The sequence below is a fragment of the Protobothrops mucrosquamatus genome, unplaced genomic scaffold, assembly GCF_001527695.2.
Source record: "Protobothrops mucrosquamatus isolate PMUCROS unplaced genomic scaffold, P.Mucros_1.0 scaffold854, whole genome shotgun sequence".
NCBI lineage: Eukaryota > Metazoa > Chordata > Lepidosauria > Squamata > Viperidae > Protobothrops > Protobothrops mucrosquamatus.
This window is the reverse complement of record NW_015387109.1, coordinates 401,270-473,358: the sequence shown is the minus strand read 5'-3', so window position 1 is coordinate 473,358 and position 72,089 is coordinate 401,270. Positions and strand designations below refer to the sequence as shown.

Genomic DNA, 72,089 nt, shown 5'->3' with positions numbered 1-72,089 from the left:
GTTTCTCAAATAAAAGATTCTTTAAGAAAAACAATGCCTCGAAGCTCTTTTGAAGAGATTCATCTGTCGGAACCATGACATCCTACATATTTCCATTAAAGTCCTCTTCCTTACTCTCACAGATATTATAGGTTTAGGTAAGCCTAATGGTCTGAAGACAGAAAGAAAACCACAGTAACACTAGCTTTAAATGCAGTTTAATTTTACAGAGTGGTTGGGTTGGTTTGATTTGAGCTTAGCATGTTGTGTGATCTGAGGCATAAACCATATTGTAAATTTTGGCGGGATATGTAACCCTAGACTAAGACTGGAGATCGAGTTAGACATTTGATTATTTTCTTTGAAAATATTCTATAACTCTTAGTCTCCAAAAGCAGATCCCAAGCAGATTTGACCACATTCTTCATAAAAGAAAAAGCCTAAATCCTAAGAAACATATATTAAAAACAAAATCATAGGGACATATTTATCAGTTGCTGCCAGTTATACTAAATTAGTTACATATGTGTTATTTGAGGAAATGGGTAGCAAAACATAAACTTAACTACCACTTTAAGAGTTACAGAGAACTTATCAGTTATGAAGTTCATTTCACCTATTAATAGTTTTTGAGGTATAGCAAGTTCAAATGTATAGTCTAGGACAGGGCTTTTCAACCTTTTTACCCATTGTACCACTTTTAGGATATGGCAATATTCGAGTACCCCCAGTCGCCTAGCAATGTGTCAAAAACTTGATGACCAAAAAAAAAAAAGGAAAAAAGTGATAAAGTACAGGTAGTTCTCGACTTACAACAGTTTGCTTAGTGACTGTTCAAAGTTACAATAGCACTGAAAAAAGTGCCCCCCAAGCCACAGCCAAGCAAGACATCTGCCGGCCCGCCCAGTGGCGCTCTTCCTCCTGTCCGAGGTTTTCATTGTTGTGAGCATTTCTGTTGATTGGCAGCAGGAGTGGGGTGGGGGGTGTTTGGTTTTTATCCCCCCCCCAACTGCTGGGTGGTTGCAGCAGATTTTGGTCACTTCACATGACCCTGGGACATTGTGACCGTCATAAATATGAATCAGTTGCCAAACATCTGAATGTAAATCACAAGACCCTGGAGATGCTGCAACATTCCAGCTGATCGGTGCTTCTTCTGGGCTCAGCAGAAGCGCCAGGATCAGCACTGAGCTCCAGCTGGTGCCTGGCGCTGATCCTGGTGCTTCCGCTGAGCCCTGACAGCCCTGCAGCTCCAGCCATCTCTCGCTCAGGCCTGTGCGGTGCTGCCACCGGTTCAGCTCATTCCCCTCCCCCACTACCACTTTTCTAGGATGTCGCGTACCACCTGCCAGGTGCCAATGTACCACAGGTGGTACCCGTACCACTGGTTGAAAAGCCCTGGTCTAGGAGCATTCCATGACACCCTCTCATACGTCATCAAGAGAAGAAATGCCAATAAACAACTTGAAGGACTGCATAATTTTTCAACATTTCTTTTGACAGCCCGCAAAATAAAATCCTGTTACTTTTTGGACAGCCATTCAAAAGAGCCATCTCTAATGCTAAAGGAGCTACAATGGTTTTGTAAAATGAAGAAATAGACTACTTCTCATAATCCAATTACAGTACAGAGAAATCTGCTGTCCAAATATCAGTTTCCACATATTGGAATCACTTGATTTAATGTAGCTATTTTATTTGCTACACATAGTAGAAAATAGAACATAGAGAATGAGGATTTTGTGGGAGAATAACATTATAATATAAACTCTTGAGTTAGCTTCTTAAGGAATATGGAAGAAATTGTCATGAGAGAGCAACTGAATTAGGTTTCAGTAGTTATAGTGGTAAAGATTAGGCTTAGAGGACCAAGGAACCCAGATTTCAATCTCATGCTAGTCATCATCTATCAAATTTATCTCACAGAAAAGTTGTAGATAAAAATGGGATGCTAGAATTACCAAATAGGTAGGATAAAAATTTAATGAATGTTAAGCATAATTAATAGGAAGTAAAATTAATAAAGTATAGTAGCCAGTGAAAAATCATCAGAATTTGGTATGCAGGATCAATGTTTTACTAAAAATAAAATATATTTAATGCTATTATCCACATTACACATTTCAATATTATTATTTGCAGAGTAAAGTCAGAGAAAGAACAAGATTCAGGAATAGTTCAATTTTCCTATGAGCCCCTGATCATAAAGAAGACTGTGAATTTTTTTTAAAAGAAAGTAACATATTAAGAATAATGTTGTCACTCATTGGCCAATTGAGAAAATAGACTACTAGGTTATTGCTATATCAAGATGACCCATTTGGACTTTGCAAACAGAGTTCCATATACAAGGCCAAGTCAGAAAAGAAGGGTCTGATAGCTGATAACATTTGAGAGAGACAGATTAAATATAGCTGAGCTTCTAAAGGCTTTTATGTAATATTTACTGTGATTTTTATTATTGCCTGTTCACCGCCCTGAGTCCCATAAGGGAGATAGGGCAGTATATAAATTTTAATAATAATAATAATAATAATAATAATAATAATAATAATAATAATAATAATAATAATAATAATAATAATAATAATAATAATAATAATAAAGGAAAAAAGCCAAGCGTGGCTGGGCAAATATATATATATATATATATATTCTGAAGTACACCCAGAGGTATACACTCAGTGAAAACAACTCTGCCAGTTTGTGTTCAAATGCAATCTTCCAAAATATGATTTATTAAATGGCCTTTAGGTCACAACATCAATGAAAGACAAGATTATCAGGGAATGTCTGCTCTGCTGATGTCTCCACCCCCTTAATTTATCTGCTTTCCTCCAAGGAGTTCAATAGCAGTAAATGCCATCTTCAACTCATTTTTATCCATAAATAATCTATAGTAATAAAAAATAGTCCAAAAGATACTATTCAGTTTAAACACCTATTTAGTCAGGCTTCGACTTGGCCATCTAAGCACAAGGGAGAAATAAATGAAATTCAGTTATTTTGAAACTGAATCTGGGAAGCAGATTATTTTAATTACTGCTTCTTTGTGATTCATTTTTCTAAGAAGTGCTAGAAGAATTTCTATTTAAGAAACTTCCTATATTTCAGCTGCTTTTATAGGAGGTTTGGCAATTGCCCATCAGTCTGAAATCTAAAAAAGTAAACGGAAAATATATATATATATATATTTAAGGGATTTGTTTTAGCATTCTAAAGTTAGTTATGCAGCTTAGAGTGGTAGAGATTAAACCTTCAAATGCCATTCTTTCAAAGATGCTTTCAATATAAATTACACCAGGATGAATAGGAATGATGGATTGAAACCCTCCCAAAGTATTCCTTGAGAATAGCTAAGTATAATTAAAATAGTTTGCAAAAGTTGCAACACAAATACTATAGGACATCACAAATCCAGCAAAATCTTTCATGTCCCTAAAACCTATATTTATCTAGAATATAACATAGCAGGATTGTCTAGGAATTATTTGAAAGGTTAAGAACATACTATTTTTTGCATTTCTACTAGCTATCATTGTAGTAAATGCAGAAGCTTTTATTAGATTGTATCCAGTTCATTGCTGTTGCTTCTGGTACCTACTAAAGCAGGGGTCTTCAAACTTGGCCCTTTTATGACTTGTGGATTCAGGTACGCGGCTGAGGAATTCTGGAAGTTGAAGTCCATAAGTCATAAAAGGGCCAAGTTTGAAGACCCCTGTACTAAAGCTACCCAAGTACATTACTAGGAATAGTTTAAAGAGGAATTGCTGGTGACCTGTTTTTAGAAAGCCCCATTGAAAGTGAAGCATAAATGAAATGTTCTGGGGTTTTGTTAAACCATGGCTAGGTCTTTTGAAAGCACACTGCTATTTTGTAAACTATGGCTTGCAACACATTCCTTTTCATTGTTAAACATCTTATACACGAAGAGGCCAATCCAAAAACAAAAGTTACATTCAACTTATCACAGTAGGTTTTCCACAATATTAGCCTTCTGCACCACTTTTTCTTTTTGCACACTCCATTAATACTACAGAATATATTTTTCTCTCTAAAAGAGACATGTTTCTTCTAAAAGAAAATATTTTCTAGCTGACCGTGTTCCAGAGAATACTGAGATTTCTCAATGTTGACGATAAAAGAAGTTTCTCTGAAAGCACGTTCGTCATTGCATAAATACATAAAATGAAGAGGAATGTGTTGCAAGCCTGTCTCAGTTTACAAAAATAGCAGTGTGCTTCCAAAAGACCTAGCCATGGTTTAGCAAAAACCCCACAACATTTCTCCATGTATGCTTCCCTTTCAATGGGGCTTTCTAAAAACAGGTCGCCAGCAATTCCTCTTTAAACTATTCCTAGTAATGTACTTGGGTAGCTTTAGTACGTACCAGAAGCAACAGCAATGAACTCCTGGATACAATCTAATGAAAGCTTCTGCGTTTACTACAATAAACGTCCCAACCCATCCCCGGGAAGCCGTTTTAATAAACTAATTCAACCGTCCTACTTTCCGTAGCAGCAAGTCCTTTCCGTAGCAAGGCGAGTTTCCCATAAGCTTGCTCACACCCCGTTGCCTTACATTAATTGGAATATTATTTTATGTTCTCTGTATGTTGTAGTACAGACTGGGTCTCTCATCCATCCTTTGCCTATATCCTCTCTGAATGCCTACGTTCCTAAAACAGCCGTTTCTTACCTTCTCAAACACCGCATGAGCTCAACCACCCAAACTTTTGCCCGGTAACAAAAGCAAGGAATGAAGACTTCCTACACACAGCCAGTTACTATACGTTAACGCTATCAAGCACGCAGGCAAACATGCTTATCTATAGGCTCTTATAGCCGAGACTCTTCCTGTATCGCATCCCAGAAGGGGCGGAGCCGAGAACAGGAGCGAAGGATCCAAATGCACCTTTGGGGAGAAGGGGAAGAAAGAAACTTTCACGACGTGGGAAAAACAGGAGTGGGACCTTCTCGTCCAATCTCTAAAAACTTGTTCGATCGCCTAAGAATTTAATCGCGAGTCCTCTGGAGTTCACTCTTTCTAGATGCCTATGGAAACAACGGCTAAAGTTCCTCAAGATGCCGAAGACATAAAGAGGTTGCAGGATTATCACTTAACGTGAGAGCCCAACTACAACACCAGCTAACAGTGTTTCTCAACCTTGACAATTTTAAGGCATGTGGACTTCAACTCCCAGAATTCCACAGCCAGCAATGCTGGCTGTGGAATTCTGGGAGTTGAAGTCCACATGCTTTAAAATTGTCAAGGTTGAGAAACACTGACATAGCTATGCGTAATTAGACTTACACCTGGCTGGCTGAACTACTCTGATCAGAGTAGTAGAACACCAATCTCCGCTTACTCAAGAGAAAGCACATTGAACTCCCTGGATCTTGCTTCTAACTAAGATCGGATTGCACGTTAGTTTTTAGACACTGGCTCTCTTTGGCTGAAAAGTCTAATGGGACGATGTTGAAAATAAAAAAGGAACATTCCAGAACAGATACTTGACCTTGGATTATGTTGCGAGGGAATGATATGGAGATGGTTAAACACATGGGCTGGTGACCAGCAAATACAGTTATGGGTATCTCTCTGGCTTCAAAGAGATTGCTGTAGAAAATTGATGGCAATACTTTGGGTCTCAAGGAGAACAAATCATTCTGTAATAAATGAAGTAAAATCAGAAATACTAATTATGAGCCAAATTGATGCATGATGGGAAGGTATCCATTTTTCTTCATTCAGCCTTTCTGATAATTAAACCATAATAGGTTATGTTTGTACCATATAATAAATTGTAAGCCAGCATTTATAAATCAGATTGGTTGGACAATTATATTTGAATTTTTACTAGTTCTATTAACTGGTCAGAGTCTGGGGGGGGTTGCTTTGGGCCAGTCACTCACTCACTCACTCCCAACCCACCCCCCAGGGTTGTTGTGGAGAAAATACAAAAAGGAAGAAACATTATGTTTGTCTGCCATTTTGAGCTACTTGTAAAGTAATAAAGATGAGATAAAAAGCTAATGAATATTTTTTACACCTATCAGAATGTCCAATCAGCCAACTGATTACCATACAGCTAATATTTGATTATTTATAAGTAAGGTTCACACAATCCATCTAGCTAAGTCTAAGTAGAAAATCCATCCATATAGCGTCAGATGCAGGAAACGGAAGTCAATTTGTGGTGACAATCCAGCAAACTCAGTTTTACAGTGCCATTTTTTTAAAGTCAGTTGTGTTTTGAGACAACACAAACAGGATAGAGAATAGCTTAGTGTATCTCCACTGTCTTTTTGTGCCCATTTAACCACCACCTTGCACACCCATATATATTAAAAGTTTTTAAAAAGTGCAACTAGAACAGCCCCATGTATGGATTCTCTAACCTCCATTGTCTAGTAATGGGAAGAAATTTTTAATACGAGGGCAATTTGGAAATAAACTTCCGTTTGAGTATGTGCGAGAAATAGGCGGGGATAGCGACGTCTGTCCTAGGGCGCCATGCGCAGTGGTTCAGTAGGCAGTGGTAGGAGAAGGTTGTATTGCAGTTGACTCGTCCGCTAGATCAAATGAAAATGAACTCTGCCATAGAAAATCCCGCCAAATGTAAAGTGCGTGCAGTCCTACGATTCCTGTGTGAGAAAAAACTTTCGGCAGCAGCAATTCATTGCGAACTGTGTCATGTGTATGGACCAAACATGATGAGTGAAGGTGTCGTACATCAGTAGTGTCGCATGTTTAAAGATGGACGAGCTGACATGCACGAAGTAGCTTCGATGGTGACAATGCGCTTCACGATGCTGTTACAGGGTGGCTTCATTCCCAGGTGGGAGATTTTCAAATCTTGTAAGATGTTATGACAAGTGCCTCAATTTGAATGCCTATTATGTCGTAAAGTAATGTGATGTTGTTGTTTTCTAATGCGTATAATAAAAGTTCTGTATCTGCGAGTGTCCGTCATTGATAACCAAATGGAGCTATATTTCTGAATTGCCCTAGTAGTTCTTATGCGTGTTCAGTTGACTTCAACCTTTGTCTTTCACCAGCAATGCTCTTAAGCATCTCTTGAGCCACTCCGTCTCTCTTGGTTCCTCCGCAAATCCTGGGGAACAACAAGATCCAAGGTTGAGGGAGGGGGCACAATCTTATCCAGCCCCTCAGTTACTCTCTTAGTCCAGAGTTCTTGGCAGGACTACGCAGGAGAATCCTCAGTTATAGCCCCCGTCAGTGAAACCCATCAGTGTGCAACAGTTGCTAGGGATGACCTTATCTAATAGGTTCCACATCCCTGCAGAGGGATACAGCCTTAGAGAAATTCATAGTTACCAAACTGTGGTAACAAATTCATGACAGCGGGACCAAAGATAGGTCCACTAATTCTAGTTCACAAAGGCACTGCTCCGACAAGAACACCAAATTGCGTGTGTGGGTCATGGCTATCTTGGGACAGGCCCATGGATGTCTTTCCAGGAACTCCTGAGCAATCTCTGACCCCACTCCCATGGAAGGCAGGTTGAAGTCCCCTAGAATTATAAGCCTGGGAAACTCCACCACCATCCCTGCAGGAGCTTGGACGGGGAAGCTGCTATGTAGCAGTGAGGCTAATACAATAGTAGCAATCCTCAGAGCCCACTCTAAGAAAAAAGGTCTCACAATGGCCATTTGTGGAGCTGTGCCCCTATAACAGTCAGAGACTCTCAAATAACAATAGTCACATTACCTGCCCTGCCCTGCAGTCTAGGCTGGTGCCACACCTGATATCTGACTAGGCAGAGAGGAAATCTTCCCTTTGGCCTCAGCCAGGTCTCTGTAATACATGCCAAGTCAGCCTTCTTCACGGTGATCCAATCAATAATAAGGGGAGCCTTATTGCAGATCGACCTGGGTTTAAGAGCAACAGACTAAGATCTGGGTCACTATTGATCTACTGACCAGCTAAAGAGGTTTAGCTCAGGGGGACGGGATGCACAACCAATACAAAACATTGCAGATACATTCCCTGTGAAAGGGAGGCCCCCTTCCTCCCTTATTACATCAACTTGAGGATAACCGCGTTGGTTTAAAATAAGTTCACTGATACTGAATAACAATTAATGGAGGAGGAGTTGCAGACTGGGTACCATGTAATTTCTACCTGACCGTCTTTTCAATTATGTCATCCAGAAGCCCAGAACTAAATTACAATTCACGACTTTACTTATTCGTTGTACTAATCTATCTAATTATCTCTGGGCATAATGAGATAGCTTCGTATATAAAGAAATGTAATTATTCTTTGTACTAACTTATTTCATTATTATACAGGGGGGGGAAATCATTACAGAATTCCAAATTCAAATAATCTTTTGAAAAACGATCAATCTTTACCAAGCTGATGAACTGAACATTCTGGGATCTGAAACCCCAGCTTGATCAAGCTTTCAGTTATTGAACTTATATTACAGATTGATTTTTCATAGTCAAGTGAGTTTGATCACGTTTGGCATGGAGATGCAGTCATTTGACATGGAGATGCAGTCTTCCAAACATCTGTTTAAGGACATGGTTATATTATCAACCAGTTGTTGTAAAGTGGTCTGATACGGGTTAAATTGAATCTGCCGGCAGAGAAAATGGCTATAGTCTAGCTTAATTCAGTAAATGGATAGGAAATACATTATTCAGACTGTGGACAGTCTTAATAGATCGGGCTCTTCTACTACAACATTTGGTTGACAAATATACCACCACCCAAGAGTTCGTTCAGGTATCCATCTGATTCTATATTACTAGACACTGAAAGTTCTACAGCTGACAGATTGTTACTACTGACATGTTACACAAAAATACAAAGATAAAGATTAATGTAACACTAATAATAGTCAACTTTCTAGTCCGGTGGATTCCAGAAAGAAGCAGAGTTGTATTCTACTCTCCTTACCTTCCACAGGTATAGTAATAGAGTAGTTAAAATGTTCATGTACTTGCACATATAGGTAGTCCTCAGCTTACAACCATTCATTAGTAAGTGTTCGAAGTTACTAAGACACTGAAAAAAGTGACTTAAGACCATTTTTCACACTTAACAATTGTTGCAGCTGGCATGAATTTATGATGGTTGCAACGTCTTGTGGGGTCATGTGATCATCTTTTGCAACCTTCTGACAAGCAAGGTCAATGGAGAAGCCAAATTCAATTAAGAACCATGTTTTTAACTTACAACTGCAGTGATTCACTTAAGAACTGTGTCAAGAAAAATCATAAAATGGGGCAAGATTCATTTGAAACCTTTGCTTAGCAATGGAAATTTGGGGCTCAGTTTTGGTCGTAAGTCAAGGACTACCTGCAGACACTTTGACTAAGGAACAACTGCTATTCAAATCTGTGCAGATAATGGTGTGATGCGATCATAGATTCCAGTCAGGAAAGCCTTGAAGGCCCTTAGTTAATACAACCTCAATATCCAGTTTGTAATTACTGTGAGACCAAAATCATGATCTTTACCAAAATGCCAAGGGAATACTAATAAACATTAAATGATCATCTTATTAAGTAGGCCAAATGATTACACACCAAGGGTATGATTTTTCACACTTCAAATAAAAATAAATAAAAGGCATTCTGCTAACATTTATATACTATATTAGTGTTTATACTTCAACCACTAGATAAAATAAAAGAAATAAACATTGCAAATGTGTGTGGGATCTTCAGGGGAAAAATGGTGAATGTTTAAGGGCCACTTCCTGGCCAATGATTCTCTTTTTATTCCTTTCTCATTTCTAAATGAGCTTACTGTCAGTTCCAATTGTTTTAAACTTGGTTTGCTTTTATGTTTTTCTATGGAAAGACCACAAGATGGCGCTAAATGCAAGACTCTCTCCCTCTCTCCCTCTCTCTCTCACACACACACACACACACACACACACACAAACAAGCAAAAGGAAAGATTAAGGATATTTTTATTCATTAAATCTTTATCTAACCCTTCTTCTGAAGGAGTCATTTTGTGTTAGCTTCTCCCACTGACAACCTGAAACATTCTATTTATTTAATTCTTTTTCAATTATATCCCACATTTTTTCAGGAACTCAAACTAGTCCTCCCTCCTCCTATTTTTCCCTATAACAACAACCTTGTAAGGTAGAGTAGGCAGTGAGTGGCCCAAAGCCACCCAGTGAATTTCTAAAGATGGACTTCAGAAGCCCCAAGAATAGTCAGGTTATTTTAGCAACAGAGGTTAAACAAACACACACACACACAAACACACGTACGTTCTTCATTGCCAGTCTGAATTCAACAATAATTTACACTGAAAAATAATTGCCTGCTTCTTCACAGCACTGAGAAACATTTGCCTAAGACCGAGAAGGTTTTTCAAAGTTGTCCATATTTAACATCAGCGTAGCAGATTGGGTAGACACACATACTGTATTGTCTTACCATGGTGAGATCTATTACTTTTCCACTGAAATTGCTATCATTTATATGCAAATATGTTATCTCCCTCTCTTGGGGTATTTCTTACTTGTGGCAGAAGTAAAACAGTTTTTGAAGACAACTCATAACTATCCCATTGTTAGCTGATCTTCTTATTTAAGCCAATGGCTTAGTTGCTTGCAACACACTAAACCAGGAATTAAACATGCAGAGTGAGTTTGCATAACAATTTGCATAACACTCAGAGTGAGTCCACAACAATTTAACCAGCTATTCATTAGCAAGTTATGATGCAATTGCAGTGGGTTTTGAAGCAGCTCAGCCTTCCAGAGAGATAGGCAAACACTGGACCAATGATCTGATCAACTGCATTTTCTTCTGCAACATTATAAAAAACATCCAGCTGTGAATAGAAATGGTATTTTATTGCACAATGTCAAGAGGATGTAGAAAAATAATTGACAAGCTATTTAGATGCATGCATTAATATTAAAATACTAAAACGCCTCCCTCAAGCTATTTGGATGTTTAGAATGTGATCATTTTGAAGAATTTTTGTCACTCTTTCCTTCTCTGCTTATTGACCAGTCTCCTTGCAAATTCTACTGGTAGAGGAGCTAAGGAAGGGAATAGTATAAAGTAAGAGTGATATAGATTTTACATGCCATGAATTCTACTTTAAAATTATAGTTCTATCATTAAAAAAAATTAAAATTCACATACTAGTCAATGAGTGAACTTTTGTCAACTACACATTTCTCAAGAACTATCCCGAAAACTTCTCTAGGGTCAGTTATTAGCACTATCAGTAGTCAGTTAAAATCACTTAAATATGAGCCAGCAGTGTGCTGCATCTGCCAAAAAAGCCAATGCAGTCCTAAGCTGCATTAACAGAGGGATAGGATCAAGATCACGTAAAATGTTAACACCACTTTATAATGGCTTGCACTTGTAATATTACATCCAGTTTTGGTCGCCACAATGTAAAAAAGTTGTTGAGACTTTGGGAAAAAATGCAGAGGGGACTGGATGATTAGGGGACTGGAGGCTAAAACATATAAAGAACTGTTGCTGGAATTGGATATGACTAGTTTAATGAAAAGAAGGACTAGAGGTGACATGATAGCAGTGTTCCAATATCTTTGTGGGCTGCCACAAAAAAGAGGAGGTCAACCTATTTTCCAAAGCACCTGAAGGCAGGACAAGAAGCAGTGGATGGAATCTAATCAAGGAGAGAAGCAACCTAGAACTAAGAAGAAATTTCCTGATAGTTAGAATAGTTAATCAGTGGAACAACTTGCCTCCAAAAGTTGTGGATGCTCCAACGCTGGAAGTTTTTAAGAAAAGCCATTTGTCTGAAATGGTATAGGGTTTCCTGCCTGAGCAGGGGGTTGGACTAGATAACCTCCAAGGTCCCTTCCAATTTTTTTATTATTATTATTATTATTATTATTACTACTACTACTACTACTACTACTACTACTATTATTATTATTATTATTATTATTATTATTATACTGGACAACCATTTGTCTGAAATGGTATAGGGTATCAGAGGATTGGACTAGAACAGAGGTGTCAAACTCGCAAAGTCACGTGACGTGTCACGATGTATCACGACTTTTTTTCTATTGCCGGCAATGGGGTAGGTGCGATTTTGCTATGATGCATCCGGCCCGTGGGCCAGCAGTTTGACACCCCTGATCTAGGCAATGGTACTTATTAGTCATATTATTAATCTTAACTAACTATGGTTAAACATCCCACAGCAAATCAAGGACAGGCTAGAAAGAACTCCGAAGAAATTTACAGCTGCTATCTCAGTTACCTTTGACTTATTTCTGTAGTGATCTTGCTGCAGTTGAGGATTCCTGAACTAGAAGATTAATCTAATCAAAGATTAATCAAAGATTGCTTCCAATGCTTCCATTTTAAGACTCTACACATGAAGTGAATTGTTCTTTGAAGCACATTTTGTTCTAGCCTTGTTTAAATCAGTGGGAACTAGATTGGGCTGGTGATGAACTTAAATTTATTCTTTTAAAAATACCTTACATAGGTCTATAGGAAATAAGGACTCAGAAGGTCAACTACCTGTAGAAAACTTCAGAACAAAGATCAATACCGGTATAGGGTATTATAATGGTGAAAACTAAACATAGGAAGAAAAGAATCTCAAATAATTTATTCCTTCACTTGTATTATTCACAGTGTCATGTTTTTCAAATTATGCATAGATGAAAGACACTGATATTCTCTTGCAATGTTTTCAGAGAATCTTAGGCCAGATCTGCAATTCCTGCCCTATTGCCGCTACAGATCACCAACAGACCCACCATTTTTCATATGCAAGATTGGACATGTCTTCCCTGTCTAACATAAATGCCTCCTCCCTTCCATGCCTCGAAGCTTGAAGTAGTATCTATCCTCAGCTGTCTTAAGGTCCTCCAAGCTATTAACTTACCACACTTCTTTCCAATCTAGCAACATTGCTAACTTTGCCTCCAGCACTTGGAACACCTTGACCCTTCCAGGATTGGAGGCATGGCAGAGGTCCCCAACCTTTTGGGCACCAGGGACCGGATCCACGGAGAAAGGTTTTTCCACGGACCGGAGAGTGCGTGGTTTTGTGTGCTGCCTGCATCCCATGGATGGGGCTTTGCTTGTTTGTGTGGACCAGTTGCTGGCATGCCGTGGCCCGGTACCAGTCCACGGACCGGGGGTTGGGGACCCCTGTTGTATGGCTTTTTCACAATGGGATGCTATGTTCTCAACTGGTCAGCAGCAGAAGCAGGAGCTCCTTCCTCTTTCTCTTCACTTCATTTCAGCCAACAATCACCCAGAAAGGCCATGGAGTCCAGTTTGGTCTAGTGGCCACCACGATTTCCTCACTACTTCTACCAAAATACTTCTTTTTCCACCCTTACCTCTCCCAGCAGGCAACCTTACAGCTTCTGCCCAGGCTGGATGAAACACAAAGGGAGTTCTCAATTGACAACCACAGTTGGGACCAGCATTTCCCTCGCTAAGCGAGGTGGTTGATAAATGAATCAGGCCCAATTTTATGACCTTTTTGCCACTGTTGCTACGTGAATCACTTCAATTGTTAACCAAATCACCCAGTTATTAAACAAATCCAGCTTCCCCATTGATTTTGCTTGTCAGAAGCTGGCTGGGGAAGGTTGCAAATGGCAAATCACACAATTCCAGCCCACTGCAACTGTTGAAAACACATACCAGTTGCCAAGCACCTGAATTTTGATGATATGGTTGTGGGGATGCTATGATGGTCATAGGTATGAGGACAGTCATCAGTCACTTTTTTTCAATGTCATTGTAACTTCCATCCAACCATGGGATAAACAAGCCCTGGCAATCTCTTCTTAATTGTTCTTAATAATTTCAGGATTCACATTGTGCTTTCCCCTTAAGGTAACCAGCAAAGTTAGTTTTCATGTGGATACAAACTGACATGTTTCAAGACCATTTGGTTGTTGGCAAAGATAGGGGATAGGACCATGCAGGCCTACTGATTCTACTAGTCTGAGGCAGATAGTCTCTTTCCCCTCTCGCTGTTCTTCAGGCCCATTCTGCTCTGGGCAGTAAAAAAATCTGGCTCATCAATTGTTGGGTACAGTTATGGGCTGGTACATTCTGGAAGAGGGCTAGTCACGGCTACTTATTTGGGGGACCAGCCTGTCCCCGAAGTGCCCATTTGAAAAATGGCAAGACTTAAATCATTCATTCATTCATTCATTCATTCAGTTTCTATAGCTGCCCAACTCAACCAGGTGACTATGAGCAGCTTGCTTCTAAAATTATAGAACAGTTAAAACAATTAAAAGCAATTGACAGTAAAAACATCCAGAAAATAAATACAAATGGCAGCCGAAATAATTAATCAACTAATTTAATTTGATTTTAGAACAGAAATTTGCGTATATTTATCATGGTTTTTATTATCGCCTGTTCACTGCCCTGAGTCCCGTAAGGGAGATAGGGCGGTATATAAATTCAATAAATAATAATAATAATAATAACCATAAAGCCAAGAAACAGGGCCCTTAACATATTCTGAGCCCTAGGCAGAGGTACATAGCAAAGTTTTTAAAGCCTTATCTTTGCAAACATACCTGCCAGCTCCCAGACCAGGCTCCCCATCAATTATACAGCTCTAACTTCTTTCAAAATGTACAAACTCCCTAATTCAACTTTATAGTGGAAAAATACATGTGTTTAATCAGTTCCAGTTTACATAGGCAAAGGCTCGCTTAAATGGCCAAACTACACTACTTTGCCTGCACAAAGACAGGAACCACCACAGGAATTCTTCAACTTATGACCATAATTGGACCAGAATTTCTAATCCCTGCAGTTGCTAAGTGAATCATGCAGTCATTAAGGCAATCCAGCTTCCTCCATTGACTGCTTGTAGGAAGCTGGTTGGGAAATTGCAAAGGGTGATCACATGACCAGGGGACACTGCAACCATTGTAAATACATGCCAGTTGTCCAGTGTTTGATTTTTGATCACATGACTGTGGGGCTGCTGCAATATTCCTAAGTGCGAGGACTGGCTGCCTGTCACTTCTGTCAGTGTCACTGTAACTCCGAACAATAATTAAATGGTTGTAAGTTGACGACTAATAAACAGGCTTGCACAGGTGTGTAACTTTGGAAGAGTACTAAACCTCTGTTTCAAAATTGCAATTGCTCCATAAGGCCTGCACACCTGAAGTTACCACTACTCATCAGCAAGTCAGAGGCAGCATATGGCTTAGAACAGTGATGGCGAACCTTTTAGAGACCGAGTGCCCAAACTGCAATCCAAAACCCACTTATGCATCATCGGGTGCTGGATGGGTGTGGCCCATTGGGTGGGCGTGGCCCATTGGGTGGGCGTGGCTGCGGTGGTAACAGCAGACTGGGTGGGACTAAAAAGTTCAATCAATCAATTCCAAATTTGCAAGATCCCTTTTTTTCCCCGCGAGAAGTTGAAATTGACTGATTGATTGAACCTTTTTTTTGTATACGACAGCGGAGGCCTAAAGCGAAAAGGTTTTATAAAACCCAGCTGAAGGCCTAGGACTGGGGCGACGGCACGCATGCCCACAGAGAGGGCTCTGAGTGCCACCACTGGCTTAGAAGCAATAACAGCACATTTTAGGCTAGTATATATTTGTGCTGGCTTAGTGACAGATGGAAAGCAATTTAATCATGGAGAAAAGCTCTTAACACTGTACTTGACAAGTATGTTGAATCCTTGCCAAGGCTGAAGTCTCTTGAAGAGCCACGTTACAGTTGTCCTTGCAGCTGCTGTCCCATGGCCCAGAAGATAGGAGCTGGCAAGCAGTGGGACATTTGACTGTTGTCACTTATCTGTCATTTCTTTCTGGTCAATGCTAGGGATTGAATCTACAGAAAAGACAAGTTCAAGAGTGACTCACAAAAAGGATCCTGCCAAGGGACTCTCAGCACTTGGAATGAGAACTGAACTAGCTGGTTATGAAATACACAAAGACACTGTAAGGACAGATATGTACTAATAGGTTAGTGAGACCTAGTCAAAGCTTTATTTTCTTTATATTTATTTTCTTTATATTAAGAATAAAAAAATATGAAGAAAATACAGCTTTGACTATGTCTCGTTAACCTATTGGTACATATCTGTCCTTACAGTGTCTTTGTGCATTTCATCACTGGCTAGTTCAGTTCTCATTCCAAATAATAATAATAATAATAATAATAATAATAATAATAATAATAATAATAATAATAATAATAATAATAATACTAGTAGTAGTAGTAGTAAAGTTGGAAGGGACCCTGGAGGTCATCTAGTCCAACCCCCTGCTCAGGCAGGAAACCCTATACCATTTCGGACAAATGGCTGTCCAGTCTTTTCTTAAAAACTTCCAGTGTTGGAGCATTCACAACTTCTGGAAGCAGGTTGTTCTACTAGTTAATTGTTCTAACTGTCAGGAAGTTTCTCCTTAGTTCTAGATTGCTTCTCTGTTTGGTTAGCTTCCACCCGTTGCTTCTTGTCCTGCCTTCAGGCGCTTTGGAAAATAGCTTGACTCCCTCTTCTTTGTGGCAGCCCCTGAGATATTGGAACACTGCTATCATGTCCCCCCTCGTCCTTCTCTTCATTAAACTAGACATACCCAATTCCAGCAGCCGTTCCTTATATGCTTGAGAATCCCTTGCAGATACTTCTGCAATTGGTGCTTTCCAGGTTAGGTTTAGCTTCCAGCATCTTTTCAATCAGCATGAACCTTGATTTTGTGTGTGTTTGTGTATGTGTATGTTATAGGAATTGTGACTCTACAAGCCTGCAAAGTTGAGGTTTAGGGGTGCACAAAGCATTTTGAATCTGAGCCATCTTCGCTATAGGGCAAAATGAGATTTTAAAATCACTTGGGAAATGTTTCAAGCTTGAGACATAAAATTTTCCATTCCAAACCAGGGATTAACATTTCAGAACAACGCACATTCAAAACATTTTGTACAGTATTATAAACTATGATGCAATTTCCATTATCTTTGCTGCAAAGACTCATTGTAGCCATGATCAGCCTCTGAATTATATTCAGGGAGAGAATGAGCTAAATACTATTTTTCTTCGCCCATCCTCAGTTTCCAACCATCCTGTTGTTTTAGTTAAGGGATATTCAATACTTTTAACCAAATGGAAACAATTTGCTATTCTAATAGACATTCTTTATTATAATTCTTATTATAATTTTGCAGAAGTAAAATTGCACCAGGGTGGAATCAAAATTCCCAGTTCTCCAAGCATTTCAGTTTAAACCTGAAGAATATAATATGCCACATTTTCTTTAGGAGTAAATTGGTCTTGTCTTACAAAGATACTCATTTTGTATTAGAGGTATTTTTTTGATGTCAGTAAACATGCAGGGCCAATTAAAATATTATCTTACTTTCAGTGTTCTGGATTTGCTGTCATCTTCATGCCACCATATGACATTCCTGAAAATCCAGCTCATTCCTGTAATCTGAGAATCTGTGTGAGTGTGTTTTTTACAGTTGTGACTATTGAAAATAGCCTGACCTTCAATTACCACAGGCCTGACCTTTTCTGAGGCCCATAGTTAAATATATTTCTGTAAGCTGCTGGCCTGTTTGTCTCAGTGGTGGCTAAAGTATTAGGAACCACGGATGTAAAACTCAGAAACTAAGCAAATTGCAATCACAAACAGTCAATATATGTATATATTCATATATAAGGAATTGAATACACATATTGGCCCATGCCCTGAGATAGTAACTACTGCAACAATATTAAAATTAACATGGTAAAAATAAGTTTGGAGACCTAGATGTCCCCCAGTCCATTCATTTTGATGAGGTAAAAATCTATTACTCAAAAATGCTTTAAATGTTCTGGATGACTATTCTGACTAAATACCTTCAATTCTGTCTTAAATTGTTTTCTACTTTTCCTCTGGGAACCCAAGGTGCCTTACAAGGTTTTCCCTAGCGCCTCCTCTTCCATTCTTATAGAAATCCTGTGGGTTACAGTAGATATGCTAAGATATGCTGGCTCAGGAATTCTGGGAGTTGAAGTCCATGAATCATAAAAGAGCCAAGGTTGACTACCCCTGATCTAAATAAATAAATAAATGTAGTATTCCTTTGAATAAGTCCACCCTTACATTGTTGCACACGTAATTTTAAAATCCCCTAATAAATGACTAAATAATCAGAAGAGAATACATCTTCTTCACATTGAAGCTATGTGCATCTGAATATCATAAGTTTTTTTTAAAAAAAAACAAAAACCAAATTTTGACCAAATTTAGCCAAAAAATTACATACCCAGACAACCACGTACCCAAATTCCTTTTCTCAGAGCCCCAGTTTTATAGTACTATTTGCTGCTGGCGGGACAGGTTTATCAGGAAAACTGAATACCCTATAGGTTTTAACATCCTACAGCCAAGGTTTACTGAAATAAACTCCAACTGGCTGGGCTCATGCAATATTAACATTATAAATTAACATGATACAGTACAACGGCTAGATTTAATGGGACAAGATGAGCCAAAAATAATGCGGTGTTTTTTTAGCACAAGCCATTTAAGTCACTATCATTGCAGCTGGGCAACCTGTAGTCCTCCCAATGTTTACGAACTACAACTCCCGGCATTCCTGTCGAGGAGTCACTCTATTGCAGGGGTAGGCAACCTTGGCTCTTGTTATGACTCGTGGACTTCAACTCCCAGAATTCCTGAGCCAGCATGGCTGGCTCAGGAATTCTGGGAGTTGAAGTCCACGAGTCATAAAAGAGCCAAGGTTGCCTACCCCTGCTCTATTGCCATCAGGGAAAAATTGTAGCTCAGCCCTCTCATCGGGGCTTTCGACTCTGACGCTGATTGAAGTTTGAGAATACACGTGTCTAACTGTACTGGAAGGGGACGTGCTTTTGCCGAGGTGCCGCGGCCAACCGTTCAAACGTTGCATTCCGAAGCGAAAGCAAACGACTCCCTCTAATCCATTGTGCAACTTCTTCCCAGCAATATCTCCTTTCGGCTCGCAATTCACCTTGCCTGCGGCGCCCCGCTTAACCAGACCTTGGCGCCCTGCCTCTGCTTTCGCTTCCCCTCTGCTCAGCTTTTCGCTGCTGCACAAGCAGCGGCGGCGGCGGCTACAATCTACGGCTGCAGCGTCGTGCAGGCTGTGGGAGGAGGAGGAGGAGAGAGCCCAAAGAGAGGCTTTACTGGGCCTGCGCCCCAGCTTGGACCGTCCTTGCGCCTCGAGGCGCGTTTCTTCCTGCAAGCCCTTCGGGCGTCAGGCGGGGCTCTCGGTTGCCCAATCCAGTTCCTCCCTCCGCAGTTTTGAACCTCTTCCCTTCTATAGTTCTGTCCTTTCCTTCTCTCCGCCCGCCCAGGCCCAGCTCCCTTTCTGTGGCAACACCCGAGCCGCCTTTGCCCGCTGCGGCGTCCCAGGGTGAGTGAATCAAGGACGGCCAGGCTTCGCCTTATATTTATAGACAACAGCAGTCGGGGATAATGGGGGCGAGAGAGGGGAGGGGGCTGGGTTGCACCCTGGCGCCAGGACAGGTCGCATTGTTCAGACGGAGAGTGACAGGTGCCAGCCAGCCCCTCCGGTCCCAAAGGGAGAGCGCCCTCTTCCAAGGCTCGGGCTGCAGACCCGCGGAGCTCGGGGGGTCTTGCCTGCAGCCGCGATAAAGTTGCTGGGAGGAGAAAGTTTGGGCGCCCCTAAGCTGCCCCCTTCCCCTCCTCCATCCTTCTTCAGCTCTTGCCAAGTTGTTTTATGTGGATTTGAGAACGGGCAAAATGTAAGTGTGTATCTGTCACGGCGGCTTTCAAGGTGACCCGTGCCTTAAACCCCATCTCTTCATTTCTCTGCCTGGAAAGGGGGGGGGGGGGGGAAACAGCTCTGTGTGTGTTTAACCTTTGGTTTGTGTATCTGTTTCTTCTCCCTGTTAGGGATCCCTTCAGTCTTTCTGAAGTTAGTTTCTGCTGCTGTCTGCAAGAGTGGAAAAGTCTGGGCAGTGAAGATGAGCCGTCATGTTAAGCATACCCGGGTACTTCTTCTCAACGACATGGAGAAGCTGGACAAAACCCTGTTCCGGCTGGAACAAGGTCAGTATCCCTAGCAGCTGCCTGCATCTTTTCTTTTTTTTGTTGTGCAAGCCTACTGGAGTCCTAGTTATCCCACTTTGCAATAGAAAATGCAAATGGTCGACATATCTCTGTTATGTTCTCTGCACATAAAGCTTTAGATTAGAAGGATTCCAGCATGAACACCGTAAAAGCCTGTGTTTGAATACTTGGAGGGGTTGAGAAAATAAATTGTGTGTATCATTGTAAGAGGTTACAATCTTATGAAGAAGATGCCTATTGAGGAAGGATTTCAAGGAACAGAAAGTGGTGCCACCACTTGTTGAGACATAATTGGTGGAACTATTTTAAGCTGCATTAAGCTGCATAATGCATGGAAGCATGCATACTGGAAAATAAGACTAGGTGAATTCAATGGGATATGTTTCCCTTTTCAAACAATCATATAATAAATTAAGTACTGTACTATTGCCTTGTTAAAGGCAGTAGATATGGCGTTGCAAGTAAATTCACTGATAGAAAACTGTTCTCTAAAGCTTCCAATTATTGTGGAATCATTTTGCTGAGTGGTTAGGCTTCATTAATAAATCTTTCATACATTTGTAGATACTTAAGCTAAAGAACCAATCAATTTAAGGGCTTCCTCCCAAGTAAGTGGTTTTAAGATTGATGGACCATCTTCTACAGCAAGAAGAACATTCTGTTCTTTTATATATTATCTACAAATCGTTTGGGAAAAATATTTAGATTATACAATTACAGATTTTAGTATAAGGAGTTAATTTCAAACAGATCTTTCCATAGTAAGAGGAAGAAGAACGAATGCTTGGTATTTTAGAGCTTATTAAAGCACATTACAGTTAAAATTAGTTTTATAAAAAATGCAAAGAATAAAAGAAAAAGCAACTTTGGATGTGATGCTACAGTGAAAAGCCATAATATCCTTAAACCCTATTCCTCAATATGGAACCCTTTCAAGTGTTTTCCTAGCTCTACTTGAGCCAAGTTGGCACATTTCCAAAAGAGAGATACTGATTTCACAGTGCAGCCAATGAAGCTAAACTTCACCCACATAGTTGGATTGCTTTAAATGTTATTCTAAGTACAGAGGAGCTATTTGCAGGAAAATGGCTCCTGTGCATCTATAGTATCTTATCAACTCTGTCACATCCAAAATAAAACATTCATATTTCTTTTATTTGTGGACAAGAAAGTTGCTAAAATTACATTTCAGCATTACTGTCTAAAAAAACAAGTTTTTAAGCTATTTATGCTTTATTTGCAACATTTAAATGAAGTTAATGTGTTTACTTTCTGTAACTGTTACAGTAATGATTCTATCTGAGGTAACGTTTATGGATTTGTAAACATAAGAAATTATAAGACCTATTTGTGAATCTTTTCCTGAAATCAGAAAGATCTGAATACTAAAAAAGAATGCATTTTGTTTTGAAAATTAGAAATCTGCTATTATTCTGTGATTCTGAATAATTATGACAATATTATTATTGTCACATGCATTAAATTATTGCTTCACAGAAAGAAGTTGTGAAGGATATGTAGATAATTTGAATAATATAGTTTTTAAGTTGACACAGTTTCTGGGAAATAAGTTGTTATGCAAATATCTTTGTAGTCCAGACTATGTTTAGCAGATGCCATAAATACAGACCTGTCAAACTTTAGCAAAAGCATAATGATCAAATGTAAGACTTATGAAAATAGACTTCTTTAGGATTAGACTTAAAATTACTTTTTTTCTTCCTGATTTTTTTGGATATTAAAATATTGTAGTTACAAATTGTTCCCTTTTTGTACCTGTCCTGATTGGGATGTACTATACATAAGGATGTATTGATTATAAAACATACTTTGATCTTTAAGTGTATTTGGTTTAAATTATGGCTAGCAGGCATTTTAAAATGTCCTCAATGCAGTTTACTGGGGTTGGGAAAAATGAGGAAGGGCATGGAAGGTGATGAAAAATAGGTCCTTTTACAAGTAGCCTGTCTCTTATGGTCTATTCTTCTCTTTTCCTGGGGTGGGAACATTGCTTCTATAGAGAATGGGGTAGATGCCCCTCAGATTGCTACACAAGAATGGGATCATGCTACCTTGGTGGGAGGAGGCAGGGAAAGGAAATCCAAGGGACCACAAGCGTTTATTTTGAGTAGGTGCTGAGCTAAAAGTTCTGTTTCAAATTACAGAGCCCCTCGCAATTTGCACAGCATTGTGGGGACACAAATGTGGCACTGAACCCAGATTGGTTCAGTCTTATGATAGGAATCCAAGACAAGGTTTTTCTAATAAATGTCTGTCTTGATTTCTTCAGGTTATGAGCTACAGTTCCGTTTGGGCCCTACTTTGCAAGGCAAGCATGTTACAGTGTATACTAACTACCCAGCTGCTGGAGAATTGTTTGATCGTCACAAGTTCAGATGCTTAACTTGGCACAACCCAACAGGAAAAGAAGATGATTCTGACAAATATTGTAAATTAGAACTCCAGATTTCTGGATCATATCAATATTACTTCACTCATGAGTAAGCAAAAGCTAAAAACTTCTGGGAGAGATATCATAAGCAGTTGTCTTCTCTGTGGGAACAGGGGCATTAAATTTGTCTTGATACGCTTTTTTCGGTAGCGGTGGAGTAGGCCATATACCAAAGGCAGCTTCCTGTGTCTGAGAATCTTCAGCCGTGTCAGGTTCACCTAAGGCAGGGGTAGGCAACCTTGGCTCTTTTATGACTCGTGGACTTCAACTCCCAGAATTCCTGAACCAGCCATGCTGACCTAAGGAGATAAGTGGAGAGAACAGTCCATGAAGACCCAGTCTATACCTCAGACTGATTTACACAGTTCCCCACGCTGAGAAATTAACATTTTCATTCCAGTGAAGTTACTACATGTATTTGCTTTGCTGTATAGTGTGCCTTCACATAGTTGGTATTGATGAACACGTGTACTCATTTTTGTTCATGAGGGTGAATCATAATATAATGGTATGTGAGAATGTTCCTGGGAGACGGAAGGAAGAGCAGGAGCAGCAGCAGACTAGGCAATGGTCAAGACAATTGATAGCTTACCCTGTGGGAACAATGGGGGCATGGCATATGTCTCAGGTGGGGTTGTCCCTGATTTCTTGGACTATAAAGGCAAGGTCCAGAACAGATATATATTCAGACTCACAAGGTTCTGTTACCGTAACCTTACAATAAAAGTAGTGTTAATACTGCACTCATGGTTGGTGCTTCTTATCTAGACTACGGTTAATGGCTGACACATAACCCAATATTGCCTGCTATAAATAGGGGGTAATAGCAACCCATCATTTGTCTACTTGAAAACAATTCACTCTGAGTCAATGGGGCTTCCTCCCAGATACGTTACTATAAGTTTGTGGTCCTAGAAGCACGTAAAGCAGGTGAGAGGGTTCAAAGTGCTAAACCCAAACCACAAATAATAGAAAGTCAAGAAGCTAAAGATTCTTACGGTATCAGAAAAGACAAAGATAAATTTGCTTGTGGCCTTAAAGTAAATCCTGATGCTTTTTTGCAAAAAATGATCCTATTGCTAACCTGCGTTTCTCGCAGTTCAGTATTGACTTCACAATTCTGTATATCAGAGGAGTGAAGCCTAAGTCCCAGGGCTTCATAGACTTTCAAAAGTTATCCAGGTATAGCTTTTAGTGTGAAAAATATCAACTAATTTAAATGTATGTAATATTCTTCTATTATTTGAGAACTTTGGCTCCCATCACACTACTCAGAGACAAAGTGCAGCCCTCAACCCTTAAAATATTGCAGGTCTTTTTATATTCATAGTGTTTTCTACTCTGGTGCCAAGGCATAAGATTACAGTCTTACATCTTTCTTTTAAAGGAAAATCTTCTAGGTTGAAAGGATTGAAAATATTTTATAAAAGGCAATAACATAATTGATTTTTTTACATTTGCATTTGATCAAAGTGAAAATATTCTTGAATCTAGATTGTTTTGTGTCTGATTTTATTTTTGCATTATTCCAAGTGATTAAGTAAGTTTTCTTGAATTATTTATTTTGTGATCTGTAAGCTAGAAAATTAAAAAAGTTGAACTGCATTTTCAAATAAGCTAAACAAATTCTGGGTGAATATTAATTATCTTACCGAGTGAAGATAATGTCTATTTTCTTTGTATTGGTATAAAATCAACACTTGTGTCTTTTATTCCAGGAATCAGAAAGGTGGTGGAGGTTATCTAGTTGTGGATCCTATTTTACGGGTTGGTGCTGACAATCATGTCTTGCCCTTGGATTGTGTTACACTCCAGACATTCCTAGCCAAGTGTCTGGGACCATTTGATGGATGGGAAGATCGTCTTAAAGTTGCAAAAGAATCTGGTAATAGCCCCATTTGCCCCAAGCCAAATTTTGACTTGAGATATAAAGCGTATACTACTTTAGAAAGTCAATTGTGCATTTTCACCTTTTGGACTGTGACATCCATTCATTATATTTATCTATCATCTTTATTCTAGTAATATACTGTAAAGAGAGAGGAAGATGACACTGATGGAGATAGACAGAGATCTGTTACCAAAGTGATCAGGGAAAACATAACTTAAGTCCCAAGCAAGCAGAAAGTATGTGGAAGCTGCTCAGATAGACGTTTGAGTAATTCACATGAGAATGGGAGGAGATACAGTACAATCATACTTGCAGGATTCTATTTTTTACAGTCACTCTCAATAGGTTTTAGTCTTTCTGTGGAGATCACAATTCTGGTCTCCCTAATGGGGGATGACATACACTAAAAATTCCAGGCAATCTCTGATCTTAGAATGGAGTATCCTCAGGCCTACCCAGTTTAACCACTTTTTTTTTTTTGCTTTAGAGTTTCAGATCATAAATACTACCTAGTTTGTAATGTCTGTCCTCTTATCCACTTGAAAGTGGAAAGCATCTGTTTATATGTTTCATTATTTTACAGGTTATAACATGATTCACCTAACCCCAGTGCAGAAACTCGGTCTGTCTAGATCATGTTACTCATTGGCTGATCAGCTGGAAGTTAATCCTGACTTTTCATCCTCCAGCAAAAAATGTTCTTGGAATGAAATTGGAAAACTGGTGGAAAAAATGAAAAATGAATGGAATATGCTTTGCATTACAGATGTAGTCTATAATCACACTGGTATGCTTATTTTCATTTTATTTACTATCCTTATTGCTTGTTGATTTGCCAAGAGGCCGCCACCACGCAATCATTTTCATGCGTGTCCAAATTCTGTTGGTTTTCATGTATATAGGCATGTGAATTTATTTATATGAATAACATTAGAATTAGTTCCTTTTGGCACTGACTATACTTCGTGGTTTGAAGAACAAGGACACCGTTAATCAAAAGTTACCGTATGTAAATTTACCTACATTTAATTTTTTTTTTAAAGTGGCCCCAGGTTGATATCAACTGAAAAAAATCCAATCTGTATTTCATCTTAGACATTTGAAAACAGTTTTAACTTGTGGTTAAATCATGATTTCCATTAGATGCTTTACAAGTAGCCTTTGGCTTACAACAGTTTAGAAACTGTTTGGAGATAGGACGACATTGCAAAAATTAACTTACCACCATTCCTTGCACTAATGATCGTCACAGCATTCCCACAATCATATGATCAAACTCCAGGTGCTTGGCAACTGGCATGCATTTATGATGGTTGCAACTTCCTGGGGTCATGTGTTTTGTGACTTTCTCAGCCAGCTTTTGACAAGCAAAGTCACTTAACTACCATGTAATTTACTTACCTAGCAAAAAAAAGGACATAAAATCAAACAACAGCTGTTTTCCTTAGCAGTGGAAATTCTTTTCCCATTTATGGCTGTATGTTGAGGACTATAATGATGATGATGATGATGATGACGATGATGATGACGATGATGATGATGATGATGATGATGATAAAGTTGGAAGGGACCTTGGAGGTCATCTAGTCCAACCCCCTGCTCAGGCAGGAAACCCTATACCATTTCGGACAAATGGCTGTCTAGTTTCTTCTTAAAAACTTCTATAGAACAGAAAGATCAATAAATTTCGGAAAGCTAAATTATTTCAGGAAGCTAAATAAACTTATTTATTTTTCAAAAACTCAACTTTTTGGCCATTTAACTTTCACCATACAAATGGTACCATTTAATGTGCAGTCTTTCACATTCATGTAAAAAATGTGGAGATTGGCCTTTTTAAAATAAATGTACATATGCGTTTGATTTTAGAATTTTTTATAAGAATATTGGTTGTTGTAAAAATTTTCTTGGTTTTGCTCTTGAATTTTCCTTTGTAAATCAAAGTTATAAACATAAAGAATTTTTCTATCCTTATGAAACCTCTTTCAGATTTGCTCCTTATTCAGTTTTGTCCTTTATTATTTTTTTTTCTAGGAAAATATGGTCACCATGGTGAAGTGCCTAAAATCTTCCAGCTAGGTGTGCTACTAATTGTGTATTTCTTGTTTTTCTAAGCTGCAAACAGTGAATGGCTGACTCAGCATCCCGAGTGTGCATACAATCTTATAAACTCTCCTCACTTGAAGCCAGCCTGGCTTTTGGACCGAGCTCTTTGGCATTTCACCTGTAAAGTATCTGGGGGCAAATACAGTGAAAAAGGACTGCCACCACTTATTGAAAACGACCAACATTTGAATGTAAGAAAACACAAAAATTATTGATAGTGCATGCCATCACTGAATGAAAGCAATTATTATGCCTACTTTATTGTAGCCCTGTTCTGGAATTATTAATTTTGCTTCCCGCCTTGTCTCCTTTTTCATCTTTCAAACGGTTTCTTCCAGGATATTTTTTAATATATTGTTTGTGTAGTGGTTTCTGTCACCTGTTTCAATAGTTCTCATGTGCTTTTAAAATTACATTTCCAGCATGTTTTCTTAAAACTAATATTTTGTTTCATTACAATCTGCCTACCATGAATTATTTATTGTTACTTTGTAGATGGCAACATAAGGCATCATATACAGTAATGTTTCCACTGTAGTTTTATTGACATAATGTGCTTTAAAAATAATCAAAAATACTTTTTATTGTTTGTTTTCTTCTGAAAGGATAACAGAGTCATATTGTAATGTAATGATATTGCAAAACAGTTTTGAAACGAATATATTTATAGACTAGTGAATAGTGTTTGAAATGCTAAATTTTGTTTATTTACTGACTTGATATGCTTCTTATTTTTCCAGTGTATCCGTAAAATCATTTGGGAGGATATTTTTCCCAAGATAAAATTATGGCAATTCTTCCAAGTTGATGTTGAAAAAGCAGTGCAGCAATTTAAAACTCTTTTAACGAAAGGTAAACAAAATAACTCAGATTCTTGATAGTATAATCATCAAAGAAACAGTGATTGGTATGAAAAAATACTTTTGCAGGAAAGGGAAATGCTTGATCATTTTTCTGGGTACATGGAGAAAAATAAAATTATTTTGATTTCAGAAATCACTTATCCCACATCAATCACATGTTTTTGTCTTGTCTGTTGTGAGAGGGACGAATGCTAGCAATCCCCTTTGAGTTCCAATTGGTACACCCTGATCTAGCACATATTCTGAAAAAGTGGCCAGGTGTGCATATTTTAACAGAACTGGAAACTAGTCTTTCTGTAGGATTATTGTAATTTATTACAGGATGTCAGGAACAATGAACCTGGGTAACAGTACTTAAACCTGGGTTGTATCTATGTCTGATTGCATTTGAGCTTTCAGAAAATTAAGAATTGCTGTCCTAAATAACAATATATGCCTTGAAGCTCATCACAGATTCTCTGCAACAGGTAGCTCAAAGGCTAAAACTGATCCCAATCTACATCTTGCAATCATTCAAGATCCTGAATTTAAAAGACTTGGCTGTACTGTAGATATGAACCTAGCACTGAATACCTTCATACCACATAGGTATGTATTTTCTAAAGACAACATTAAATTTGTCATTTGGTGATCAAATCATTGTCAATATATCATTTACAGATGAGGAGGAATCTCAGAAATGTATGACTTCTATTATAATTAGCTTGCTGCAGTTCATGACCAGAGATAAAATCAGTTGCTTTCTTTCTACACTTCATTTTTATTTATTTATTTAGAAACTCTTTAGAATTGCTCATATCTGCAGGTCTTCTGGCCTGTCCTTGGTGTGTGTATATTTAATGGAAAAACTGTTTTTTTTTAAAAAATACAATATATTACAAACACTTTTAAGACCATAGCTTACATTAAGAAGCATGCTTAATTATAAAAGTTAGTTAAACTTTGTGTCAAATCAGACTACATCAGTTTCCTTCCTGATTATGCAAACATTAAACTCACATTTTTACTTGTTCTAAAGATAGTCCCTTTCATTCTTGTTGTTTAGCAATGGACCAGCTGCAATAGAAGAGTGTTGCAACTGGTTCCGCAAAAGAGTTGAAGAGCTAAATGATGAAAAGTTCCGACAAACAAATTACCATCATGAGCAGGTTGTAACAATCATGGGTCATGTGAACATTGTAGCTTGTACTCTTTATTGCATACTTATGCTGAACACTTAAATATTGATTGTATTAACCCTTTTAATGGCTTCCAGGCTATCAACTGTGTTTTGGCAACAGTGAGCTACGAACGTCTGGCTGGTCATGGTCCTAAGCTTGGTGCTATAACTAGAAAAGATCCATTGGTTACAGGGTATTGTATCTTCTCTATTTTAAATAAAAAGTATTTTTAAAATGCATGTTTTCCTGAATGATGATATATAAGAATTGTTTATGCTCCCTTAAAAGGGAAGCTTGATAATATAATTGTGGTATAAAATTAAAAGTGACTGGGGTTCTTTTTACCTAGGGTATATATCTGAATTGTAAATATATGTGCAATTCATTTATGAAATTATTTAATCATCTTAGCAATTCTAGGTTACATGTACCAATGTAATGAATACAGATTTAAAAGAAAAAAAATCGAGCAATTATACAACACATTATAGGTAGTCCTTGACTTATGTCCACAGTTGAGCCCAAATTTTCTTTTGCTAAGCAAATCAGTTGTTAAGCAAACTTTGCCCCATTTTACGACCTTTCTTGCTACAGTTGTTAAGTGAATCACTGCATTTGTTAAGTTGGGACCACAGTTGTTAAGTGGCTTCCCCGTTGATTTTGCTTATCAGAAGGATGCAAAAGGTGATCACATGACATCACATCACACTGCAGCCAGATGCCAAGCATCCGAATTTTGATCACATGGCCATAGGGATGCTGCAGTGGTCATAAGTGTGAAAAATGGTCATAAGTCACTTTTTTCAGTGCTGTTGTAACTTCAAAGAGTCACTAAACGAATGGTGGTAAGTCGAGAACTACTGTATAGATCCATAGCAGGGAACAGCATAAGCCCATCACAATCATTCTGCTCCAGGTCCTTCTGAAAAAAACCCATAGATTTCATACAAATGCTACTCCAGTGGGTAGGGTCAGCAACTGAGAAGGTCTATTCCACCTTAACCAGCAATTAAGTCAGATTTTTCCAATTTTTCTAAGCAAGGATTATCAGATTTAAAACAAGCCATAATTTTAATTTAGCTTTAAACCTTGGTTTTATATTCTAGTTCATCTTAATTAACTAAATTTCCAACTTCTGATAATATGGTTACTAAAACATAGCCAGTGAAGTTAGAATTTAGTCCTCGATGTTGTTGAAGATGTGAGCATAAATATTGTACCTGTAAAAAATAGACAGCTATCTTAACTGCATTGATAGTATCCAATAGTGCATTTTTAAATATTTGAAATTAAATAATTAAATAATATTATAATATATATATATATATATATATATATAATTTTATATATAAATAATATAATATTATTTCTGAAATTGCTATTTAATATTATTTTCATATGATTTTTTTTCAACATTCCTTGTGATGATGGCCTATTTGAAGGACATTTAGTAATGATTTCAGGTTCTTTCAATAAAACAAAAATGTTTGAATGCATAGGGGAAATTAAACTCATGAACAGATTTGGCTGACCTATACAATTAAGTAACAAAAATATGTTAATAGTATGTTTCTAGTTTTGAAAGTTAAAATACAATAACAGACTAGTCATTTAGATCTATTCCATGTGATGATATCTATTAGGATGTAGATAACTATATCCATAATTCAGCTGTAGAAAGAGAACTATAAGCTGGAAGAGAAAAAAAATCAACATTATTAAGTTGGTTAGGGAAAAAAACAGTACTTGTGTATTCTTGCAATATTATACATGTAATTATTCCTCTTGAAGTAATTTACTAGGTGTTTATCAATATCCACTTCATTGTTCGGCAAGGTAATTATTGCATGTTGCAGGTACTTTACTTACCCATTTAAAGAACTAACCCTGGACGAAGAGGAAGTTATGATGCATCAGCCTAACAAAGCAAGTTATTTTATGGCCCATAATGGTTGGGTGATGGGAGATGATCCTCTGAGAAATTTTGCTGAACCAGGTTTGTGATCTTTCTTGGTTGATTGAACTACTTGAATAAAGCATTTTTTTTTAATAGCCTTCATCCATAATTTAGTTTAGATGATGTCTGCCAAGGATTAATTAATTTCAGCCGTTCAGTTGTGTATTCAACTGACACACAAATTACATCTTTTGTAATTTATGTATCAAGTTGAATTGATTTTGAAAGACTCTCCAATTTTTTTTTCTGCCTACCCAGTACCGATGTCTATAATTAAAAGGGATAACCAAGAGAATGACCTGGATAAAATTTTCTACATTGGATTTACAAAAGAGGCTTGTTAAAAGTTTTTAAGAACATAGAAGAACATTAAGAATTTTGTGAGAACAAAATAAAAAAAAAATCAAGTTCTGAGATATTATTTGAATGGACTGTTAATTTTTATTGTTACAATTGTAATTTTTTTTAAAAAGATTACTATAAAACTAAATTAAAATAATTTAAAATGAGTAAGAATATTGAAACCACAATTACTACATTGTACCTAAATTAGATTTTCCTTTATATAGGCTCAAATGTCTACCTTAGAAGAGAACTTATTTGCTGGGGTGATAGCGTCAAGCTGCGTTATGGGAATAAACCAGAAGACTGCCCATATCTTTGGGCTCACATGAAAAAATATACTGAAATTACTGCCAAATATTTCCATGGAGTACGTCTTGACAATTGCCACTCTACTCCTCTTCATGTGGCTGAGGTATAGAAAAATACATTTATACATAGTTATTTGTGATATTAGAAAAAATATATCCATAGCAGATGCAGATGATAACTTTGACATCTTCCTTAGTCATTTTTACAGTAATCGTGCAAGGTAAGCTACAGTTATTAGACTTGTATTGCAGGTAATGGTTTAATCTGAGACATCATAGTGATCCTGCAATAGTAGAATGCCGCTTCAGTTATGTTGGTATCATTCTAAAAATGCTCACATTTTTGAGTAAAAGAACCTGAATCTAGTGTAATATGAGGCTTTTACAGGAGAAGATCACCTGTTTGGATATACCTAAAATGTTAAAATTAAGCTTATCTAAAAAGATAACCCTGATTAAATGCTATTGAAAGCAGTGTACCGTAAGATAAGTACAACTAATCTGACCTTAGCAAATTCACTTTCTCATCTGCAAATTGTGCCATAAGACGTAACCGCTTTTTCCCCCTTATAGTCTGCTTCACATGATTTGCTTTTAACCATGATTTAATGCTTTTTTCCATGAAGCAAAATTAAACAGGGGAAGATAACCTAATGTCCTCAACTTCGTTAGCCTTCAAACAAAGCCAGCATGATCTGTAGCAATAGATTGAAATTCAAAACATCTGAAGAACTCTGCGTTCAGTGTTAGAATAGGGAGACCCAGGTACTCTCTTTACTGAATAGCAATAGCAATTGCACTTAGACTTGTATACCACTTCACAGTACTTTACAGCCCTCTCTAAACGGTTTACAGAGTCAGCATATTGCCCCCAACAATCTGGGTCCTCATTTTACCGACCTCGGAAGGATGCAAGGCCTTGAGCCCACCAGGATCGAACTTCTGGCAGTGGGCAAAATTAGCCTGCAATACTGCATTCTAACTTTTGTACCACCACGGCTTAGTGAATGGTTCTCAATAGATGATGTTGGGTTATCCCTCTCAGTTTTGTGGGTTATTGTCAGAATAAATAGGGATGCTGCTGCTGAGATTTTTTTATGAAGAAATGGGATTGCAGATGTAAGTTATTTAATGAAAATGCACATTTAAATTCTAACTAGGATTCAGGCTAAGCAGAATTTGACCTTGGCATGCAAATTATGATTCTAAAAAGCCTGGTTAACTTTAAACATAACTAGAATACTATATTATATAGGTGGTCCTCACTTAATGACATTAATTGGGCCTGGAGTTCCTGTTGCTAAGCATCCAGTTGTAAAAAGCGACATTGCACGACTTAGCAATGGCAGATCTGGAAGATCCCAGTTACCACTGATAAGCGAATCACTGCAAGTCATCAGTACCATTTGTTCAGTGCTGTCAACAAGATTTTAACAGTCACTGGACCACTGTTGTTAAATGAGGACTGCCCGTGCTGCACTGTTTGAATCAAAAAGTTATGTAGATATGTCTCTATCATTCTTCCCATTTTAATTTATGTTTTTACGATCTTTATATGTTGTTATTATTATGGAAACCATAGTAATTAGAGAATAATGGACTGGATGTCCTATATTTGTCAGAAAAGCACATGCTGTAAGAAACTTTTTTTAAAAAAAGAAAAATATGTTACAATCTATAGGAAATGCTGGCAGCAGCCAGGTCGGTCAGACCTAATCTTTATGTGATAGCTGAACTCTTCACTGGCAGCGAGGTCATTGACAATGTCTTTGTCAACTGCCTAGGAATTACCAGTCTGATTAGAGGTACCACTAAAAAAAATGCTTGAAAGGTTTGTTGCAGGATTGCTGTGTTTATATAAAGTCAAAGTCTCTATGTGGAACTAATTTTGTCTTTTTATTTGTATGTATTCTTGTATCCTTGGCCAATTCAAACACCTTTCCCTCTCTCCTTTTGATTTTTTTTTCTCTTCCGTCTCATTCTTCATTCATTGCCTTGGGCTAACTTTCTTGAATCTTCATAACTGAGCCTTTTTGGTTCTTTAAACCTTTGGCTTCCTAATTTGGTTTTGCCGCATGGCATTTTTCCCTGATCTCCAAATCCATGCCTAGCTTTGCATTCTTTTTTTTCTTGCTGTTCTGCATTTTCCTATCTGTGGCTTCCTTGGCTGTGCTTCTTGCAGTATATGATGGACACGGCTAGAAAATTACGCCCCAACTTGTATATAGTGGCTGAACTGTTCACTGGAAGTGAAGAGCTGGACAATGTCTTTGTGAATAAATTGGGCATTAATTCTTTAATAAGAGGTAGGCTTGCTTTAAATTGCTGTTTTATTTAGTCTTTTACTATGCATGATTTGCTGTGAGTGAAGAACGTGAATGTGCCTTCCTTTTTTATAAACATGTGATGCTATTGTTTCATCATTATTATAGATGAAAATTAGATGGAAGTAGTGGTGATTACTTTCTCATAGGTCAACAAAATAATGAATAGGGAGATAACTTTGTATAAATGTTGTACTATATCTCATATGAACAATGTGTATTGTATATCTTGTTTGGTGTAGATGTGATGTGCTTTATCTCCCTAATCATAACTAAAAGATAAGGAATAAGGTATTTGGTCAGGTCAGATACTTGGCTATATTCATAGATTATAAGGCATTACTTTAACATGGTTTGTAAAACGTGTTATAGTGGTTTGGATATATTGGAACTGTGCCACATTCACTGTTGATTGAAAAAAGCAAAGCCTGCTTAAGTATCTATGTATGTATTCATTTCATTCATTCATTCATTTGATTTTTATCCTACCTTTATTATTTTAAAAATAACTCAAGGGATATGGAATTAACCACATTTAAACTTCATGTTGACATTGCTAGATGCTTGATAGGGTAGGAAATGGGAGGGATGTGGCACATTATCAATCATTTGATTAAGATGACCAAGAGACTGTCTATGTTGCTTTTGAGATATATTAAACTACATGATAGTTGTGATTGATAAATACAATCATGTTGGACTATGAGGCTTTAGGCTTGCTCAAATGCTTCTTTTATCATTCCAATACCCATAGATTTTAACTTCAAGATAGTGTACATGAAGTCCCGCATCACTACCAGTTATGCCGAAAGTGGAAATCCCATCAAAAAGATATTTTATTGTTCTTTAAATCCTTTAGTCAGAAAAATCATAAACATAGCATACACTGACTTGATAAGGTCTTGGATTGTGCATGTTTTGGGACTCAAGGAAAGCAGAGCTTCCATATGACCTGTGTGTAATACATGTTTCTGTTGGCTGATCACAGATTGCGGCTTATGGCCTGAATGACTATTAACATGACTTAATAAGTTCTGAAAATTCCATGTTCTGATGAATGATTCTAGAAATCAATGTCCATTTAAAGGGATTGGTTTTGTTGTTCTGCAGAAGCAATGAGTGCCTACAATAGCCATGAGGAGGGCAGGTTGGTCTACCGCTTTGGTGGAGAACCTGTTGGATCTTTCGTCCAGCCACGTTTGAGGCCTTTAACACCTGCTATTGCACATGCACTCTTCATGGACATAACACATGATAATGAATGTCCAATTGAGGTAAGCATTGGTACTGTAGTGCTGTCTGGTTGTTTAAGGCATCACTTTAAAGATCTGATAAATATTATGTATTGAGTAGCATAATCCATGTTTTGACTCCTTCATAAAGACTCCTTTATATAGACCAGTGTTTCTCGACCGCAGCAGCTTGAAGATGTATGGACTTCAACTCCCAGAATTCCCCAGCCAGCCATGCTGGCTGAGGAATTCTGGGAGTTGAAATCCATACATCTTCAAGCTGCTGAGGTCGAGAAACACTGATATAGACGTTCATAAAGACGTAATCCTGTTTTAATATGAGTGGACTTTTAATTTTATACTAAAAATTATGTTTTAATGTGAATGTTGAATGCAAATTAAACTTGAAACACAAATACAGGTAGTTCTCAGGTTATCAAGACCCGTTCAGCAATCTTTCAAAGTTAGAATAGCAGTAAAGAAGTGGTACCCAAGACCGGTCCTCAAAGTTCTGGCTTTCACAGCATCCCCATAATCATGTGATTACAATTTGGGCACTTGACAACCAGCTCACACTTAAAGCTTAAACACTGTGCAGTGTAATGGAAGGCTTAGATGCATTCACATGTTCTCCATTTGTGACCTTCCCTGCCAGCTTCCCATAAACAAAGTCAATGTGGGACTTTCATTTGCACCACTTTTTCTTCCAAGGATCCCCACGATGGAGTTTGAGATTCCAGGGATCCCGTGTCCATGGCTCTGTAATGCGTGTCTAGTCCAAGTGCCTAGATACTTGTGCTATGCAGCATGTACCCAACAGCCTGCCCACACTCCCCAGCATTAGGCCATGGCACCCCACCCTCCAGTAGTATGTTGCGCTCCTTTCCTGGGGCTCCTGCCTCTTCATGTTTAATAAGCTGTATGGTACTGGGGTTACCACATGTCCAAATGGTTTGCCCTATTACAAGAGCAACAAATGAAAGTTTTATATAGCAATCTGGGTAATACGTTTTACTATAGCCGTCTTTCTGATCTTCTAGTTCTTTTTTTAATAGCCTGTGAGCTTTTTCTGCTTATAACAAATAAACAATGCAGACAGCTGTTTTGTTGATTTTTTTTTCAAGCAGAGGCTGGGCAGTCCTCTGTGAAAATGGTCTACCTCTATATTTCTTAATTTCTTAAATCAGCGGTTCTCAACCTATGGGTCGCGACCCCATTTGGGGTCGATCGATCATTTCACGGGGGTCGCCAAGCAAGGCTGTCCGCCATTTTTTCCCCTTTTCCGGCGGGTGCCTTACTTCCCTTGGGCTGAGCCAGCTGGTGGTCGGCCTGCTCCGTCTCTGCCGCTTGCCAGCTACGCCTCGGCCGGCGCAGGGGGCAGAACCACGCATGCGTGGCGCTCCCAGGCAGGGAAAGTCCTCGACTTACGACCGGTTGGGTAGTCCTCGACTTACGACCGGTTTAGTCCTCGACTTACGACCGGTTTAGTCCTCGATGTACGACCGGTTTAGTCCTCGACTTACGACCGGTTGGGGGTTACGGCATTAAAAAGGTTGAGAACCACTGTCTTAAATGATCTGGAGCCCAGATCAATTAAGCCTAGATTTCTTAATTGATCTGGAGCCCAGAGTAGATTGCCTTGTTGATTCTAGATTTCCAACATACAAAATTTCTGTGAAACAGAGCTTAAGAGATATCTTCCTTATTTTGCATACAGATAGGATATATCATGTGAACTGAAGCAGCAAATAATGTGTCTTAAGTCTCATGTGAATGAGATATGTGGAAGCTATAGACTATTACCTTACTCCTGCATTCCACCATGTACTTTTCCTGAGTGCCAAATTTATAAATCAGCATTAGTAAAATTACGTATAAATAATCTGGACATCAGTTCCCATTACCTAGCAAGTGTGCTACCTAAGGCAAAGGATTGAGGGAACTTTAGGATATCAATTTGGCTTATTTTCCATGCTCTGCTGGATGGCATGTAGTCATGAACATAAAAAAAAACTACCTCACTTCTTTTCCAGTATTCAGCATTTTTTATATGTTACACATGGCAGCCTTTCTCAACCCACATTCTCAGATGCATTGGATTAAATCCTGTTATTCATGATCAACATGAGTTGACTTTATTGTTATGGGATTCCTTCTACTTCCAAATGTTTGTGAAGTTCTTAAGGAAATGTCCTGGGATGGAGCCTAGAGCCTAGAGCAGAAAGAAGGATTTCCTGGAATTCAGAACTGCTTTGACCTTTGTATCCCTATTTCTTATTGCTAGCATCGATCTGCTTATGATGCCCTTCCCAGCTCAACGATCGTTTCCATGGCTTGCTGTGCTACAGGAAGTACTAGAGGGTACGATGAACTAGTGCCACATCAGGTGTGTTTGTAAACAGGGCGCTTCTTGTACATGTTGGGATGATAACACAGTGTTGATGCAGGTTCCAATAATATCCTGTTTATATTATTGTAGTGTGATATGCGTAGAATTACTACTAAGTTTCTCAAGTTTTAGTATAGCAGCTAGGGATAATTATTTTGATTGGTCTTGCTCACTCAGGTTGTTTCACCAGTCCTACAAGCTTCACTCATGACCTATTTATAGACAAGTCAGAATGTTGGTCCTGCACCTAAGTTATAAGTACATGAAAAATAAAGCTATTAATATAAGATAACTATTATTGGGGGGGGAAATAAAACTACTAGTGCTTATCAGAACTCAAACATCTTAGCCACAAATACTTGAAAGAGTGTTTATAGAAGAGAATATTTGTAGCTCCGGGTTGAATGGTGGGGTCCTTGGTGCTCTCTGAGCTCGGTTATTTTCTTACAGACATTTTATTACCAAACTGGGTAACATCATCAAATGTTACACATAAGATGGGAATAGCAATACATAGGCATAGCAATAGCACACAAACCCACAGCCACACTCCGCCAGGAATTATCCAGAACCAAAGACAAGTGACAGAAGGATGAAAGAAACAATGTAATCTACAAAATAAACTAACAATTGCAATCAACAAACATCATGTCAATTAAAAACCAGGTTCCACGAACACCGGGTGGCAGTCAAACGCCACAAACCCAAATCCTTAATCTCTACCCACCAAACAACACCAGTTCAATTGGGCAACATTAAAATCATCAGCCACGCTACCACCCACCACGCTTGTGAGTTCATCGAAGCACCCCACAAGCAATTCCATCAACAGACACATCGGCCTATAACCAGCCTATGAACCCCTCAGAATCCAGATCAACTGCACAGGCAGCCAGAGACAGCACTGACCCTCAACCAACCCATTCAAGCCCCCATCCTCCCATCAGCAGTTCACCTCCCAATGACCCTGACCTAAAGTAACCTCCCTATCGTAAGACCCATCACAAGCCTCTCACTGACAATTCATACCTGACTTATTACAAGACCCTCACTTGACACAGCCACACTTGAAGCCCTTATAAACAGAACACTGACACTGACATTCCCTAAACGTGGCTGAAGATGTTACCTAGCCTAGTAAACAAAATGTTCGGAAACGAACCCACAAGCTTGGAGAATGAAACGTCACCCTTATTTGATAACATTACCTGGTTTGGTAAAAGCAATAGCACTTAGATTTATATACCGCTTCATAGCCCTCTCTAAGCAGTTTATAGAGTCAGCACATTGCCCCCAAACAATCTGGGTCATCATTTTACCAACCTTGGAAGAATGGAAGGCTGAGTCAGCCTTGAGCCGGTGAACATCAAACCCCTGGCAGTCGGCAGAATTAGCCTGCAGTACTGCATTCTAACCACTGTGCTACCACAGCTCTAATGAAACATCTCCAAGAAAAGCTCCAAGCTCAGAGAGCACCAAGGATTCTCCAGAGTGTTTATTCTGATATGCCAGCACTTCATAATTTGATCAATCCAAAGTCATGGGCAGATGGGCATTCTTCAGAGTGAAATAATTAGCATTCAAGTTGTTGTTTTTTTAATTGAAAATTTTATAAAAGTTTTACAATGTAATTCCCCCCTCCCCAAAACCCACCCTTACCCTCCCCCCTCCCTCGGGGGGGGGTGAAGGGTCTCGGTTAGTGTCCCAATTGTTATGTTATTGGTATAAGATAGATTGTAATTAGTTGATAATCTTATTGTTTAGATATTGTAGCAAATTGAGAGAAAAAAACAAATATACTAATATTAAACACAATATAACATATTAATAATTATAAATAAAAATAAGTAACCTATTATAACATATAAACTACATTGATACTCTAAAATTTACTCAAAAACCAAATGAAATTTTTTAGTACCATATTTACTCTCAATATAATCTACCCATCTTCTCCAAACCGAAATATATCTTTCTTGTGAATGATCCTTCAAATAAGCGGAAATCTTAGCCATTTCTGCTAAATTTGAGACTTTAAGTGACCATTCTTCTATAGTGGGCAAACGTTCTGTGTTAATTCAAGTTGTTAATGTCAAGCAAAAGCCATTTTTATTGAACCAGGTGCTTAGAAACATTTTTCACATATGTTAAAGCTCCTGACTTTTAACTGAACTTTTTTAATTTTTTTGTAATTGACTTTTAAATTTATAAAAAGCAATGTAGACAAGTTTTAAATGTTGAAACATGTACAATATGGTCTGAAGAAGTAGTTTGAGCAAAGAAAAGATGATGAATTACTTTTTTTCCATTTACTGCCAGATATCCGTGGTCTCTGAAGAAAGATTTTATGCAAAGTGGAATCCAGCGGCAACACAGTTAAAACCTGGTGAAGTTAATTTCAAGACTGGAATTATAGCAGGAAGGCTAGCTATCAACAGATTACACCAAGAACTGGGAGCTAAAGGATTTAATCAGGCAAGAACTGGGTCAGCTTGTGTTATGGTTAGGAGAAATGGGAGACTGGAAACAGTTGAGCTGGGCACCATGGCTTAATGCCTTCATGTAGCAGACTAAATCATAAAATAATTGTCAGCTTAATGAGCAGACTGATCTTAAGAATATACCGTAGTTAATTATCAGCAACAAAATAATTTAAATCCACAATTACTTCTCTGTGAATACTGGCTTATTATAATCATGGCTGGAAACCAGAATCCTGATTTATTTGAAGTTTTGCTTTGCCAATTTTTGTCCAGCTACGAGAAAAGTAAATCAAGAAATAGATTATTAATATTGAATGAATTATGATTATTTTATTTATCTGAAAGCCTGTAACTGGCTTTTCCATGACTAGGAACAAGTTATATGAAAGAGAATTCTTATGATCTTGGTTAAAGGAATGAGATTCTAAATGTTCGTTTAAAGCCAAAATCCAAAATGATGTTACTGATCAACTAATTGTATGATTATTTCTTCTGATTGTGTATCTCACAACCTTTCTCTCTTTCACATGACAATCATGAATGTCCTCTTGTTCGTAGATTCTGAAAATTGTGACAACTGCCTTAAGATGCCCTAAATGAGAATGGCGACATGAGTAGTATTAATTTAAAAAATACTCATCGTCTTATTTATTTTTTTTCAAAATACATTTTTAGGTATTCGTAGACCAAGTTGATGAAGATATTGTGGCTGTGACCAGACATTGCCCTAATACACATCAGTCTGTTGTGGCTGTTTCTCGAACAGCTTTCAGAAACCCCAAGACTTCCGTCTATAGTCAAGAAGTTCCTCAAATGTGTATTCCAGGTAACCTTATCAATCCCAAGCAGCTATTTCTATCTCTGTTCTGTCCTTCCAGCAGAACTGTCAGGCAGTATTAATGGTTGGCCATATTACGTGGTATGATCCTTCTTCCTAGAGTTCTTGGAATAAATGAGCCATCTCTCAGGAACATGTGGATAGACACATGTGTTACTTTACTACAGATAGTCCGTGACCTAGGACCAGAATTGGGATCAAAATTTCCATTGCTAAGCAAGGCAGTTGTTAAGTGAATCATACTCAGTTTTACCTTTTTTGGCCATGCCTGTTAAGCAAATCATACAGTTGTTAATTGAATTGTGCAGCTGTAAAGCGAATCTGGCTTTCCCCGTTGGATTTAGCTTGTCAGAAGCTGGCTGGTAAGATGGCAGTCACATGATCCTGGGATGACATGTAAATACATGTCAGTTGCCAAACGCCTGAATTTTGATCACTTGACTATGGGGATGCTGCAACAATTGTGACCACAAGGACTGGTTGTAAGTCACTTTTTCAGTTTTTAGTTCCACTGTAGCTTTGAACAGAAGCTAAACAAATGGTTATAAGTCGAGGACTATCTGTATTCAGTAGAGATATTTTAGTACATTGAGGCAACTTACTGAGATATAATATCTTGGACCCTTGGGCTTCTCATCAATCACCCATATTTGGATGAACATCCTTTGGAGAAACATTTTAGTATCTAAAATTTAAAATTTTAAGAGTACAGTATTAAGCAAGTATAGATACGCCAAAATAGTTACATTGTCCATCATGTGACTGGTTGCATCATGTAATCAGATGATATAGAAGTAATGTAAACCCCCTGTATATGGCAGCATGACATAATGTAATATATGAATATCTCTGAGAGTTTAAGGGAAGGTGGACCTTTTGGATAGCTTAAAATAAAATAATTCCTTATTTATACTCTATGTTAATGGTTTTAAATACTTCTACTGCTGCTTGTTAATATTTTGGACTGCAGAGTTGAATGTAGAATGAATGTAAAGGAGGATAAAACAGTAATAAGTGAGATTAGAAAAATAGATGTTTTACACTTAAATACAAATGTATGCCAAATAACCATGCAATAGGATTCGTATGACCTTCAATCCTTACTTCTGTTCTTGAGTTGGAGTTCAGTAATAACCACATCTCTCACATCCTGGATACAGTCTACGATTACTCTTCATTGGTACTAAGTAACTTCTTAAAACTGAAATCAGACAATTTTGCATTGTGGCTAATGAATAGTAAAGAACTCATGTATTGTATGGCTGGCTATTACTCAGTGTCCTTTACTAATTGTAATTATGACATGTTTACCCACTGTAGCATAAGAATTGCTTTTTTCTTACTGTCCCTATAGGCAAAATTGAAGAAGTAGTTCTTGAAGCTAGGACTGTTGAGAGAAATGCAGATCCTTATAAAAAGGATGATCATACAATCAATGGGTTGCCTGACTATACAGTTGAACTCAGAGAACACATACAGGTTAGTTTTCTCTCTCTCTCTCTCTCTCTCTCTCTCTCTCTCTCTCTCTCTCTCTCTCTCTCNTATCCCTCTCCCCCTCCCTCCCTGCAATTTTAACAGTTACCTGCATTCAGTTGTTTTTCTTCTCTTGTTAGCTCACGGAAAGTAAAATAATAAAGCAAGCTTCAGTTGCCACAAAAGGTCCTAATGAATTTGTTCAGGAAATAGAATTTGAAAAGCTTACACCTGGGAGCGTGATCATATTTAGGTAAATAGCAGTTATTTCTACCCATTGTACAAAATATTTGATGGATTTTAATGGAGTTTATTGGAATGGAAGACTAACATCTCTTGTTTGGTGCTATTATTGTAGAGTTAGCCTTGATCCGAAGGCACAAGATGCTGTAGGAGTACTTCGTAATCATCTAATCCAGTTCAGTCCTCACTTTAAATCTGGAAGTCTGCCTGATGATGGTTCAGAAGCTATACTGAAAACCCCTTTTTCAATGTAAGCTTGTCTCTATGTGGAAACTTAACAAGAAGAGTTAAGTTGAAACTTTAACAAGAAACTTAACAAAAAGCTACGCAAATGTCTTCCTTGCTTGCTCTGTGTTCAAAACAGTCATGAGGAATTAGTAAGACAATAGCATGTTTGGCAATAAATATGTTACTTTTGGCCATTAATACTTTAGACCAGGCATGTCAAACATGCGGCCCATGGGCCACATCTGGCCCACGGGCTGCATCTGGCCCACATAGGCCACGCCCACCTCAGCCCCGCAAGAGCAAAACAAATCTCGATACATCATGATACGATCGGGTTTAATACCCCTGCTTTAGACCTTAGCAAAAGAGATAATGGTTACTAAGACATTCTGTGCACAATTTCTTGAAAGGAAGTCTCATTCAGATGATTCAGACTTTGGCATTAGTGTGCTTAGCAATGACCTCTTGCCAATCTTGTTCAAGAGTGTTCAAAGAGTGTTATTGTCAAAGAGTGTTATTGTCTCTAAGACTGAACTATATATTATGGTGAATGTGTCATCACAGTTGTGCGTAAGAAATGTGGGTATTTTTCATTAAATGTCACTGGTAGGATGTATTCATCCAACGCACGATCACAGCAGGGAGGGAGTGGAAATTTAATCTTCCCTTCTCCCCACTGCAGTCCTGGGAAATCCACCTATCCAAATTCAGTCCCAGAGGAAAGCTGCTTTTTGCATTTTCTTCTTGAGCAAATAACAGATAGAGATTATATTTTTGGAGCCGTAGTGCAAGAGGCAATATTTTTAGTATAATCATATGATTGCCACATTATTTTGTCCTTTGTCGATTGATTGAACTATAATACGTATCCGTGATTTAGCTGGATAAAGAGATCAAAATGTTTACTTTGGAATGACAAAATAAGATTTCACTTTCATGCCTCTGTAATGGACAATCTGTAATCAGCTCTTGATAAGAGTTGAATAAGACCTGGTGAGAGAATTCTTGGAGAATTCGGCAGTGTGCCTATGTCTTGAATGCATCCTGTTACCACATCTTAGGAATAATAATAATAATAATAATAATAATAATAATAATAATAATAATAATAATAATAATAATAATAATAATAATAATAATAATAATAATAAGTTGGAAGGAACTTTGGAGGTCATCTAGTCCAACCCCCTGCTCAGGCAGAAAACCCTATACAATTTCATCCATTTTATTGTGAACTATGGCTTAGATATTATGTAGCAACATATATGTAGTCCTTGACTTAAGACCAATTGCTTAACAACCCTTCGAAGTTATGACAGACCCTCCAAAAGCTACTAATCATCCATTTTTAAAGTTAGGATGATAGACACACATATACAAACACAGAGTCACACAATTGTATTTTTTGGTGCTTGGCATCCGGCTCACTTTTACTGCTGTTTGCAATGTCCACAGTCACATGACCTCAATTTGCAACAGTTTTTACCAGTTTTGGAGCTTACTTCCGGTTTCTAGCAAAAACTGCCCATCGGGGAAAATTGATTTGCTTAACAACCATGGTGTTCATTTAATGACCACTGCAAAAAAGGTTGAAAATTCAGGTCCAGTGATAAGATGCCTTGATTTATGACCACAACAACTTATGACTGAACTCAATTATGGTCATAATTTGAGAACTACCTATAGATCGTACATTATACTCACCACCTTTGCCTGCTGGTAACAGCTAATTTATGGCTTTTTCTCAGTATTGCATCAAAATTAAGATTAGCAGACCTAAATCAGATACTGTATCGTTGTGATGCAGAAGAACAAGAAGATGGTGGAGGATGTTATGACATACCAAACTGGACACCTCTTAAATATGCAGGCCTTCAAGGTAAGAAATCTACACGTTTTTGTCTCAAACTAATTGATAATTAATATATTTTAATTTCATTTCAAACTTTAACTTTCTGTATGCTTTTATTATTAGCCAGGGTCCACATTTTTTGGGGTGAGCAGGGCCAGGGACTTCTCTGATTCACCCCCCCACTCCCACTCTTTTTTATGTGAGAGGATGAATTTGGGGTTTTGTTTTTAAAACTGTATTAAGCCTACACATTTAAAAACATTGTTTTTAAAATTGCATCAAGCCTATTTGAAAAGCAGTGTTGTAGTTCTTGAATGTTTCCATCTCAAAATAGCAGAAACCGTCAAAAATCTAGGTCACAGATTCAGGGGCCAAAAAAAGTATCTTGGGGGACCTCATATGACATATTGTGCTATAAGTAAAATAGATCCAATAAAATCCATGCAATCTTTTTTGGTCAATATTTGATACTCCCATCTTGTTTTAGTTCTCAGTTTCTAGGATCTCTAGAAGTTAGTAAAACAGAAGAATACTGGAACATTAATCAAAGCTACTGGGCTAACACATAGTAAACCCTAGTTGTTCTTTTGAGAATGATATATTATTGATTATTTAAACTTTTCAAACTAACCATAAATTTTTGTAAGTTTAAATTGTGAGTTTTCAAAATAACTTCAAACTGTGATTTAATATCCCTATTTGATAAATTCTCATAAATCACAGTATAAAATGGTGAAATTTAGACATAAATCTAAGAACCATGACATTTTTTGTTGTCATGTCTGAATATAGGATAATTTTGCAGAATATTTTTAATCCTACACCTTAGAAATTAAGATTTTTATAAGTTTGTAGGCTAGCTGAAGGGAGCATAATACACTGTTAAAAGACAGGTGTTTTTTAAGTCTATATAAACGTCCTAATTTATTTTTCTTTGAATTAAATTTAGATTTTTATCGTTTTGAGAAATATATAAGTTTCAAAGCTGTTTGTTTTTGAAATCTCAATATGAGTCAGTATGAATTAAGGCAGGGGTGTCCAACCTTGGCAACTTTATAACTTGTGGACTTCAACCCTCAGAATTGGTTGGCTGGAGAATTCTGGGAGTTGAAATCTGCAAGTCATAAAGTTGCCAAAGCTGGACACCCCTGATCGAAGGTATATAAATAAATAACATGATGATGCATGTCATGACCTGTATTATAAAACCATATTTCTGTGGATCCTCAGGAATAATGTCAGTGATGGCAGAAATACGACCAAATAATGACTTGGGCCATCCTTTCTGTGGTAATTTGAGAGCTGGAGATTGGATGATTGATTATGTGAGCAATCGCTTAATTTCCCGTGCTGGAACTTGCTCTGATGTAAGTTAAACTTCACAAAAATAATTCTCTTTGTAAATAGATATTCATTTGTTATATATTAACTTATCTGATGAACTCTTCTTGTAAACTTGAAAGCTTACAAATTATTTGGGAAACTTTGCACAATTATCTAACAGGGATTAATGTAACTTTCAGCATTTGTTATTAATTACAGTTTTAAATTTAGTACTACAGTTTGTTTCCCTTAACTATTAGGTTGGGAAGTGGCTGAAAGCAATGTTTATCTACTTGAAGCGGGTCCCTCGTTATCTCATTCCATGTTATTTTGATGCCATATTAGTGGGTGCATATACTACACTTCTTGACTTGGTGTGGAAACAGATGTCCAGGTATGTTTTTATTAGTCTAGCTATAGAAAGCTAGAACATGATATTGCTGGATTGTGTCAAGCACAGAGAGTGGCATATACTTCTGAATGTTTCATCTGTTTTTCTTTAAAAGCACAAGGTTACTCATTATGGCCACTGGGATAATCTTCTGCGTTCAAAAAATATTTCCTTTATTTTCTATATTAATTAAAGTAAAATAGAACAAATTTACATAATCTCCTGTAAGTCATCTCTTAATTTCTGCCTGGTAACACTTAGTCAAATGTATATGCAAGTATCCTCAGTGAAAAATAATGTGTTTCACTTAGTACAGAATGTCAGTTTAATGTAAGGTGACTAATAAGTGATAACTCATTCACACATCTTTTATTTGATGTGATCAGTGAACTGTCAGTATACTGTTCATAACTAATGAGGTTTTTTTAATATCATATAATGTGCATGATACCAGTGAATGTGTTATCATGGAAGGATTGGATATGTAGGATACACTATTTGTGGTGGTTCCTGTCCTTCTGTTGGAACATCTGATGAAGATGCTTCTTGGGGACTATTGTTTGTTCACCTGTGGTTCCCCTTAAGATTTATCTTGTCATTGATACTGTTCAACAACTAGATGAAAACAATCAGAACCTTTAAATGTTATCTTAATCTTGAAACCGAAATTAAATCTAGACAACCCTAGATTACTGTTGGATTTAGTAACTATTTTCAGTAATGAAGTTGGATTCTAGGTTCATAATTTGGGATTGTTTCTTGATTCATAACTGTCAGGCCTCAATTGCAGCAGTTAATTAGATATTCATACTCCTAAATCTACTCTTAGCTGGACTTGGCAGAAGATTCCCAGTTATGACTTAGGTAAATTAAAGACTATATTGCAGATGAGAATTAAGCCAAAAATCTAAATTATGATTGCCAACTGTAATTTCTTAGAGTTTAAACTTTGCTCTTTCAAATTAATGGATACGTGATAAATCTGTTGATGGCCTTAGGATGCTATTTTTATATATTAGTCTTCTCAAGACTGGAAACTCCTGATTCAGGCCTCCCCATCTCCAACTGTCTATGGCTGTAGGAAGAGCATGTTTGCAGAGCTATAGTTAGTGCATCAGTTCTGATCCTAATTTGGCCTACCTTGAGAGCTTTCCATACTTTGTTTACAATAGCAATAGCATTTAGACTTATATACCGCTTCACAGTGCTTTACAGTCCTCTCTAAGTGGTTTACAGAGTCAGCACATTGCCCCCAACAATCTAAGTCGTCCTTTTACCAACCTCGAAATGATGAAAGACTGAGTCAACCTTGGGGCGATGAGAATCGAACTGCTGTCAGTCGGCAGAATTAGCCTGCAATACTGCATTCTAACCACTGTGCCACCCAAGGCTCTTCATTGCACAATACTCAATGTGGGGATGCCCTTAAGAAGTGATTGGAAATTGCTGTCTATGGAAAATGCAGTGACTAAACTATTAATCAGTGGTACAAATATAACACACAGCTTGCACAGAAAGAATTTTACTGGTTATCAGGCACAATTTAAAAAGTTGATATTGGCTTTTAAAGGCCTAAATGGCTTCTGGCCTGATTATCTCACTTATTATGAATCTGCCCAGTTATTTAAAGGAGAGGATGTTTTGATCCCCTACATCAGGCATGTCAAACTACCGGCCCATGGGCCAGATGCGTCACATTGAAACCGCGCCCACCCCATTGCCAACAATGGGGAAAAAATCCCGATACATCGCGCGACGTCATGAGTTTGACATGCCTGCCCTACATATTGTCAGAGGTTTAACTATTTTGTACACAGGTGGTGTGGTTATGGAATGCTCTCTCCAAGGATGATATGTATTTGATATCCTCTCTTACAGCACTTAGGAAGTTGGCAAAAGATATTGTTTTGCCAAGATTCTAATTATAATACAAAAGTTTTATAATGGACAAATTGGAAATATCTTTATAAATTTCCAAGACATAAAGAGGTCATCACCTATATTTGTGGCATTTTTGTGATAACATTATCGTGCAGGCATGCATATGATTACAATATTATGGAAATGATATATATCAATGCAAATTTAATTTGACATGATTACAAAAGCAATGTCAGTCACAGCGGAAATAGGATCCATTGCATCAAGATCCAGAAAACTGAAGTTTCAGTGTAATTCTAGTGTCATTTTTTTTAAATTATTATACAGGTTTTTCTGTTATAGTTTATCTCTTGTACTTTTTTTATTGTTGTATCTTCAGTGCTTCTTTGCTAGCTTGACAATGTATGGAAAATGTATGGACTTGAAATGGTGTTGCTTTAATTATAGCTTTGTCCAGAATGGTTCAACGTTTGTTAAACATCTTTCCTTGGGCTCAGTCCAGATGTGTGGAATAGGAAAATATCCATCTTTGCCACCTCTGTCTCCTGCCTTAAAGGATGTCCCTTACAGGCTGAATGAGATTATGGGAGAAAAAGAACAATGCTGTGTTTCTTTAGCAGCTGGTAAGCATGATCTCTAGTTCATGAAAGAGACTACGTTTAAAAATACTTTGCATGTTTTCAATCTCTGCTTAGCAGAGGTGAAGCAATTCAGGTTGCAAGCGGACTCAAGAACCTTGTAGATCTGGCGAGGGGAAAGCAAGAAGGAGCAGTGTAGTATAAATCTAATTAAATCTGAGTGGATAGTAACAGTCAGTGCTTTTTTTGTAAAAAAAAAAAAAAAAAAGGTGCCGGAACTCACACATGTCATACAACCTGTCTTGCCTACCCTGCAAGGTTCCATCAAAAAAAAGGTGCCAGAACTCCGTTCTGGGCGTTCTATGACGACAACAAAAAAGCCCTGGTAGTTAGTTAGTTCCTAAACCTATGCTCAGTATTTTTCTCTCCTCCACTCAGAATTAAGAGATAACATTGGGGGGGGGGGGGGTAGGGCATTAGATCTCTAAAGAAATTGAAAAAATAGTTATTGTGATGTTTCCAGAACACCATCATCATCAGTCATTTATAGTGGGACAGCTTCTATTAACAAAAATGGATTCTGCAGATTCACTTAGTTGATTCAGAGTCTTCTTTCATTAGCTGGTCTTCAGAACTCATGTTTTCTAGAATTCCATTATCCTAAAGCAGGGGTAGTCAACCTTGGCTCTTTTATGACTCGTGGACTTCAATTCCCAGAATTCCTGAGCCAGCTTAGCTGGCTCAGGAATTCTGGGAGTTGAAGTCCACGAGTCATAAAAGAGCCAAGGTTGACTACCCCTGTCCTAAAGTCTGATCTCTAGTCAGTCTGATCTAACGTTTTGTCCATTTGCATATCTTTCAGGACCACAAGTTTGAATAAATTAGTTTATGTAAATCAATTTCTACTGACATTCTTTATCTTTGTACTTTGGTAATCAAATTTATATTGATGCTAAAATTCCATGAAGCTGAAACATGCCCCTACCAAAAATATAAAGAATAAGAATTAGAGATAAGCTTCCTGGTAATCATTGCCTTGATTTCTTCAAGGCCTCTTGAAAATTGTTCTTCAATTTTTACAGAAGTTCAGACCTACACATAACTTTCAATGCTTCACCATAAGCTCTATGTCAGTGATGGCGAACCTTTTAGAGACTGAGTGCCCAAACTGCAACCCAAAACCCACTTATGCATCATCGAGTGCCGGGTGGGTGTGGCCCATTGGCTGGGTGTGGCCCATTGGGTGGGCGTGGCCCATTGGGTGGGCATTGCTGCGGTGGTAACGGCAGACTGGGTGGGACTAAAAAATTCAATCAATCAATTCCAACTTTGCAAGATCTTTTTTTTCCCGTGAGAAGTTGAAATTGACTGATTGATTGAACCTTTTTTTTTTTTTTGCACATGGTGACAGAGGCCTAAAGCGAAAAGGTTTTATAAAACCCAGCTGAAGGCCTAGGACTGGGGCGACGGCGCACGTGCCCACAGAGAGGGCTCTGAGTGCCGCCTCTGGCACCCGTGCCATAGGTTCGCCACCACTGCTCTATGTAATTCGTTATTTATTTTTATTACTTTTAAAATAATAACAGAAAAAAACAGAAAAAGAACAAAACACAAAGATAATTGTGTTAGAAATAAATGCATTGTTAAAGAAAAGGGGGGGGAAATATAGAAAGTCTTTTTTTAAAAAAAAAATCCATACAAAGTCTACATTGGTTAGGCAACACTCAGATAGCAAGTGCAATCAGGTCTTCATTGAATGAAAGGTGCTATAAATTTATGTTTCCAATGCTGCAGTATCAGTCTTTTGTCCATAGTAAAAGTGTGGAGAATCCACTTATGTTGTCAAGTTGTCAAATTACATATACTAGGTATGTACTTCAAAAGAATATTATCCTCTGAAAAAATTAGCTTTTGTTGCACAAATATATTGAATTCACTAGTAAGTGTAGGACATTGTAAAAATATGTGTTTTAAAGAAGAATCGTCCTTATTATATCTCCAACAATATATAATATTGAATATATAATATTAAAATTCCAATAATTGCTCTGCACACCAAGTGCATAGTTTACAAGTGGTCATTTGAAGTCAGGTGGTTATATATTTGTGGATTATTATTAGTCACCTAGTAATTACATATTCTGTTTTCTTCATTGGGTTGGACTAGTCTACAAATACAGAGAGTTATAGTACATATGAGCTGTGCTAAAAGAAAATATAAGTAAATATGTAGGTATTGGAATCAACTTCGTCAAATCTCATGTCAGATTTAGTGCTCTAGTAGCAAGCAAAAACCAAAAGAAATGGTGATTTAAATAGAGCTTGACAGAGCAGTGTGACAGAGCTGATTTTAATGTTACAGTCAGATACAAGTACAAAAAGTAAAAAATTATATTTTCTTACGGTATTAAGAAAATAATGTGTTCATATATTACGATATAAAGGCCTAGTATTTTCTCTGTATATTTTAGGACCTTTCTCCCAACAGTTCATATCCTTTTTGAACTCGTATTGGTTCCAAGTGACTGTTACCACGCAGAGAAACAAAAGGTTCATCTATCTTATCCCGTAGATAGGTTTTGCTAGCTAATGAGTGCAAGGAAGGTCCCAATCTTCATTTTGTTGATAAATTAGGATGACTTTGTGCAGATGGACGTCATCCAAATTGAGTTACTCAGAGGGAATGGAGCAGAGTGTGGCTCAGCCATAAATATGAAGTAAGCTGTTTTTGAAAGGTAGAGAGCTATTAAGTTCTAACACTTTACATCTGCTTTGTCTCTTACTCTTCAGGTTTACCTCATTTCTCATCTGGCATTTTCCGTTGCTGGGGAAGAGATACCTTTATTGCACTGAGAGGGCTGATGTTAGTTACTGGACGCTACTTGGAAGCAAGGTAAAGCAGTTTGTTGTTGTTGTTAATTGCGAAGTCGTGTCTGGCCCATTGCGACCCCATGGACAACGTTCCTCCAGGTCTTCCTGTCCTCTACCATCTTCTGGAGTCCATTTAAGCTCACGCCTACTGCTTCAGTGACTCCGTCCAGCCACCTCATTCTCTGTCGTCCCCTTCTTCTATTGCCCTCAATCTTTCCCAGCATTAGGCCCTTGGCCAGTGAGTCCTTCCTTCTCATTAGGTGGCCAAAGTATTTGAGTTTCAACTTCAGGATCTGGCCTTCTAAAGAGCAGTCGGGGTTGATCTCTTCTAGGACTGACTGGTTTGAACACCTTGCAGTCCAAGGGACTCGCAGGAGTCTTCTCCAGCACCATAGTTCAAAGGCCTCAATTCTTTGTCGCTCAGCCTTTCTTATGGTCGAACTTTCACATCCATACATTGCAACTGGGAAAACCATGGCCTTGACTATACGCACTTTTGTTGGCAGGGTGATGTCTCTGCTTTTTAGTATGCTGTCTAGATTTGCCATAGCTTTTCTCCCCAGGAGCAAGCGTCTTTTAATTTCTTGGCTGCAGTCCCCATCTGAGGTGATCTTGGAGCCCAGGTCCCTCTCCCTCCCTCCCTTCCTCTCTCCCTCCCTCTCTCTCTCTCTCCCTCCCTCTCCCTCCCTCCCTCCCTCTCTCTCTCTCTCTCTCTCTCTCTCTCTCACCTATCTACTTACCTATCTACCCACTCACACACTAAAGTATATATTTATACCAATAGAAAAATGACAATAGAAATTTGCATTGGGGTAAATAAGGTTCTAGTCATTTAAAGCGCTTATATGCTTACATTTTTGTTAATGTTTTTCAAATAGAGAGGATAGAATTATTTGTTTGTGTAACCCATCCTAATCCTGGCCTGAGTGTCTTTTAGCCAATCCTCTGGAAAGCTCTTATTAAACAGGATGATTTAATCTATGCAAGACTAAATACAGGTAGTCCTCTACTTACGACTACAATTGGAATCAGAAACCTCTTTACTAAGTGATGCAGTTGTTAAGTGAGCATCTCATGACCAGGCCCAATTTTACAACCATTTTTACTTCACATATTTTATAGTGAAATGTAATAGAGAACTTGAAAGCCTACCATTTTTATATTCACTCCCTTCTCCATCTCTCTGGTTTCAGGAACATAATATTAGCATTTGCTGGCACCTTAAGGCATGGTCTAATTCCTAATCTGCTTGGCCAAGGTACTCATGCCAGGTACAATTGTCGTGATGCTGTATGGTGGTGGCTTCAGTGTATACAAGATTATTGTAAAACCGTTCCAAATGGCATAGACATTCTCAACTGTCTGATATCTAGAATGTATCCTACTGATGATTCTCTACCTCAGCCAGCAGGCAAAATGGTAATTATAGCTTCTCTCTTTTAGCTCAGTTCAATTTCTTACATGTTTTATCGATGTGTTAATTTGGGAGAGGAATCTTCCAGGTTTGGGAGTTGACTTTAGCTCATGTCAGACTATTGCTGAAGTAGATTGATCCTCTGTGGTGTTGTGTGATGCCTATAACTGGCCTGATGCTATTGTGAGTACAAAAAACAGCTTGGATCATTATGCTTGGTGGCCTCCGATAAGGTAAAAAAGTTTTGTCCTTAGCAGTGGTTGGGAAGGAAATTCTCCAAGAAACTCTTGTTCTGCAGTTTAAATAAAATGTAAACACTTGCCCAAAGAACTTCAATATTATAGTATTACTTTCATTGACATAGTCTTATTGTTGTAATCAGACTCATTAAAGGACAAATGTTAAAAGGAAGTGTATTTTTTCTAAAGAAACCAGTTGTATATATTATTGCACTGTAGTGTTGAAGTATTTTTGATCTTCATCGGAAGGCGAAATGCTGGCTAGATCTCTCTTCAGCACCTTAAATTTACACTTGATATCACATAGTACAGAGGACCACTCTGAAATTTGGAGAGACAGTTTGGTGTAGTGGTTAAGGCATCGGGCTAGAAACCAGGAGACCATGAGTTCTAGTCCTGCCTTAGGGCAAAGCCAGCTGGATGACCCTGAGCCAGTCACTTTCTCTCAGCCCTCGGAAGGAAGCAATGGCAAACCACTTCTGAAAAACCTTGTCAAGAAAATTACAAGAATCTGTTCAAGAGTCTCCAAGATTCAGATATGTTTGAATGGGGGGGGGAAATAAAGTGCAGAGTTTAAAGTGTTGGAATGAGTAAAGTGAGAATATTCAGTTTCAAATTTGTTTTCAGGCAAATCCACTCACTAGGAGACTTTGGGCCCATCAGTCTTTATTAGCCCAACCTAACTCATATAATAGTTTTCCAGGGATAAAATGAGTTTTATGTAATCATTTTGAAGTTCTGGAGGAAACGCGGGACATAAATCCAGTACACACACTCTTGAGACTTGAGTCCATTGGACTTGCCTCTGAATAGGAGATTCCTTTACAAACTCTATGTTCTTTGTTATGTGTGTTTTTAATTTAGGTGTTTTTTTCCTTTCTCCCCCTATATTTAAACCCAGGATCAGCCATTATATGAAGTGATACAGGAAGCAATGCAAAAGCATGCCCAAGGCATAGATTTCCGAGAGAGGAACGCTGGTCCACAAATAGATCGAAACATGAGAGATGAAGGTATACATTTTGTAACTATTTTTTTTAAATGGATGTTCATGTTTATTTCCTAGCTTCCTAAAATATCTTGAAATAAAGTGAGATTTTCTTTAAATCCCCTTAAAGATACACTTCTCCATGACTTAAAATACAGCATTCATATGACTGTGTTGTCAGTCAATGTAATTTGGGCTGCCATAAAAGCCCTAATTTATTCTGAGTGGGCGCGTAGGGGGAAAACATTTTCATGTGGCTTTTCTGGAAAACAAGCTAATATTTGTATTTTGTAGGCTTTAACGTAACTGCAGGAGTAGACATGGAAACGGGCTTCGTCTTTGGAGGGAACCGTTTTAATTGTGGTACCTGGATGGATAAAATGGGAGAGAGCGATAGAGCTCGCAACAAAGGAATTCCAGCCACTCCAAGGTACTGCACAAATGCTTGCAGCGTTATTAGCACATTAAAAGCCTGAATGTAATTGTTCGACTAATTAGAAATCAATGTAAAGATATTGCTGGGAACTATGAATGAGTGAATGAATGTTTTTATTGCAGTCACCGATCAGAATTGCAAACAAAAATGGATTTAAAAAAATAAAGCAAATACAAAACCATATAAAATAATACAATTGGTGGTGGGTTTGTTAGTAGATAATAAAAGTCTGCCTAATTTTATAGGCAGTATTTGTTTGTTAAATTTATTTGCCACCCATCTCATCTGGACAGCTTACAACAGTAAAAATGGGAAAAATGATAAAAAATGTAAACATAACAATAGTAAAGCAATCAAACAATAAAAACAATAAAAATAAACAATGGAAGTAGAACAGTATGAATTAAAAGATGGGCAGGGAGGAGCAGGAAGCTCAATTTTATGTTAGAAGTATTACAAATTTTAGCTATCTTCAAGGAGACCGACTCTTGCCGATCTGATAACAACTTTTCATTAAAAAAAGGTCCAAATTTACCAGGTAAGGAGTTTTATATCGGGTCCTTGAATCCTTATAGAGCAGAGGTCCCCAACCTTTTGGGCACCAGGGACCGGTTATGTGGAGAGAGGTTTTTCCGTGGACCGGAGAGGGCATGGTTTTATGTGCTGCCTGCATCCTGTGGGTGGGGCTTTCCTTGTTTGTGCAGACCGGTTGCTGGCATGCTGTGGCCCGATACAGGTCCACGGACCGGGGGTTGGGGACCCCTGTTATAGAGGGTACAAATAGCAGGACATGAGCTACAGTTTCAACAGACCAATGTCCATGGTGGTAACTTGTCAGCTCATAAGGAACTCTTTTTGTATCATCCCTCAAAAATGTCTCTGTGGAGATCACTGAAGTTAATGCTCTTCAGAATTTGAAAACAGTTATATGGTGTAAGTATCTCACTGGTTTATATAAAGGGGATTGACTTCTGTGAAAAATATTCTTAAATAGAGCAGACTGGTCCTGTTGGGCTTTCACATTTTTGATAATATTGTTTAAATATGCTGAGTGCATCCTCATAACCCATCGTTAGGAAGGCCTCCCTGGAAAAGTTGAGAAGTTGAAGTTTTTGTGAGATTGTCTTGAGCCATATCGATTTGTAATTGTCCTCAATAAGAAAGGAACTCAAACATATAGGAAAGGACTTCAATCACCATGGAATGATACAGGTCCATGTATCTATTTTGATTTTAAATAGCCCTGCCTCCTTCCTTAATATTACATTTGGAATGCAAGGGACTACCTGGAATGTAGCCCTTAGGAATTTAGGTTAGATCTTTTCAAGAGGAGTAAAAAAAATGTAAGGTCCTAACTGAACACCAAAACGTAGTTGTGTACAGGTCTTAGCTGAATATAGCTTCAGTGCTACTGGGGGACACACTCTGCTTCTCTGGTAAAGTGAAAAGAATTGGCCAGTTTTTTGAGCATTTTGTATGACATAATTTTGGTGTGCACTGTGTTTGATGGAGCTATGGAAAACCACGTCCAAATATTCAAAAGATTGCACTCGTTCAACACTCTTGCTATTTCTCCTCTAGGCGGGCAGCTTAGGTCTCTGCCAAGATCAGGATCTCAATTTTACTACAGTTGATATCAAATGCTTCCTTAGAGTAGTGTTTGGCCAGAGCATTCAGAGTTTGCTTAAGTCCAATTATTAAGTCCAGTTGCTTTGAACTAGTTTCTTTTTAAATTAAAAAAAAATCTTATTTTCAGTGGAAAATGCTAGTTCAGTGGAAAAACAAACTGGCTAAATTAAATACATGAAAACCTTGTCCATTGCTAGTTTTCTCTCAAGCATATTCATATTCAGTTCAGGTAGATTTATATATAAAATATATGTAAAGACTTATAAACTTGCAGGCATTTCTAGGCAGGAGTTTTGCTTGAAATCCTCTGGATTAAAAAATATGGAAGTATTTTATGAAAAATGATTTTAAACCATGCCGTTTGCATTAAACATCTAACAGCAGAAAGATCTTTAAATGTTACCTGTGTTTTGCTAAGCTAAATGGCAAGGTTGGCTTCATATAAAATGAGCATCAATGAAATTACCCATTTGGGGATTTTGACATACAAACACTAGGTTTACACATGAATTAAATATGCAATCCAGATCTGATTGAAAGGAAGGATTACTAGACTTGCCTAATTTCCACATGACCCAACGCTAAACCATGGGTTAGGACAGGAGTGCAAATTCAGCTTTTGTACTAAATGGGAGCTAGTCAAGGATTGGGTGCAGCCTATTTTTTATTTCTTCAGTTCCTGCCTTTCTAACCCTGCTTTTAATATTTCTCTTTTTTTTTTCAATTTCTTCCCCATCTCTGCCTGATCCTTCCCATCTTGTCTGCGTTCTCTATCTGTTCTCCTTAAGTCTTCCTGTATTGTCCGCATCTTCTCCATTCTGTTCTCCATTCCAAAGCAAGGGGGTGGGAGCAGCTGTGGCATAGATAGCTCCCTTTGCTATCATGAAAATAGTTATATTGTTGTTTCCTCTTTTTTGGATCAGGAAGAAAACATTCTTCTAGTTATTCAAAGAGAAAACCACAATATCAGAGTGCAACTCACTTCCTTTTCTTGCAATCAGAGACTAAAATAAGCCCCCCCATCGCCCACCGAGTGACTGTAGCACCATTTACGTGCGAAGAAATAGACAACAGCTAGTTCCTGTTGGTTTGTTTTGCTGTAGAGATAAAGGAGTTGAGAGATGAGAGAAACGGACTATCCTATCATGGATAGGTGAAAATAAAAATTAATAAAGGTTAATTTATTGCATATGTTGCAAGTAGATAGGTAAATAAATAAATCCTGCCAACTTTGAGTTCTGCCCCTGTCCAATTTTGAAGTGTAACTCTCAACACATTGTGCAACGGGACTTGGAGCCCTTGAGATGGTAACAGAAGCAATGCTTGTGACTTTACATTTACATGAATCCATAACTGTTCTTTAAATTAGTCATGTATATCCAAAGGAGTTTATGAAAATCTTGAGATCCAAATTTAACTCTTGGCGTCGCTAGCCAATTACTGCCTATTTTGACTGACATTGCCTCTCTGGATTGTCTGGTATATTTTTCATCAATATCAAAATAGTTTTTAAAAAAAAACATTATCTTATTACACTACTGTTGCCCTCTTCCAAAATATACAAGGGAGTTACTGATATAATCAGAGTTCTGTGCTCTTGGCATGACCAATAAATATAATAACCAAAATCTTTATTTCGGAACGGAAGGGCAACTTACTTTTCTGCTGTGGCTGTCCTTTTAGAGATGGTTCTGCTGTGGAAATTGTTGGCCTATGCAAATCAACCGTTCGCTGGTTACAGGAATTGTCAGAGAAGAAGTTATTTCCATATCCTGGAGTTACTATGAAAAGACACGGTAAGCAAATGTAGCTCCAGTGTAAAATGAAAGTAGAAAAATGATATTACTGATAATAGTAATAAAGGGCCCAAAACATGTTTTTTTGAATAACACTCAAAAAGCAACAGAGAGGATAGGACTTCCAACAGGAGTCAGCTGGATTCCAGTTCTCCCTAAATCAGTGTTTCTCAACCTTGACAATTTTAAGGCATGTGGACTTCAACTCCCAGAATTCCACAGCCAGCAATGCTGGCTGTGGAATTCTGGGAGTTGAAGTCCACATGCCTTAAAATTGTCAAGGTTGAGAAACACTGATCAAGAAATGGTTGGGATGGAAGAGCAATGGACATTTCAGATAGTTAACTGGGATTGTTTTGAAGATTAAATGGGAGCAAGCTATATAATCGGCTGTCTGTTCCATTGTAGAACAAAGAAAAAAATACATCTGATGTTATTGAGTACATGTGGGTTTGAATTTTTCTTTAAAATGTTGCATTCGCCTTGCAGTGTTTACTTTGGTCCATGGTTCTAGAACTTTTTTTTCCTATTTTAGTACCCACCACTTGTACTAGGATTACAATTTAATACATTTGGGGAGGGGAGCATCAAATTAAGCAAGACATTCTAAAATCGTGTTTTCATTCTTTACATTCCAGCTTTTTTTTTTCTAGAATAGGGAACTTTATTTTTTCCATCTTACTATGTGGATGAGTTTTCTGGAGATCTGTTGCGGTATAGCTGCATGCTCTTATTTTAATTTGGATTCTGAGACACCCACAAGCTGCTTACTGCAGCAGAAATTTCCGAGGATTTTTCTTCCCCATTTCCCCTAAGCCTTCATTCGTGCTGATTTATGGAGAGGATAAGAAATAATCTCACTCACACGGCTATTTCTTACTGCCTCCATAAGCAATGGAGAAATGCTCTTTCCCTCACTTCTAAATACCCACAAATGCAGACATAGATTGTTAGCCAATGACTGTTGCTAAAGTCAGAACAGAACGCTTTGTTGACGTTCCGGCTCACCCAAATGCAGCAATAATAACAGCTAATCAAAAAAGAAAGAAAGAAGATACAGCCAGATAAGCAAAAATTAAATTCTGATAAGGAGAAATTTCCTGACAGTTAGAACAATTAATCAATGGAACAACTTGCCTCCAGAAGTTGTGGATGCTCCAACACTGGAAGTTTTTAAGAAGAGACTCGACAATCATTTGTCTGAAATGATAAAGAATTTCCTGCCTGAGCAGGGGGTTGGACTAGAAGACCTCCAGTGTCCTTTCCAACTCTGTCATTCTCTTCTGTTCTGATTTAGGGAAATAAAGCAGGGGAAAGTGTCTTATTTACTTGAAATGAGCCAACCCTGTCTCCCCATCACTGCATAGATTAGGTGTGTCCCTTCCATATGAGGGAGCAGGATGATTTGTACCCAGTGCATTCTGTAAGACCACTGAACTTCTAAGAAAATCACCCTTCAAATGAAGAAGGGAAAACAGCATTCAATCCATGGGAGGGGGGTGGGAAGACTGTGGTTAACCATGGTGGACTGGGTGGTTGAAGAGCTGTTCTCCTTATGGGAAGAAAAGCAGGAAATACTGCAGAAGAATCATGTTTGAAGAACTCTTTCTTTCCCATGGAGGATGTAGCTCTTTATAGCTATAGCACTTGCCACATAGTTAAATTCCTTGTGTGGATTAGGCTCTGCAACTCTTTGCCCACAGGGGTGACTTTTTAGCATGCATACAACAGTCTTATGTAACAACATCATAAGGTATGCCCATTCAATATCACCTATCAAGCACTGAGTGAACATTCCACTTTGGTGGGAGAGGCAAATAAAAAGGCATACACAAACATATTTCTCTTGCTATTCCTCCTAATACTGGCAGCCTGGGTTCTGGTGGGACTGGCAAGAAAAATGGAAGAGTTGACTTTTTTATACAGTGAAAGACTCTCCAGCTGCCGAAAAACAAATGATCCTGAAAAATCTGTGGCCAGAGACTCAGGAAGAGGGAAGAGATGTACCTGCCATAGTGTCCATAGGAGCAAGGCAAGTCTTCACTCCTAAATTTGTAGAATGCTTGCAAAGAAAGAAAAAATGAATTTGACCACATATAGAAGGTCTACAGAGATTCTCAATCATCCAGGCCATGGTTGTCCCAAAGATGCTTTTCAAGAGGCAACTGGACTTTCTTGGTTATCTTCCTCAAGACATTTTGCTTCTCATCTAAGAAACTTCTTCAGGATGGGAAGCAAAACATCTTCAAGGAAAAAAACCAGAAAGTCCAGTTGCCTTTTGAAAAGCACCTTTGGGACACATGTGGAAGGGGTATTGTTATTAAAAAATATGATTTCCTCATCCATCTGATTCCATCCACACCAATATATCTGCAACCCAAAATTCTGTTTCTTTGCCACCTCCATACAGATGCACATAATAACCATTGTTATTATTAATGGGTCCTCCAGATGAAGTGGGCTTCAGTTCTGTCCTGGAAATAGTGTCCCCGTTCAGACTGATAGTTAGCAACACTGAATCTGGAGAATTTTAGATAATATATTTGTACGGTGGTAGCATCGTGTTTCTAATTACAGAATAGCTATGTCTTACCTGGATGTGTCCTTAATGATGCTTTTTATTGTGTTAGTCAATTACACAAAACTGATATTATTTTCCAGGGAGAGATGAGACCTTTACATATGATCAGTGGAACAGAAAAATCCAAGCCCATTTCGAAAAGCTGTTTTTTGTCTCTGAAAACCCAAATGATCCCAATGAGACACATCCAACTCTGGTTCATAAGAGGGGCATATACAAAGACAGCTATGGAGCATCAAGTCCTTGGTGTGATTATCAACTGAGGCCAAATTTCCCTATAGCAATGGTTGTGGTGCGTATGATGTTTTAAAAATGACATGCGGTGTTTTTGCATATGTTTTTAACACTTGTTAGCAATTTTGAATACTACGGTATTCAGTAAAATATTGGAAGATATAAAGATGATAGTTTGCTGGGAGAAGCAGTGGAATAGATGGGACTAGAAACAAAGCAGGGAACGCTTATGGATCATGTTCTTCAATAAATAAGTTTGTGAAATAAATGTTATTTATAACATGGGCTATAACTTCATGACAATCTTGTGAGGACACTGCAAAATATATCTTTTGTATTTAATTTTTCAGTATTCTTCTGTTGTTTATATGTGATGTATTTTTCTACTTTAAAAAAAAAAATCAAGGCACCTGAATTGTTCTCTCCTGAGCATGCTTGGAAAGCACTTGAAATGTTAGAGAAAAAATTACTTGGTCCACTTGGCATGAAAACTTTAGACCCAGAGTAAGTATTTTATTATTTATCAAATTACCAAAAAAAAGTATAAAACAATTATAAGATTAAAACATGAAAATATCAGACATTAAAAGATAAAACATTAAAATTAATTTTGAAATGGATAAAAATCCAGTGCACAGACCGGGTGGAGGTGAGATCTTGTACTAGTTTACTAGCCACTTCCAAAACAGGATACCCACATCAGGACTCCAAGCCAGTTGGCAAAACCAGATTTTCTGGCTCTTTTGGAAGGCCAAAGAAATGATGGGCTGATCTTGCCTCATGAGGGATGATTGTTCAAAGGGCAGGAGCCACGGCAAAAAAAAGCTCTTTCAGACCCTGCCAGCCGCAATTCCTTGGCTGACGGGATCCAGAGTATGCATATTCCGCCAGAGTGAGTGGGAAGAGCCAAGTATGATGGAGACATGGTTGCATAAGAAGGCTTATCTAGTATAAATGAATAAGTATCACTGTAAATAGCAGCTATGTTTTAGTCAAGTGTACTTATTTTCCTGTCACATCATCATAGTTTAAAGAAATTCTATAGTGGGAATTACATTGAAGATAGATTTGACTTAACTAATAGTCAGAGGCCTAAGTCGTAAAAGTTTTTCTTTGATTATGATGGGATTGATTTTACAAAGGTCATAGCTGACAACTATTCTTTTTTATATTAGTTTTCTCTGTATCCTGTTGTCTAGTCTGAAATATTGTAAAAGAGAATCAAGCAGCATTTTACCATTATTGTTTTCTTGATCCTTATCAAGAGAGCACATTCTGAGATGTTAATTAATTGGAACTGAACATTTTAAACAATAATGTCATAGAAATGTCATATTAGTACATTAGTGCAACATCACTATTGTGTTAATTAATGCAGCTTCACTGCAGATAAAGAAATGTTGACATCATTTACACTCTCTTGCAGTGAATAATGTGTGAATAAATAAATATACTCCACTGAGAATAAGATTCACTAATATATAAAACATCAGATCTAAAATCCTACAAAAATGAATGGCAAACGCCATCTTAATGATATTTGTCCTAAATAATTTCATAAAACCTGATGTCTCTTTCTCAGAAATATTGACTCTTTTATTTTTTTCCCTAGTGATATGGTTTATTGTGGTGTTTACGATAATGCGTTAGACAATGATAATTATAATGTGTCTAAAGGATTCAATTACCATCAAGGACCTGTAAGTATTATACTTTAGCAATTTTTATCAATTGATTTCAGATTTTCATTTTTCATATTAAAACATATTAAAATTCTGTTGTTTTTTTAAGGAATGGCTTTGGCCAATTGGATATTTCCTTCGTGCCAAGCTATACTTCTCCAAGTTAATCGGTACAGAGATCTATGCAAAGACTGTGTTTTTAGTTAAGAATGTTCTTTCTCGCCATTATGTTCATCTTGAGAGGTAACTTTTATTTATACAATATAAAATATTACTGTTGAACATCCATTTTGATATTGATACTTTGATAGCAAAATAGCTCTCACCACATGAATATATATATATATATATATATATATATATATATATATATATATATATATATATATATATATGATGCAAAATTAAAAAAGCCAAAGACAGACACCCTGCAGATTTTCAAGATATAGCTCAAACACCTAATAAAATAATTTAAATGATAAAAGCTTTTATAGGCTATTCCTTTCCTATAAAAAGGAATGGATATGTTTCTTTTAGTGACAAATAATCAGAAGGCATTATAGGCCATTATTAACTTTTGTAATGTGTTTATCTCAACTCAAAATAAATTTATATTATAACCATTAGTAGCAATCTAAATTCAGAATCAAGAAACTGTTATTATATCTATGCATGCCAGTGCTCAGGAATGGGGAATGAAAAAAATGGCACCAAACAAGCACTTTCTACATGTTTTACATGCCTGTATGATTCATTAGGCACAGCCTATGAAGTGTTTTTCAACTTGAACAAAAAAAATTCTGAAAAGTAACATGACATCAAAATTTGTATATGTTAAAATTAAATGTATGTAGGCTATTATTGCTATTTTGCGTACATGTACAGCTATTATAGATATCTTAGTTCAGTGCTGACTGAACTTGAATCATGAAGGCAGAACTGAATTCAATTTTGGACTTTAATTTAGTTTTTTGCACTGCAAATAAAACCAAGTCTGATATTTAGTTTGCTTTCAGATTCAATAACCAGTCGGGTGTTGAGGAATAGATTGAATATCAATAAATCATACCTAATAGGAAGTTAGGGAATCAGGGAAAGTAAAAAAAAATTCTTGCAGTCACACATGGAAATAAAGTAGATGCTGATCTTCAAAAGATTACTTGTGCTTTTGAACAAAATAAAATTCCCTGCGACTTATTGAAGAATATAAGTTCAGGGAATACCTTTTCAGCCACAATCATCTGGATGGCTACTGAAATAATAAATGTGCTTAAGGTTTACAAGGGCCTTAATAGAGTTCTGATTTTCTATTTCATATCCTAATAGAGTTTGTTCTTCAGAGAGTTTCTCTGAATTGAAACTCATGAGGAAAATCAATGTTTTGATAGGTTAGGAAAAAGCAAGAACTTGAGCTATATTCTCTTTCTTTTTCAGAAGATGATTTTTCTAGATATAAAAATTATTCAGTCAGAAAGTTGTTGCCTTTTGACTGGAAACTAGATTAGTATGCATAGCTCTGCATTATTGGTTGGGTAGTGTCTGAGAACACTATTTTTTATCCTTTATTTGTTTATTTATTTATATCCCACCTTTATTGTTTTTATAAATAACTCAAGGTGGCAAACATATCTAATATTCCTTCTTCCTATTTTCCTCACAACAACCACTCTCTGAGGTAAGTTGGACAGTCTAGGAATTCAAATGCAATAACTTGTATGCATTAATGGCTGGACTGAGGCCTGTATACTTGGGAACCCAGCGCACTAGCTGAGCAGATTTCTGTATTCCAGACTGCATAGGAAAGGAAAAGATATTGATAAGGACACAGAATTTTATTTTCATGCTTTACGGATGCTTTAACCCTGAACAGCCCCTGAACTACAAATAAGAATCACTGGGTTGAGCTAATTTCATCTCTGGGTTCTTCATATTCTTGTGGAAAACGAAAGAACTCTTACGAATTCCAGAGGGGTTTAGCAGAGAGGTTTATTTGCGCAGGTTCAGAGGCATATGGAGACATGCAATTCTGAACAAGGAGGGCGGGATTAGACTTCAATTTTATACTATTCTTCTTTCAGGAACAAAAGGACTACACATGGAAATACACATTGTAATACATTTGGATCGTTTCTCATGGGCATACAATGGAAGGTTTTGCTACATACAAAGTATCTATGTGCAATGCGCATTTGGTTAGCCACATATTACTGACACAGAACTTTCCCAGTGAATTTTCCCAGTGATTATGCATTACATCATTATTCTAGCAATTATGCAGACAAATCATTATTCTAGTAATTGTTCATTTTACTAAATTAATATCACACTCATGTAGTCCTCGACTTAACAACCATTCATTTAGTGGCTGTTCAAAGTTACAGTGGCACTGAGAAAAATGACTTGCAACCAATCCTCACACTTGCAACCATTGGAAAGTCAGATGATCAAGATTTAGGCATTTGGCAATTGATGTGTACTTATGACAGTAGCAGCATCCCGGAGTCAACCTTCTTAGTCAGCTTCTGACAAGCAAAGTCTACAAAGGAAGCCAGATTCACTTAATGATCATGTGATTTACTTAACAATTGCAGTGATTTGCTTAACAACAGGGCAGAAAAGTTTGTCAAATCAGTGGTGACTCACTTAACAACCACCTTGCTTGGCAATGGAAGTTGTGATCATAAATCAAGGACTACATCTGTTCTTCATTTCAAATTGTAGCCCTATTCCATTTAGAGCCGAAATGCCGCAACTGAATAGCCCTCAGAATTCCATAGGAATGTATGTGTGCTCTGTAAAATTTGTGTACATAGAGCCCTTCTATTTTTTCTGTAATATGGGATTTTCCACTTTCTCTTATAAATACAAATTAATAAATATAAGCAGCTAATTAGAAATATGGTGGAAAAGATAAATTAATTTGTCTAACTCATATATGCCCTGACATTATCTCGTATTTATTTAAGATATGTTATTTCGGTGTAATATATTTGCAGTTATTCAGATAATAATATGTTGACTTGGTTTTTCTGCAGGTCTCCTTGGAAAGGGCTTCCAGAATTGACTAATGAAAATGGTCAATATTGTCCCTTCAGCTGTGAAACCCAAGCTTGGTCAATTGCTGTGGTCCTTGAGGTCCTCTGTGATTTATAACAGTAGTTGTCTGTCTTAAAAAACTTGCTAGCTTTTGTCTGGAATGCAAATAACGATGCTTGTCTTATTGTTAAAAATCCTACTGATAGAAGTTGTTTATGCCTATTGTTCCTTGGCAATTGTAGGACTACGTGAGTGTTCATCATTTGAGAATCACACCATAATTTTTAAAATCAGTGTGCATATTTTAAAATTAATATGCTAAATATGTAAACCAAGTATAAAAGCATAGAAAGTTAGACTTTGATATATTACAAACTCCACGTATCTTCCCTGAAGTGGAGTTCTATTTCAGAAATTTCTTAGAATGACAGTCCCAATTTAAGGTGCTTCCATATAGGTAGCCCTAGACTTATGACCACTTGCTTAGTTCCAGTGAACTTACTTGGGGGATACTTATAGCCCAGATTCAAAATTCTGACCATGGGTCCCACCACCGTCATGTGACTGCACTTTAGGTCCTTGGCAACTGGGCTGCATTTGTGGCTGTTTGCTGTGTCCTTCAATCACATGACCATGTTGTCCTATTGGTTCTTTAACAACCACGCATTCCCTTAACAACGCACTGCAAAAAAGGTTGTAAAAATCAGCTTTTTTTTACATTACAACCATCATGAGCTATGACCGTGGTGAGCGGTCTCCATTACGGTTGTAATTCGAGTACTACCCGAATTTTACATTCAAGAGCCTTAAAAACATAGTACATCAGACCAGTGGTCACATAGTCTGTTCCCCAGTAGCTAATATTATAGAAATAACATCCCTCTGCTAACAGGACAGTTCCTTTCCATTGAGCTTTACTTGGGAAGGGAACCAGAGAAGCCCATTGTTTCTGTCGCTGAAAGTGCTGCTTAGAATGGTTAGTCACTATTAATAGCCTTAATCCTGGATGAATTTGTCAAATCGCTTCCAAAAGAAACTTGCCAAAACTATACCTTGTGTTAGCAAATTCCATAGATTAATCCAATGCTGCATAAATAACTTTATCTACTGTAATGTCTCGCCATTTCGCTGACCCTAGTAGTATGCTAGTATTTTGAGAGAAAGAGGGAGGAATCTCTCCCACTCTATCCATAAAAATCTTAATATATCTCTAACTTTTGTCCCCCTCCCTTCTTGTAAAACTTTAAAGACAACTTTCCCTCTATTTTTCTATAATAGGGCATAATTAATTTGGAGCTAGACTTTAGTTTTCTGTGGCTTATACGCTCCATATGGGAGTCCTTGCACTGCTCATTCAAAATCACTGAAAATCTCAAAGCATACCCAATGGAGAAGGGTACTTTAATTTAACATACAACGAATGCCTATAAAAACACTCTTGCTTTGAAGCATGTAAATTGTTTGTCCATGCTGTATAATAAAATCCCAAGCTTCCTCGGGTTATAATATAGGAGTAAAAGAGTCTCATAGACTAAGTTTGCATATTGCCAACTTTTGAAAGTTGTAATTGGAGATCTACTGTGTTTAGAATCTAATTTAATGTATAAATATAAAACTGAAAGGAGTCAGGATTGAAATCGGTTGCCCGTAAGATGAAGAGCTTTCCTCGGAAGTCAAAAAGGAGCAACAGCTTTAGTTTTTTTTAAAAGTTGACTTTCAAGTCATGTTTAAGTTATTCACTACTTGCACAGGCACTCACACCAAAATTGCTGCATTGCAGCTATCCACAACTGTGGAACTCCTTCAGTGTAGGTCTGCTACAATTATGTGAAAGGAGAACCTACTGAATTGGGATCATCTGCATAAAAGGCTGGCCATTCCGAAGATATTTCAAGAAGCTATTTACAGGCCTCCCAACCTGACTGGTTGTTTGTGCATTAGCCCTGGCTTAGTGGAACTTAGAGGAAGGCAATTGCTTTTTAGCAGAAGGTTGGAAGAGATTCCAGCCCTCAATTTAAGTCAATTTGTTCTAAGTACTTTAAATTAAGGCTTAGTGAAATCATCTGGAACTTAATAGCCAGAGCTCATCTGTACCATAATTTCAGTGCAATTATTCAGCAAAGGCCAGATTAGGCAATGATGTTTTTTTTCTATTGCAGGAGGAAATAGCAAGTTTTAGCTTAGTGAGATGACAATGGCAAAAAATTACTGGTTTGATAATGCATAGATATAATACAATTTAAAAATACTCAATTTCAGCTCTGTTACTTTTATCAGCAAGGCTACCATATCTAGGCTTTAAAAATCCATCAGACCACTAGATGGCAGCAAAAAGATACAAAAAAGAGACTCTCTGCTGCCATCTCACAGTCATCAATGTTTTAGCTTTGCTATGGTTGCCCTTAAAATTCACGTTGCTGGAGTTTTCGCTTAAGGGCATGTGGTGGTAAAACAAGCTAATAAACAGGTTAGAGATTCTACTATGCTGCTGTGTATATTGCCTTTCAAAACGTATATTTGTTTGCATTGGTCCTTTGAATAATTTAAGAATCTATAATGGTTGACACTTGCACTACTTTATTTAATAAACATCACTATCGGTGAATCTCATCCAATAACTAGCTTTCCATTAATAAAAGATTAATTCTATTATAACATTTCAATTTTTGACATTCCTATCCATTTTCAGATATAAGAATGAATGTCTAATTAAAATTCTGTGTATTTGGTTAGGGCTTCAAAAAGCTATATTAGGAAAATAGATATAAAAAGTGATATTTATTTCTAAAAATGTGTTTGAGGAAATATAAATAAGAATAAAAAACTTAATTGTCAGCAATTTTACCTGTCTAATATATCTCTTGGGATTAGGATACGTATTATTAAAAACAAATTACTGTGATCCTGAACTTGGTAAGCTGGAGGCATACAGCATTTAATTCAACTCTACTGATTTCAGAGTTGGCATATACAATGTTTTTATGCTACATACATGGAAATCAGGTATGATTCCATTTAAGACAACTGATTTGATAGATAATAGCAGAGCTAACTGGGCAACTATCTTTAGGATAGTTCTACCTATCAGATTGCCTATCAATTGCTCAGTATTAGCAGTTATTAGATTTGAGCCATATATGTGGAGAAAATCTAATTAGATTCAAAAGTAAAGATTTCTGAGTTGGTATATTTTAGTATTGAAACTGTAATATAAGACTGGTGGAGCCCAGTGAAAAATGAATGTGGGGAATTCTGGGACTTGAAGTCCACAGGTCTTAAAGTTGCCAAAGTTGGACACCCCTGTTGTAGAACTCTCAAAATAATAATAAAAAGTAGGCCAACACTGAGTTTTCTTTCCTGATTTTGAAAACACTTGTTTCTTCCAGTGCCAAATTTACTTTGGGTTGTCTGTCTAGATTAATTTGGACTTTCACTGAGAAAACTTCAAAAACTAGACAATATGTCAAGTGCCAGAGAAATCAGGAGATCCAGGCAGTTCAAATGGGTATAAAGATTTATTACAGTCTTAAGTTCTCTACAAGAATCTGAACTACTAGTGGTAGATAAGAGTCAGTCAATCAATCAGAATAGAGCTGAAAGGGACTTTGGAGGTCTTCTAGTCCATCCCCCTGTTCAAACAGGAGACCCTATACCATTTCAGATAGGTGGGTGCCCAGTTTTTTTCTTAAAAACCTCCAGTGATGAAGCACCTACAACTTCTGAAGGCAAGCTGTTCCACTGATTAATTGTCCTCACTGTCAGGAAGTTTCTCCTTAATTCCAGATTGCTTCTCTCCTTGATTAGTTTCCATCCATTGTTTCTTGTCCTGCCCTCTGGTGCTTTGGAAAATAAGTTGACCCCCTCTTCTTTGTGGCAGCCCCTCAGATATTGAAACACTGCTATCATGTCACCCCTAGTCCTTCTTTTCTCATAGGAATTCAAAATGGGCTGGAATTAGATTTCTTGTGGTGCAAAGGGACTCATGACTGATGACACATTTGGCCCTTCCCTTGGGCTCAGCCTGGTCATCTCCTACACCAGGGGTGTCAAACTCGCAATGTCACGTGACGTGTCATGACGTATCGCAACTTTTTTGCCATTGCCGGCAATGGGGTGGGCGCGGTTTTGCTATGATGCATCCGGCCCACAGGCCGACAGTTTTGACACCCCTGTCCTACACAATATTCTTCATAGTTTGGCATTTTAGAGGTATTTGTGGATAGAGGAGTGACTTGTTACCAGTTCTTCCATTCTGATAAAATTGTTTAATTTCACAGTCCTATCTGGATACAGTATACCTTTCTCAAGTTATTTTGGTGTGATAATGTTAAAAATGTGTAATTCTATATTAACGGTGTGTCTGTATTCAAATGGTATATATAAAGGATTTAAATTTTAAAATTAGGCAACTATTTCAAGAATAACAGCTGTGTTTGTAAAAAAATTAATGTTGTACTTGTAACAATTATAAAATTGCATATCGCGGTTCCTTCATTATAGCCTAAACCTAATTAGAAAGAAAAAGAAAGTTTCCATTCTAGTACTTAAGCAATATATATGTAACTAAAATTTAGTTGGCAAAATAATTGGCAGACTTATGTTGTACACTACTGTGTTTCATGAAACTTTTGTGGGCAGATCAAACAAACCACTGCACATTTTTTTCCCACTCTGCTCTTTGCTGCAACTCCCAGCTATCAGCATTTTGTTCTCTTTCAACCAGGGAGCAAAGCCATCTGGATATCACATCTGTACATCTTGTTTGCTGCTTCTCAGTTCAAACTAATTTGTAACATTCACTTCATTAGTGCTTATCAGCCCTGAAAACAATGCAGAAGGGAATAATGGAATGGTGCTTGTTTCATAGGAAGTGTAATTGTTGCACACATGAGTCCTGTGTGTCTGTCTGTTACATTGACTACTATGCAGCTATATGTGAGTGGCATTCAATAAAAATCTTAACAATGGTGTATTGCTTGTCATGTATTTATTTCTTCATAACTGCCGTTTTCCCTGCCATGAATCCCAGGAGTGAAAGGAACATAACTCGGCTTAATTCTGTTCATGCCAATATGATAGGAAGGCTACTTTTGGCTTTTACCAATAAAAGTTCCTGATGATTTAAGGATCCTGAGGTTCAAGTGTTGGGAAACTCATTTATAAGACAAAGTCTAATTAGCTATTCTATATACTTGACAATGCAGCAGTTAGTGTTGTTTATAAAAATCTTATTTTTTAATATACAGGCAAAATATCGCAATCTTTTTGTTTTGTTGTTGTCCAAGGGCAAGAAATTTTAGTTTGGGTGATCATTGTACGATTCTAGAAAATGCAGCAGTAAGTATCCTTGGGAATAAAACTATACCCTACTGTAATGAGGATAGTAAGACTTAACTTTTATTGAATGAGAAGAGTTCAAATACCTTTGAATAGTTTTCAGATAGTTTTCAAACATCTGATATTAAATGGGCCCTTTGCTGTTTTTTGGAGAATAGAAGGAGAAGCTGTGCACATTCCAAGACTTGATGAATTAACCATTATGTTAGATTGATTTTTAACATGTACTGTATATACAAAATAGTATTTTATATGTAATCAATAGGACTAGAATTCTAAGTAATATGAATACATGTGGCACTAAATGTAGGAAGATTGTTGTGCTATATTAGTGCAATACTTTAATAAGTGGCGGTATTCAGAATGTTCTGAACTCAAAGGGTTTTTCCACTGGCTGGGGAATTCTGGGAGTTGAAGTCCACACATCTGAAAGTTACCAAGGTTGAGAAGCACTGCTATATAGGCAGGCACATTTTCAGTAGCATTGCTAGTGGTTTCAAACTAGCTGGGGAATTATAGGATCCATAGAATACCTCCAGCTGGCAGGTGGAAGGGCCCAAGAATGTTAGCAGGTCCCTTACCTTCACGTTATTCATCCTTCACCAAATTTGCTTTTTGTAAGGGGTTTAAAGAAAATAACTTGTTCTCTGGAGCAGCAAAACCTTGAAGTATCTAAGTGATGGAGACAAGATGCTGAAAAAAGCAGGGAGCAATTCCCAGAGGGGAAACAAAGCAGAAGTCCATGTCAGCAAGAAAGTACCCATCAGCATTTCCAGAACAAGCAGCAAAACTTCTTTTGTGTCATTTACTCAAGTGTTTCTCGACCTCGGCAAATTTGAGATGTGTGGACTTCAACTCCCAGGTGCTAGGGAATTCTGGGAGTTAAACAGCACACATCTTTTAAGTTGCTGAGGTTGAGAAACATGATTTACTCTAAAACAGCTTTTCACAGCTGATAGAAGCATGCCATGGGGAGCAGCTGTACATTACTACCTAATAGAAATTTGAATTTAAGTCATAGTATTCTTTGAAAATGCTTTTTCTAATATCTTTTATGAGCTAGAAGGAATAAAGGAGCATGCAAACCTTTCCTTCATCCAAATTAGAGCACAGCATTAAAAGTAAGTTAATTTCAGGGATACTCTAAATGCATTGCTAACTTCAATTACAGACCTATGCAGTGAAAATCACATTTTGTTGGTATCTTATTACTTGAAGCAGTTCTGGTCTAGGGAGGCAGCATCTACAGGCCTTCCCAAATTTTTAAACCATTTAACAATGAAGAAAAAGGAATTAGGATGAACAACAAGCATTCATTTTTAATACAATTTGTATCAAAATTTTAAACAAGATAAAAACTAATGCAGGTAGTCCTTTACTCACAGCCACAATTTCTGTTGCTAAGCAAGACAGTTACTAAGTGAATTTTGCCCCATTTTATTATCTTTCTTGCCACAGTTGATAAG

At 37.5% G+C, this 72,089-nt stretch overlaps 2 protein-coding genes across 2 annotated transcripts in view; one reads left to right on the top strand and one right to left on the bottom strand.

The window, feature by feature from the left end:
* FRRS1 (ferric chelate reductase 1) overlaps window positions 1-4,781 on the bottom strand; it is a 35,020-nt gene extending 30,239 nt beyond the window's left edge. Inside the window, exon 1 of the mRNA XM_015819064.2 lies at window positions 4,678-4,781. The gene's annotated coding sequence lies outside the window, so the exon portion shown is untranslated. The remainder of the gene's footprint in view (window positions 1-4,677) is intronic.
* Window positions 4,782-19,893: 15,112 nt separating this feature from the next.
* AGL (amylo-alpha-1, 6-glucosidase, 4-alpha-glucanotransferase) lies at window positions 19,894-65,564 on the top strand. The gene is made up of 33 exons (XM_015819055.1): window positions 19,894-20,042; window positions 22,354-22,564; window positions 24,234-24,400; window positions 24,990-25,193; window positions 26,522-26,703; window positions 27,253-27,364; window positions 27,843-27,963; window positions 28,421-28,523; window positions 28,631-28,728; window positions 30,392-30,531; window positions 31,062-31,249; window positions 33,328-33,451; window positions 34,580-34,743; window positions 36,986-37,087; window positions 39,410-39,565; window positions 40,249-40,399; window positions 41,766-41,890; window positions 42,025-42,137; window positions 42,243-42,377; window positions 44,104-44,234; window positions 45,438-45,574; window positions 45,791-45,924; window positions 48,250-48,425; window positions 51,171-51,273; window positions 52,445-52,670; window positions 53,806-53,917; window positions 54,187-54,322; window positions 57,641-57,753; window positions 60,415-60,626; window positions 60,975-61,072; window positions 62,181-62,268; window positions 62,360-62,493; window positions 65,286-65,564. Exons 1-33 carry the CDS (start codon window positions 19,958-19,960, stop codon window positions 65,401-65,403), a joined length of 4,599 nt encoding a protein of 1,532 aa, XP_015674541.1. The 5' UTR covers window positions 19,894-19,957; the 3' UTR covers window positions 65,404-65,564.
* Window positions 65,565-72,089: the final 6,525 nt, after the last annotated feature.

Excerpts from the sequence above, each read along its gene's own strand:
- AGL (XM_015819055.1), top strand. The coding sequence starts at position 19,958 with ATGAGCCGTCATGTTAAGCATACCCGGGTACTTCTTCTCAACGACATG. Across the intron at positions 25,194-26,521 it reads TGTAGTCTATAATCACACTG|CTGCAAACAGTGAATGGCTG; the intron begins GTATGCTTATTT and ends TGTTTTTCTAAG. Across the intron at positions 62,269-62,359 it reads TCAATTACCATCAAGGACCT|GAATGGCTTTGGCCAATTGG; the intron begins GTAAGTATTATA and ends TGTTTTTTTAAG.